The sequence below is a fragment of the Platalea leucorodia genome (genome assembly GCF_965183815.1).
Source record: "Platalea leucorodia genome assembly, chromosome: Z".
NCBI classification, from domain to species: Eukaryota; Metazoa; Chordata; class Aves; order Pelecaniformes; family Threskiornithidae; genus Platalea; species Platalea leucorodia.
Window position 1 is genome coordinate 56131649 of NC_138858.1, and position 70659 is coordinate 56202307.

A 70659-nucleotide genomic window follows, 5' to 3' on the forward strand; every position below is an offset into this window, starting at 1 on the left:
GCCAGAAACAGAGGCACTTGTGTGGATAGGAGAGGAGTAAGCGTGTCTTTCTGGGTGAGGAAGGTGGTGCTAGAAAGAGCTTATTTTTTTTCCTTGTCTCTTGGCTGACCTGACAGCAGAGGGGCAGAGCTAGCAGTGCTCGGCCGACACCGAGTGCTGAAAACAGCTAATGCGAGCGGCTTTGTGGAAGCATTGCTGCGGCTGCTTGCTGTACGGGCTTTTCCTGCCGTATTCCTGGGTGAGCAAACAGCAGCGACTGGTACCTTCTCCACAGCTGGGCAAAGAGGGCTGTCCAGGCAGAGAAGCTGCAGCCTCCAAGCTAAAGTCAGTACAGCTTCTCTTCTTTCCCTTACAAAGCAAGCGCAGAGAGGGAAGGTAGACTGAGGAGAAAATGAGGCCCTGGGTGGGCATAGAGGAAAAGCTGGGGAGGTTCACTTGGCTCTGGGGTCGTTGCCAGAGAAATTCTAGATATGATGCGATACATGGCAGAGGCGACACTAACGGTAGGTCCCTTCGTCAGTCCTCTGACAAGACCTGTCGGTCAGTTATATTGGATGGTTTTACTCACAGATCTAATGCAGAGTTGGAAGGTGAGCCTACAGAACGGAAAAACACAGAAGCTGCTTGAAATAAACTTATCCGTAATGACAGATCGATTTATTTAGATTGATGTCTAGTATTTGCCGATGTACCTGCAAGCCAAGTTTCAGTGAGTGAAATGGAGTTGTTTTACACATCCTTCATGCAACCGTGTGTTACAGCAATGTGGTATTTTTGTTGTTTTCTTTTTCTTCCCCCCCTGCCGCCCTTTTTTTGCCGAAGGGATCCTGGAAACCCTCCGGCTCTCGCAGGGCCAACTTCCTGCGCGGGTGACAACCGCCTTCCGCACGGCCGCCCGCAGCCCTGCCCTCCGGGTGGGGCCAGCATCCCGGCCCGGGCCCCGGGCCCCGCCCAGGCGGCAGAGCCCCCCGAGGGGCCTCCTTCCCAGCAGGCACGGCCGCAGCGCGGCCACAGCTGCCGCCAGCCTCGGCAGCCCGTGCGCCCGGGTGGGCCCCGGCCCCCTCCGCCGCGGCCGCCGGGTCTCCGCGGCTCAGGCCGTCCGTCCCTCGCCTCAGCCCCGCGGGGGCTCCTCGGCGGACGCGGGGGGCCGGGGCGGGGCGGGGGGAGGCGGCCGTTGGGCGCCGCAACCGCCGCTGCCCAGATGTGGCGGATGGGGGGGGCACGGCCGCGGGGAAGGGGGCGGGGCGGCGGGAACCTCGCCTCGCGCTCGCAGGCGGCGACCCGATTGGAGGGCCCACCGGGGAGGCTCCGCCCCGCTCGCAGCCCGGCCAATGGACGGGCGCGGCGCCCGCCACTACCGCGAGAGTTGCGCTGAAGCTGGCGCCGCCATCTTGGAGTTGGGAGAGGCCGCGTCCCGCTCCTGTCCCTCTCGGAGGGTCACGGGCGGGGGGGGGGAGGGGGAGGATGGGCGCCCGGCGGTGAATTAACGGCGCCCGCGAGCTCGTCTCCCCGCCGCCGGGCCGCGGCGGGCGCGGGGGAGGAAGGATGGTGCAGTCCTGTTCCGCCTACCGCTGCCGGAACCGATACGACAAAGAGAAGCCCATCTCCTTCCACAAGTGAGCGCGGGCGGCGGGGCGGGGCCGGGCGGCGGCGGGGGCGGGGCCGGGGCCGCGGTGCGCGCGCGCCCGCCCGGAGGAGAGGGGTGGCGCGGTGGCGCCGGGCGCGCGCGGGGTCCGCGGGGCGCGGGGGCGGGGCGCCGCCGTCGGCCGCGGCCGCTGCGCGGGGAGCCCCGGCGGGCCCCCAGCGCCCGGGCGGCCGGGTCTCGCCGGGCCCGCTGAGGCAGGCGCGGGGCGGCACGCCTCTTGCCGCCCTTCTCAGGGAAAAACCCGGGTTTTCGGCGTGCGGAGGCCCCCGGCCCGCTCCGTGTGTGAGGAGCGGTCGGCAGGAGGGGTTTGTCTCCGAAGACGAGGGAAGACCAAGCGATCACGCAGCCGGGCACAGCAGTGCTTGGCGGTAACCCCACTCCGTGTTAAAAAGCTTTCCAGAAAAGCTGAAAGTACTTCTTATTTACAGGTTTCCTCTCACCAGACCTGATCTTTGCAAGAAATGGGAAGCTGCTGTTAAAAGGAAAAACTTCAAGCCAACCAAGTATAGCAGCATTTGTTCAGAACACTTTACTCCCGATTGCTTTAAAAGGGAATGCAACAACAAGCTTCTGAAAGAAAATGCTGTGCCCACAATATTTTGTTATACTGAACCCAGTGAAAAGGTAAACCCAAAGCACTCGTAGTTTAAGGTACTGAAATGCGTGTGTGTTGCTCATATTAGCCTAGCAGGGCTTGATGCAGCAGAGCAGCGGGGAGAAGATGCAGATTGTGAAGGATAGCGGCTGAGCGTGTGCACCTGGAGGCACGTGGAGGCTGAAACGCGTCCAACAACTGTCCTCATGTGCTTTGACAAGAGCAGAGATGCAGGCTGTCCGAGGCTCTGGAGCACATAGAGCGCTGTACAGATGTGCAGTAGCTCTGATCTGCTCTTGTGTGCATACGCAGAAGCCTGAGCAATGTAACTTCAGTCAAAACCTTGTGCTGAATTAAATGGAACAGCAGCAAAGTAAGAAAGTATTGCCCTGTAGTTAAGCTGTTCAGCTGTATTTGTGGCATATTTGGAGTTTTAGAGAGCCTTCAATAATACTCACAAATTGCACTGTTCTCTCCCACGCTGACTGGTGGCTACTGCTAACGTTGAAGAGATGATGGACCTTAGTTCTGAAACTTAACTGTCCCCTCTGCAGGGCTCTGGCCTCTGGCTCTGCAGAGTTAAAGTGAGATGCAAACAGAGGGGCAGAACAGTAGCTGCACGTGCTATCTGTCTGTGTTGAAACCATCTCTGTCTTGCCTTAAGTGTTACCTTGTGCTCATAAGCTAGACTGGTCCCTGACTTCTGCCTCTGAACTTCTGATGGTCGTCTGCTGTGAGATGTATTGTTCCCTTCACTGTGCTGCTAAAGCAGCTTACTGTGAGATGCAAGTCAGTTATGAGTTCTTCCTTCTTCATGTAATAATGGCAAGACAAGAATGGAAAAGATTGATTGTTAACTCCTATAAAGGGTGTAAAATATTAGATCTCTTGCCACTCTGCCATAGAGGAGGTGGCAAAGGAGAGAATGGATATGATAGGTCTAGGGGGTGAAAGACTGTAATGGGATGAAGTGCACAGAGGAAAACTGGGACTTTTCCCTTATTTGATTTTTCTCGTTATATACAATATTGGATTTGATGCAGAAATCAAAAGGGAATGTATTTGAAAAATGAAAAGTGCCTAATAACAGAGCAGAGAATATAAGCAGAAAGTATGTAAGGAAAGACAGACAATGTCCAGGTAAATACAGATGCGTTAAGTTTTTTGTTTGATTACGCTTCCCTGCTACCTGTATGACACGCATTTTCTTTGTCACGTGTAAAATAGTTGCAAAATTCTTTACAGTCTGAAAGCTCGATGGGTGTATAGGGTAATCTGCAAGAGTGCGACTGGTGCAGCAGGATTAGTAGTGAGCCACATTCCCCATTTCATTATCATGCCTGGATCTACAAAAACACAAAAGAGTGCCTTTTAATTATGGAGAAGGATTTAGTGCTATTCCTGTTTGTCTCATGGCACTTTTAAATGAATTGCCACCTATCTTCAGGAAATAACGTAGTAGCAAAGAATAGTAATGATTGTTTTGGAATTGAATCCACACTGATTTTGAAATGCAGCTTTTTATCTTTTGCATTATGTAATTTGAAATACTTTCTTTTTCTTTACTTATGTCTTTGGAGAACCGTTTATTGGCTCTAAGAAGTAATTAGAATTCACTTATGATGTGTCAGTGATACCAACGATCTCTTCTCCATGATACGTTGTGACAATAGTAACATATTTATAGAGGTAGCATGTGCTGGATAAGCTGCAAATAAACGTCTCTGTGTGAATTCAGCTGTCCAGCAATGATCCGATTTTTGCTTGTGCTTCCAACAAGGGTGAATTTCTCTTTGCTGATTACATCTTTGCCTTGTAGTTTTTTTAGTAGAAGAGTTTGAAAGTGACAGCTGATGAGGTCAAACTCTTCAGAATATTCATGTGTGAATGAGAGAGGCACACTGTTAGCAGCGATTTCTTATAATTGAGAAATAAGAGTGGTAGTTGGCTGGTTTTGTATTTTAAAGTGATCAGTAATATTTGAGTGCGTATGAAACTTCCATTCAAGACCAATCACAAAAACGCATTCTCAGTTACTGTCTGCCAAGTGTAGTTTGTACAAGAGGGATATCTAAACCCCCCAATATCAAGCATTAGCTTGTTTGCATGTTAAGTCAAGGAAGTTAATGACATGACCTTCAGATCCAACGAGCTCGATGTTTAGATGATGAGGATTGTCAGCTGCTCTTAGAGTTAACATTGTCCCTGTACTTAATGCTTTTATGTGTAGCAATAATATTGGCAACAGGGGGGTAGTTAGAAAACTGATTCAGTGTGTCTTTCACTGAGAATGTCTTAGGCTTTCTTTTTGACAGGCAATATACAAGCTCTTTTGTTTAAACAGTGCTTTTTTTAATCATCATGCACACAGAAGCATTTCTGAATTATACGGCATTCCTTTGGGGCAGAAAGAATCTGATTCTCTGCTCTGACCTATACTAAAGTGGTGAGGGATCCATGTTGTCCTGAACCGTACAAGTGAACCCATCGAGAGCAGTATGATAAGGACTTCAGTTTCGTGTGGAGTTGAGCCAATCGATGTTCTGCTGCTGCCAAATGGGAGAATCGTGCTTCTCCCTTCTCCATCCCATCTGCCAGCCATGCAGTCCTGTTTCTCACTCCTTCCACACACCAGTGCAGGTGTAGGTCATACCTCATGTTGCATTGCTTTGACTTTTAATAAAGGACAGAAGATTTCTGCAGTGATGGTGGGAGAGCAAATAGCTTTCTGTCACCGTAGCAACTTACTATGTTTGAGCAAAGAGTAAATACCAGGGCTGGGAAGGCTGCTTTGCTGTTGAAGAGCTGTTGATTTTGGCTCATCATGTCTCTTGAAGCCAAACCCTTACAGTGCAGCCCAAAACCAGTGACACAGTCCCTTCCGGTTGTTGAGAGGCAGGCCTTGCTGTATCCACCTTTCTACCCTGCCAGCTTATCACCCCCCTCCGTAGGTGACCCCTATTCTACCTCAGCAGAAGATTGTCTGCTTCTGCTGTGTTTTTGATTAAGTTGGCTGGTAGGTTCAAAGTATATAATGGTAAGATGCAGCAGAAAGAAGGAAAGGCAAAGGGGAATGGGATGGCAGTGATGAGTTACTAGGTCAGCCGAACTCTGGTTTATGGAACTGCAGGCTGTATTCTTGCTTCTTAGCTAATTGTGGACATTTATTTGGCCTAAGTCTTCAAGTGAGAATAATTGCTACGTTCTTCAGTTTTTGATTTATTTGAGACATCAAGGACTTGAGTTTCAAAGAGGCCTGAAAATGAAGCTGCTTAAAAATATCTCCTGTTGAGAAGCCAAACAAAACAGACCCAGAACTGTTTGTCAATTTTGAAAATGTAGGCTTTGAAATTTATTAATTTCAGTCCTGGTTGTTTATGTTACTGTGGGGCTGCAGTAAGGGAGTTGTGTTGTAAACAGTGTTAAGCATGAAAATGTACTTTTTTTTTCCTTGCTGTTTCTAGCCTGAAGAATTTGCAGAACAGCCAGAAGATCCGCTACCGCCTCCACCACCGCCGCCACCACCACCACCGCCACCACCACCACCGCCACCAGCAGCTCCAGTACTACCGCCATCTCCATCAACTCCTTCTTTTCATTTATCTCAAATAGATGCCAGATTTGTAGATCCAAGTATTGGATTATTGATGCCTCCTCTCCAGACCCCTAGCAATCTTGCTGTTTTTTGTGATCACAACTATACCGTAGAGGATACAGTTCATCAGCGAAAAAGAATTCAGCAGCTGGAGGAACAAGTTGAAAAACTGCGGAAGAAGCTCAAGACAGCGCAACAGCGATGCCGGCGTCAGGAAAGACAAATTGAAAAACTGAGAGAAATTGTTCAGTTTCAGAAAGAAAAAGACATATTGGCAGGAAAAGGATATGTGATTCTGCCCAATGACTATTTTGAAGTTGTAGAAGTACCTGCCTAGAAGTCATGAACATCAGTTTTCACTTTGCTAGGCCAAGAAATTTAGTTTAAAAACTAAATGCTCTCTAGTTCTGTATGTAAGGCTCTCCAGAATTCTAAAACAGTAAATAAGCAGTCGTACAAATGAGATCACATTTTTTCTTCATTGTCATTTCAGTTTGATACACTTTTAATACATTGAAAATGCAAGCATCTCAGAATTAGAATATGCATTTGGTTTACAAAATCTGAATTGCTTTACAGAAGGAAAGGATGCAAGGTTGAATACATTTAAAATCTGTTTCATTTTTGGTTTTGTTTTTTTTTTTTTACAGTAGCTGTCTTATGCTTATGGGGATGGGGAACTGAATCTGGCTGAGAGTGAAGTTGAGGTTGTTGTACACTTAGTGCAAGGCTTTGTCAAGGCATTTAATGTTGACTTTGGTGATCCTTAGCAAGTAGTTTACACTGATTTCAGAAGGAACAGAATTAGGCCAGCTAAGAACACCTGCAAGTGCTGCAGAAAGATAAGATACACGTTTCAGCCTGGGAAAACTTCCAACCTCAGTTTGCTATGCCTTCGAAGCACTGCAAAAAGTCTAATTCCTGGATCCCTTTTGGTGAGGTATGTAAATGACCCTCTTCTTTTGGAGTAACCTTTCACCATGTGTGTGTTGTGAGGGAGATGAGGAGAATTCGTTAGCATAGCTGACAAGAGCTGTAGAAGAGGCTTTTGTTTTGAGGGCACTTAAAAATACTCCTGAAGTGCAGTGCTGCACTGAACATACATGTTATTGGACTGTTGGCAGGATCAAGAAGGCAGTGTACTGTTTAGGGTGACTGCTTTTCAAAAGTACCCTGGCAATATATAGTCCCCAATACGTTGGAAGTGTGATGTTCCCATGAGCACTGTAACAGGTAGAATGTTGTTCTCGTCTTTGAAATTGTTGATCTTAACCCATATCTCAACGGTGCGTAGCTTCAGGAAATGAAGAAGATTTTTTTTACATAGCCAGGGTTTCAGGCATCTGTGACTTTCATTGCACTATACTGTGATTTTCTTTCTCCCTTCCCTCCCCGCCCCGCTCCCCAAAAGGCATCCACCAAAGGGCAGTTATGGAATTAGACTTTGGGAGTTGCTTGGTGCTAGACTGGTTTTTAATATCTCAAATGCTGCTGCCTCTCCTTCAGCCTTATTAAGACTCTTTCTAAAAATGAATTTAGCATGACAAATTAGTGCAGCAGTTTGCACTTACTGTCTAATAATTTGTTTAGTCAATGAACTCATTCAAAATGAGAGAAAATGGCATCATGCTAACCCTATTGTAGCCTTCACAGCTGAAATTCCTGGATGTATTAGACATGAGGAAAATTGCTTTTCTCAGTCCATGTCAAACTTGTGTGTAGTGTGGATTCTAGCTCTGACATTAATCAAGCCCTGTTCATGATGGCTGTAAAAGCTTCCCTCAATATCCTGTTAGCATGACATTTTGAAATGTTTCGAACCAGTCTTGATACTTCTGACCTCACTCATGCCATGTATCTACTTTCCCTACCATTTCACATACTTAAGATGAACAAAAATCCTGATGCATCCTTTTGTGTACATTTATTATACCTGATTAAAAATAAAAAGCAAATGGTGTGTTAGATTTTTAACTGCTCTCTCTTCTCTTTTCCCAGGACTTTGCCAAAGCTAGCTTGACATTTTTTATCTTTTTTCTAAAGTAGTTCCCTGGTGTAGATGCTGGGTTTTTCTCACAGTGTTCCCAACTCTTGTTGCTGTTACGCTTTATACTTAAAATAAACTTGAAAATGCTAAAATTCAAAAAGCGACAAGGAAAAGACGTTTAAACAACTGTTGCTATGCTGTTGGCATGTGTGGCCAGATAGCAGATTGTTTCTGTTTTCTCTGCAAAATGCCCTCTCTTCTTACTCTCCGGGAATTTTAAGCGTGACTTCCTGAAGCAGGGTGGGTTGCTGCAATACCACAGGTGCTCCTGCCATCCCCTCCTCCCCCCGCCCTTTGGCTATGTACTCCCAATACCACCCTTCTTATTTGCACCGCTTCTGGTGCTGGTTGCACCCTTCTGTGGGGCAATTTGGCTCACTAAAGCAGCAGGTTTGGCTTGTTGTGGAGAGGCAGATGAAGTCTGATTTCCTCTTTTTTTTAAAGTGGGATCTGTTACATTCACACAATCAGCTGTAGAAAAGGGCTGCATCACTTCCTCTTTGTATTGGCCACAACTGGTACGTGCACATAGCAGCAATTTTGTAAACATCTCTGAAAAAAATTATTGGGATTTAAAAAGCAGAAGTGGGAATGCAGAATGGCATGTGGTTGTCCAATTGCCCATGAAGCAGCTGACATTTCTTTAAATGCACATAACTGCACTTCACTGAAGCCTATTTTATAAAGCAAACAATTCAAGGAAGTTAGAACGTAGCAAAATTGGCAAAAATCCTCCGTCCTTAAAATCTGGACAGAGCTGTTTGTTTTGAAATGGGCTGATGCTTCAACAGGCAGAAATTAGAGACACTTCTAAAAAGAGAAGTGTTGGCTTACTTCCCCCTGTTGCCCCAATTTCCCTTTTGCTGTGGTAGGATATCTGGCCTGTGTTTACTTTTTTTCTCCTTACACCTCTGTGACGTATTAGATTTCCTTGTCTAACTGCCACAGTTCAAACCCAGAGGTTTTTTATGAGGAAAAAATGAATAGCTAAATACTTGGATTAGTGCTTGCCACACTAAGGGAGTCCTTCGTGACCGCCCTTTTTTCTCCTGTGCTTCCAGTTGTTGTCTTGTCTATGTTGTTACTAGCGTGGTCTTAACAACTATGGCAGCAAATTAGTGAACCTGAGATTTCCAAGAAATCTTCTGTCTTGCTGAGATTTCATTTTCCTTCAGTTCTACATAGGATTTAGGGTACAGGTGCCCTGTGTGAATTTTGAAGGAGTGCTCTTGCAGCTGAAGAAAGTGCAAAGCAAATCCCAGTTTAAATGTAGGAAGAAGGAAAGCAAAGTAGTTGCCTGGGTAAAACTAAAACCACCACAGTTTCTAAGTCCATTTCAAAAGACTTCTCCTATCACATACTTCTCTGGAACCAGGCAGTTATTCCTAGTTGCCCTTTTGCTTTGTTTCTTTCCTGAGATCTGTTTTAGGTTTTAGTCTATAGGCTTACCTGTTTCCTATCAGCTTACACCTTCATCAGGTGGCTTTGGCAGGGTGGAAAGGAGTGTTTTGAGCTATTGTCTAATTTTAACAACAAAAACACAATCTGCCAAAGCACGTTGATACTTAACAGTCTGTCATGACTGCACGTTGAGGTCTGTAACTCCTGCTGTTTTAAGCACAGCAGGTTATTTGCCATGCTTTAGCCATGATACTAATACATTAAAAAATGAGAAAGAGTTGAGCAGGATACATGATTCAAAAATATGATGATGGCAGTAATTGCTATTACAGATTTCTCTTTGTGCCTGTTCAATGCTTTCAACAGAAATTTTATCTTCTTATAGAGCTCTTTTGATGGCACTGCAGCATTTTATTGCGCAAATTGGGCAGAAGGCCTTACAGTGAAGGAGTTTAAAAGTGTGCAGAAAAAATGTGTTGCAAAGTTGTTGTTTAATCCACTATGTTTAACTTGAAGCAGTTCCCAAAGGGAAGTAATCTTAAATATTCTTAAGTCAAAGAAAACATTTAAATCAGTTACTCAAAAGGACATTTTCAAGAACCTCTCTTGAGAACAGATACATCACATTGTCATAATTAAAGCATTGCAATAATTAAATCTCTCCACAGTCCTGCCACTATTACTTCATTTAGCATTGAGTATCAAGCCTTGTATTGCCTGTCATGCAAAATGATCTAGTGATCCTCTTGTAGCTACTGCCTCCCATTGTATAGGGAAAATGGATTGTAAGGCCTGGCCTCACACATTCCCGGAACCGCTGAAAAAGTGATTGTCCTCTGCATCCTAATTCATTCTAGTGGTCTATTAGAAGGTCTTTTGATTAGGGAGGAGTATGGAGAATACCAGGAGGCTAGTAATTTATTTATGTTTTTTAATAAACTCAGGAAGAACTTGAGCAAATTAGGCAGGCTTCTCATTTCCTTTCAGGTTTCACTGGATGTGACTATTAAAGGTCCAGGGTCCGTGGCTATACTAGTCATCTATAGATGAACCAGCTCTTCAGTATTTGAGTCTGTGAAAGACGTGATTTCCTGTTGGGAGATCTTGAGTTCTGTGACCTGGGACAGGTAATCCAGAAAAAGGAGGAGGTCTTGCCTTCAGTCATGGTTTCTTCTTTTGTCTTGGGCTCGTTTACCAGCCCCCCCAGCCAGAGTCCAATACTCTCCAACCAGGTTCTCATAGATGTAAGCCAGGACTTTGATTAGCAGAGTGATACAGCAATCTACTGAAATCGTAGCACAAGCACAGTATAGCAATTGCAATATACAGTGGGATTACAATACAAACGTACTGTATAAATTCCCATTACTGGTCTCTAAATGCTCGCCATCATGACACTGTGTACGCAGTTGCCGGGAAGGAATATGTGGGTTAAACTCAGGTCAAACCAGTTGCTTTCTTCCAAGCTAATTTTGTGAGTTGTTCAGTTTTTATACTTTATATTCGGCTGAGTCACATACAGGTTCCCTTCCCACGCTGGTCTGGCTAGCTCAGGAAAACATTACTCTCAACTAATTATTTCAGGGAAGGCTGTTTATGCAGTCTGATAACTGAATGATACAGCTGTATACCTAAAACAATGGTTACCATCCAGTCCCCCTTGTGTTGAGGTAATTTCAGCTTTCTTTATGACAATTTGTCATTATTCCTTACATTCTTCCCTGACCTCATCATTCTTGCCCATCTTCTCTGGGCCTTCTCCTATTGCAGGGGTCAGTCACACATCCCCACACCATCTCTTTGCAGGCGTGTCCTCACGCATGTCTTTTCCAGGATGTCCTGGTTTCAGCTGGGATAGAGTTAATTTTCTTCTTAGTAGCTGGTAGAGCGCTGTGTTTTGGATTTAAGATGAGAATAATGTTGATAACGCACTGATGTTTTGGTTCTTGCTGAGCAGAGTTTACATTAGCCAAGGACTTTTCAGCTTCTTGTGCTCTGCCAGGTGCATAAGAAGCTGGGAGGGAGCGTAGCCGGGACAGCTGACCCAGACTGGCCCAAGGGCTATTCCATACCATAGGAGCTCATGCTCAGGATATAAGCTGGGGGAAGAAGAAGGAAGGGGGGGGATGTTCGGAGTGATGGCGTTTGTCTTCCCAAGTAACTGTTACGCGTGATGGAGCCCTGCTTTCCTGAGGATGGCTGAACACCTGCCTGCCGATGGGAAGCAGTGAATGAATTCCTTGCTTTGCTTTGCTTGTGCGTGCGGCTTTTGCTTTACCCATTAAACCGTCTTTATCTCAACCCATGAGTTTTCTCACTTTTACTCTTCCGATTCTCTCCCCCATCCCACCGGGGGGGAGTGAGCGAGCGGCTGTGTGGTGCTTAGTTGCTGGCTGGGGTTAAACCACGACACAGGAAGAAGTGAACTTTTTGGCTTCAGGTGCTTTACAGTCCGGACCTGTGGCTCAGAAAGGACGGAGTTTTCAGGGGTGGTACTTTTATTATGTTAAGAGGAAGGGATCTTGTTCTGGGCTTAAGAAATCCCAAGACTTCCACCTGCACTTTCAGCTTTAGGGTAATAACCACTGCAGTTGGCTCTGCAGAGAAGTAAACTTCAGGATACCCACTTTCACAGCTCAGTCCAAAGTTCTTGGTCTTTTTTGGTGGTTTTGGTTTTTATTTTCTTTTCTTCTTCTTTTCTTGTATTGATAGAATTGGACTGTTCATTCATGAATTCACTGATGTTGATGCTGGTTGGGTCCAGAGGAATGGTACCTGCAAGCAAAGACGCAAAGACATCTAAACGGAGAGAGAGTTGTTCCCAAGATGGCTGTGAGGTACCAAGGTGGAGTCTTCTGCTCTTGCTAGAGCACATGTCATGTGAGCTCAGGCCACAGAGGCTGGCCTTACTGACAAATGTTTCCATTTCTAATGTTTTAAGCTTGGTCTACACTTGCAGGCTTGTCTCATAGGTGTCCTGAGCTGATGATACAGCATTTTATCAAGTGATTTTGTGGTGGCGGTTTATCTGAGGGACTCCAGGAGTCACTGCCAGATGAATGAATATTTGTGGTGTTATGTCCAAGGACCGAAAAAGAATTTATTTATCAATAACCTCAAATTCTGTAGTCTGTATGCACATTCAGTTCTTATCTTCATTTCTCTCTTTCTGAGTCCAGACAGGAAAATCTTTTTATTAGTTTTCTTTTCTTTGACTGACAAAGGACTGAAATTGCTCAGAGGTGGGTTTTTTTTTGTGTCCAGCACGGCAGGGAACTGGGCATGTTCTGCACTACAGGTACTACAGCATGCAAATCTCCTGGTCATGGATAATAGGAAACATGTCTGTCCCCCCAAGTGAAAGTGCATGTGGCTATTTCAGCTTGAGGAATTCTAGTTATTTGGAGGTAATCTATTTAAAACACACACACACAAACCACAGTTACGGTATCAGCGGAGTTATCTTTCTCTGATACTGCCATCAGCTGACGAAGTCAGATTTCCTGGTGGTAACTTTTCATATAACTAAAAACCAATATATATATATATATATATATGTGTGTAATATTTTTCACACTCAAATGTTCAAGCAAGCTTATGATGACATCATAATTAATCTAACGGTATCACTCTGTTGATAACCATTGTACCATCAATATTGACATTCACCTCTTGGCCTGTCTGTTAAGATTGTTATGACTTATATTTTTTGCTTCATGATATGCCAGCTTAACAGCTGTCAGGTCATTGACATGTATATAACTTCAGTGACCAGATGTAATTAAATGAAACTAATATCTGTAAATGATGCTTTCTTGTGTTGTTCCCAATGCTGCCTGACAGACTGGATTCCTACACCAAATCAAAACCCAGCCTCCTTCAACACCTTTTACGCCTTCAGTCACAAAACAAATCATAAGCTTATACATGAAGTAGATGACATTGGCCTTGCTTGTTTTTCACGGTACAATCACCACAGTCTTGCGAGCATCTGTCTACTGAACCCATCATCTCTGTGATGAGATATGACTGTAGAAGTAAGACTTTTCTCCCCACCAGAAATATTTTCTAATCTTGAACATTATCTCATTTTCTCTGACTTTTTCTTGTGCGCCTTGCCTTGCTCCTCTACAGCATCGCTCTTCTGTCTTACCAAACATTCATTTGATCTTTTCTATTAATACTTTCAGAATTTAAACATCTGTGTTTCTTACCACATTTGCCTTTTCTGATCTTTTATACATGGTAATGAGACACTGACCTGCTCAGTTACAGAGGTTGTGTTTGGAACGTGGAGCAGTAACCTTTTATTATGGACTGGTAACTTTTTACTCTTTCATACTATAAAATATGTGCCACAGAGATGAAAATGCAAAATACTGTTGGAAACAGCAGTGGAATGAAAAGCATGTCTCAGCTGAAGACTGCTTCAGGTTAATGGATGAGTTTGGCCTGAGGAAAGAGGAGGCTTGCTTATTATTTCAATGGGATTTCCTCTCTGTGCTTTCAAGCTGTGTTTTTACTTTTATTCTACTTGTCTCTTGATTCCTATATGTAAGACAATATATATAAGAGGTATAAAAGTGAGCTCAGTGATTCTCAGGGGAGCTGAGAGCTTTCTGAGCAATGTCTTCACCACCGGCGTAACTTTCCTTCCACAGAAATCAACCATAAAGTTCCTGCCTGTGCTGAAATGCTGAAAACCTAACTCTGAACATTTTGGGCAAAGCCTTGCTGAATCCCATGGAGCTGGGACTTCTTCTTTATATGGCTGAAAATGGTATTATTGTATCATTGGAAAGTCCACCATGGGTTTTTGTCACCAGCCTTGTGCAGAAGAGGGGACACTGGGGCAGTGTCATTGCCTCAGACAAGACGAAGCAGCATCGTTCTTTGGCAACAAAGTCATGAAACAGTATATGGCTTCAGCTGCTCAGTGTTTGATCATGATGTCACAATGGGAGATGGGCTGAACAGCAGTGTGGCAGTCTGCTGCGCTGCTGTGAGATCATGGTAAGGTAAAATCCAGCTGCAATGATAAATGGTTATTTACCTGAGTGAATAAGATGTCTGATAGCATTCCTAGCCAAACAGTTATCCCCATTACCAGTAGAGGAATTAAACTCTGAAGCGTTTCTGCAGTCTTTTTTTTTTAGCTCCTCTCGATTTTGCTGATCATCTGGTGCATCTGGAGTTAACGCATCATGCTCTGCAGGCTTGCTGAGAGCCTCAAAACATCGCAAACCTTATGAAACCAGTCTGTTGGCTGACTGAAACGTTGGTTGAGGCAGGCACATTGCATTGGAAGTGAATGTGAGGAGTTGCCCCAGTGAGGACAAATACGGGTGATAACCTGGAAAAGGGTGACAGCAGTCCAGTTTGTTTCATTAGGGTCTAAGGCAGTTAAAAGGCCTTTTGGGGCCTTTGTGGAGTTTAGTGGGGGTGGCATTTGTTCTGCAGGCTCTACAAGAGCCACGGCAAGTTGTCTCCTGGCACTCTTCCCTGTCATCTGTTGACCTGCCAGGGTCTGGCCATGCACTTATCAGCCTTCCTTCAGAGAGCTGGACCTCTTCCCAGTCCCAGTCCCCCTGCGCCGCAGGGGTAGTCTGCAGAGCATTTTGGCTGTGGTCCCATACGCGCCTCCTCCTACTAATACACAGAAACTCTTGGACTGTGCTCCCAGTCCAGGGAGTTATTCCAACCCGACCTTTGTTTGCTATTAGATGAAGTTACCTGAAGACAGGCCATTAAAACAGTTACAGGAAATAGGATATTCTAGCATGGTAGAAAAGGAAAATCTAATTTTTGCATATTTTTATAAGTAACATCAATTATGCTTTCTAGCGAGGTGAAGCTGTAAACATTTGGGTTTTGTATTCAGCTTCTCTGGCTTGTCAGAAGCAACATAAATGACAGATATCAAAGATGTCATGTAGTAGAGATAGCTTTTTGGGTCTCAAAACCTCTCAGTTTGCTGTTTTAAAACTTTAAACTATTTGATGAACTTACACAGTTTTAAGATATATCCATTGGTTGCATATGCCACCAAATAATTACCGGACATTCTACTAGCTAGCATTACCTTCACATCCCTTCTGTTATGATTATATGTTGCCTAAAAGTTAATTTTTGTAAATCACATAAAAAAACCATACTCTGATTTCACCTGGAAACTGTGAAGGTATCTATCTGATACGCTGTGCTTTGTTTACACTCATGTTCAGTATCAAGTGTTTCCATAGTTCCAGGCTAATTGGTGTTACTCAGAACTGTTCTGTTGTAGATATAGGCTATTATGCATGCATGTCCAAGGCCTTTATTTCTTCTATACTCAATACTCTTAGACATCTGGTATGAAAACTGAAAAACCACTGAAAAATCACCTAATATTCACTGTTTCATTTGTGCCACTCAGAATTCTAACTGGGTTTTGTTTGTCCATATTCATGAACACAGCTGTGAAAAACTTCAGTGTAACAAGCAAATACCTGGAGGTAGACAACACTGAATTTTAAGCACATAGGTAGACATTCAAAGGGACTATATCTCCTTTTGAACCAGAAGAAATGGCTTCATAGAATAAGTTATTATGGACAGGAAATTCCAGAAGTTATGGTATGTGAAAGCTGGTTTCTGGGTCTATATTTAAGTATACTATCTGTTCATGAGCCAGTGAAAATGGAAGCCCAAAATATGCTGCAGAAGTTCAAAATGATGGTCCTACATATTCTATCTCTTTGTTTCCTACCTGTAAACATTTCTATCTAATCTTCAGAAACCTCAAGACAGAATTTATAAATTATTTGACATTAACCTAAACAATGCAGACTCAGCATGGCAAGCAGGCACCTCTGGCTAGAAAGCTCACATCCCAGCGCAAACCATCAGGAGGTGGTCTTCAGAACAGCAATGGGCTGGCCTGAGCCCTGCTGTGACTTGACTAGAGAAGGACAGAAGCGAGTTAGCGGGAGATATTAAATGAAGAATCTCTTGCAAACTCCCTGACCACTGTTTTCCCATGGAGAAGTTGGCTTTATGCTGCTGGTTAGGGTGAGCACTGTGACAGAGGTGTGGTCTGGTCTGCTGACTGGCTGCTGCCAGAGCAGTTTCTGCTTTTTAACCTGGGATAATCCAAAGTAAAATGCATGCACTTCATAGGAGCTGCCCCATTCAGCTGGGTGTCCTGACTGCTATGTTAAAATTTCCACTTCATAAAGTTCTTGGCTGTAATGTAGCTAAGTGGGGGGACTTTGCTCTCAGCATGCCACAGCCTCCAAAATATGAGTCCAGGCTGGGTGCAGACCTCCTTCTTCCTGGGCAAGAGTTGCAACCATTTGATATCATGCAAAAGATGGGTGCATCTCAAACATCAGGGGTCTTACTCCCAGAAGGACTAAACAGCCAGGATCCTGGGTGGCTGAAGATGCTTGGCATTGCCAATGGCTCCTGACTTAAGCAAACCTAGCCATCATTTGGAGATGGAGCATTTCTAAGCAGAGCAGGCTCTGTTTCCCTTTGCAGGACTTCAGCATGTCCTTACTTGGTAGGCACCTGGAAAGTCAGGCATGTAAAATCTTGGCAAAGCAGTGCCTGAGTGAGGTGGCCATACTGCACTCACATCATCTGTCAGCCAAACAGGGAGCCTTTTAACATTTCTGGCTCCTGTTTTGAGAGGGATGGCATGTAAGGGGTGGCGAGGCATGGTGGTGATGAATGGTTGGCAGGGGAAAGTTTCTGAAGAGCCCTCAAGGTGAAAGGAAATGGTCAGAACAAGTCTGAATCAACCAAAGAGTGGGCACCTTGGCACCCAAGCAAGGATTTAACACTTGTTTGGTTTTGTTTTTTTTTTTTTTTCTCCCATCCTCTTCCAATTTATTTCTGAAAGCTAAAGATGAAGGCACAGGCATCTGTCCTGTAGCTCTGTAGCCTATGTTGAGGAGCTGTTTCTCAGCTCCTGAGTTTTGTGAGGCTGAATGTGGCTGAAACAACCAGTGCTGCTGCTGCATTTTCTGTAAAAATAGTAGCTTTCAAAAAAAAAAACGTAGAACAACTCACAATGTACAAAAATTCGAGTATGAGGGTTGTGTTCATGAAGCACAATCTGATAAGGCTATTGTGTACTTGCAGATTTGAGTATGTAATATATAACATTTTCCCACAGAAATGTAACTCCTAAGACACGTGCTGAAAATGCACATGATGGAGAACTTATTAACTGTGGAAGTAACTGTCTTTCTGTAATCCAAGCAGGCAGCAAGAGGCATAGAGCAGCAGAGGAAAATGCACAACAGCAATTACATTTCTTTTTATTGAAACATCATGAAAAAAGCCACAAGCACCAAAACAACATCCAGTAACATAATGATGAAAGAGACAAAAGAATATGGGCCTTGAGGCGTACCTAGCAAATAATGCTACATTTTCATCTTTTGGACAATAGAGAATTATGTGTGTCAAGATATATTTCTAAAGCTAAAAAGAAATCTCTTTGTGAATAGTGTTTGGACGATGGGGACCAACAAAGCAACCCTCTCTGCTAACTCAGGAAAACATTATAAAGAGCAAATGCCCTCAAACACAGGCAGGAACAGCGATTGCGGGCCTCATCCAATTTCTGACAAAGCATTTGATTTTGCTATGGTATCTCCAAGGGAGTCCCCCAACCTCCCATGCCAGATACAGCGGCTCCAAAAAGAAAGTCTGTCAGCTACCATGATTCAGGCTGTGTGGCGGGGCTATCGTGTCCGAAGAGATGTGGACGAAATGAACAAAGCTGCTGCCAGGATTCAGGCAGCTTACCGAGGCCATAGGACACGGCAGGAATTGCCCTTTGGGTTTTACGATTGCCTCCGGGATAAAAAGCCTGCATTAAATCGGAAGGAGAAAGCAGAAAAGAGGACAATAGCGCTCCCTCTTGTCATGGAGCAGTGCGTGCGTTTCAATAAGGGCTCCCAGGCATCAGGTGTTAGCACTGAAAATGAGAGGCCGAGAGCTCAACGTAGAGATAGACATGAACGAGGCGCTTCTGTCGTTCCTGGAGCAGTTGTCTTCAAAACAGGCTTTTCCCTCACACCCTGCAAAGTCTTGACCCTTGCTAACAGTTTGCTTATCCCTGAAGTCTTCCAAGCCTTGCAATCTGGACAGCAAGCCCATGATGCTGCAGATAAAATTTGGGCTGCGAGGAGCGTTTACCAAAGCAGAGGTGAGCTTGATAAAATGGAAAGACAAGCTGATATAATAGCAGAGCCAGGCCCAATCTTCATGTACAGTTATCAACTCAGACCAAACAGTGGTGAATATTATCATATTTCAGAGCTAGCTAGTGTCACCAAAATTCAGGAATTGACCATAGAGCCCCAAGACAAGGTGCCACATCCTGAACGAGACCTCACGGTAAAGTTAGAACTGAAAAAGGAAAACAAAGAGTCTAATGCAGAGGGCAATGCACCCTCTATTAGAAATATTGATGTGCATACAGTGGTGAAGAGCCTGTGCCCCTCCAAAAGGTCCATCTCCCTACATGTCTCCAGTCCCAATGGAGCAGTGGAAGGTTTTTACAGGGAAACAGGCAGTGGGCAGTTGCATGGACTGTACACTGTTAGGAGGCATGGGGACTCAAAGCTGTCTCAAGTCTGCATTCACATAAATGTGGTGGAAATGGGAAGAGGGCAGGCAGAAGTTCGTCATGGTACGAAGGCGCCAAGGAAACCCAGGACTGGAACGGCTCTTGTTCTGCAAAACCTTGTCCCCATACTTGCAGAGCCTGGTCACCGCTGAAACAACTGTCTGAGACCAGCATGAAAGTGAGTTCAGTTCTGGCAACCTCCATCAGCCCTTTCCCAGCTTGCTGTGCTAAGTGGCTGCTTGTTCCCTAGCTGACATAAAGACCTTTATTCCCTTACCGACTATGTGAAAGAGGTTAAATCTCTTGAGGAAAGCCGTATGTGCTGCCACAAACAGGTCCATGCCCAAGTGCAAAATTCTTACATATTTTTAGAGCTCGTTATCTAGCCCCAATTAACATTATGCAGAGTTCCAGCTACAAATGCATCTTTGAAAGCATGAGTTTTCGAAACTCCACACGTCACACTGCGCTCCCAAATAAAGCTCACGTAGCATGTAATCTGCATTGTAGCCCGAACAAGTCCGACGGACCAATTATATCCACAGATCTTATCCCAACACACAGCACGGCCCTGGGCCCGGCAGCGAAAGTGCTGCCTGCGGCGCGCCCCGCCGCTGCCTGCACTGCCCGGGTGCTGCCAGGCAGGGGTGCTGAAACAGCACGGGAGAGGAGGGACGGAGGCCTCCACAACGGAGACTGGAGAGGAAAAAGGCAAGGAGAAGGTGAAAGGACCTTCTCTCGGCATGAGAAAGGGAAAAAAAGGAGGAGGAGGAAAGTGGCGGCTGTGCTGGGGCACCGCGGGAGGGATGAAGGACGGTGGGATGCAGTGCAGCTCCCCGTGGGAAAAGGGTGGATGGAGGAGGAGGAAGGGATGGAGGGCAAACAGGTGGGAGGAAGAGACTGAATGGGGTTGAGCTCGGTGGGGCCTGTAAGCAACCTAAGAGGAATGACGGCAGGAAGGTGCCTGGCGGGGGGGGGGGACACACGACACACGACAGGGAGCTGGAGGAGAGCCGACAGGCTTCAGGGTGTATGGGCAGGCGGATGGCTGGCTGCAAACTCTGTGCCCTCTGGCACGTGGAAGTGCCTGCTGCTGTAAAAGTTGCTGGCGAGCTGGACTAAAAACATCCCTTGCCCAGAGAAGATGCATGTTTTAGGAAGCTGCTGGTGGGGAGAGGTGTCTGCTGACAGTGAGGACCGAGAACAGAGAAGATCAGAGGAAAGTGCCAGGGCAAAGATAAAGCTCCAGGAGTGCCACCCTTTCCCACTCCACTTTTGCTCCAGAAACTGTCCCTCACCCTTCGGGGCTGATATTCGCCTGCTAGCTCCCTGTGTGGTGTGAGATGGCGTGAAGGTGACTCAGTCCTCCCTTGGGAGCTCTGGGGAGCCTGGCTCTATCCCAAATACTGACATCCCAGGTGTGCCTCCCTTGGCTCCTGCCATACCAGCCCCAGCGACCAGGGAGGCTGAGGCAGGTCGGGGAAGGAGAAGGTATATCCATCTGGAAGGAGCCTCCTGTCCCATAGCTGCTGCAACAGCCTCACCTCTGCAGCCTCTCTTTTCTCACCCCTGCAGCTAACAACCCTGGCAGTGCTGCAAACCCCTCTCCAACTCTTGGTTCTGGAAACAGGGCCTCTCAGTTCTGGTTTGCAGCATCTCCCATCCATGTCCTTCCTCCCTATCATCCCTCTCCCCTCAGTCCAGGTTCCCAACCTTCTGGTCACCAGCCAGCACAGCCACCTCTCCCTGGAAAATGTATTTTCCACGCTCAGCTGCATGATGCCTTTGGATAATGTGTCTTGGCACTCTCCATCACAATTTCAAGTCTTCAGTTCCTCCTAATATTAACCACATGGGCTCAAACTGATGGATCTTTGCTTCTAGGTGGATTTCTCTTTTTTTCCCAAAGCATTTGAGCTTCCCAGAGAGTGAGGCCCAGTTCCAGCCTTGCTTGTGCCCAGGCAGCTCTTGGCTCTTTGCAGCCTGGATTTGCAGCCTCATGTCAGTTACAAATTCCACGAAACCTATGGAAAAGCAAAGGCAGGTTGTCAACAGAGAAGATTCAAGTTTTACCCAGAAATTTATTTGCTGTCTCAGGGTGAATGCTCCCCATGCTTCATGGCCCGGCTGGTAAAATGGATTATTCATGCATACCTCCCTTCCCAAAATGTTGGACAGCATGGTTGAATAAAGACTTGTAAACGGAAAGCATCATCAGCAAGCAAAGAGAATTTATTTCTCCAATACCCTTCTCTGGTTGCCAGATAACTCTGGAAGCCAAAGACCAGGCAAGCTAGGTCCTTACTTCTTGTCACAATCTAGGCAGTGGGTGGAGGCAATGGTAAAGCAAGCATATATCACATTTCCCTCCAAGCAACTACCATGTAGTAGCAAAAAGCTGACTCCTATAACCAGCTAATAGATTAACTTCATTACTTCAAGGCAGTAGACTAAAGCCTTATGAAAACAAGTTTCTTTCCAGTCTGGGATACAGCATTGTCTACCACAGCAGTGCCTGGATGTGATCTCAGGCAGTAATTACAAACAAACAGAGGTGTCAGTGGACAAAGGCTGGGGCTTGCAGTCATGAAGCTGTGGTTTAGCAAAGATGATGGATGATGCCTGAGGGTGCTGAGCCCCATACAGGACCAGAAACATGCTGGAAAGCATGGGGTAGTCTGCACAGAACATTTTTAAGAGGTAGCTTTGTTGCACAAAAATTTGGATTAGGGAGGATAATTGTGTTTAGTCCATGCTCAATTTTAGGCAGGTTGTGGCACTGTCTGTCCACACTACTCCAGCCAAATGTTTGCTGTTCTCTTGATGCCAGCATGAAAAAAAGACCCTTACTGTGCACCTCAATGAGTCGTGTGCTTATGCCTGATCTGGATCTAATGGGTAAACTGAGTAGTCTGGTAGTGACAGCAGCTGGTGATAACAAGACACTTCATTCAAGACTGTCTCTTGATAGCATTGTTGTTTTTGAGTTGCTTTCTGCAGCTGGGATGAGGAAAGGTGCAGAGGAAACCAGCTGCTCCTCCAGCCCTGCCAGGTGGATGCTGGCAGAGCGGAGGAGCTAACAAGGGCCATTGCAGTTTTCCCATGTGCAGTGCAGTAGCAGAAAAGGCAAACCCACTGAGCTGCTGCTGGTGGCCTGCCCGAGAGTTACAGATGAGGCAGGCTGGAAGTCCACAGCAGCACGAATGAGGTGGTAGGACACTATAAGAAGGTTACTTGTACAGCAACGTGACTTTGAAACACACTGAAATGACATCTTTTTCATTTCAGGAAGCTGAATAATCTGATAAGGTTACAGCTGCCAGTTATCAATTCTCTGTGACGAACTTAGATAAGGCAAATCTGAATCACATAGCTTATGACTATACCAAAATCTGGGCCACTGCAAGAAATGGGCCCAGCTGTTCCTGAAGAAAAACCAGGCTTCCCATTTTAAAGTCAGCAAGCAATTAAATTCCAGTAGGTTATGAATGTGTATCAGTGGATGAATCATAGAATCACAGAATCATAGAATTATTTAGGTTGGAAAAGACCTTTAAGATCATCAAGTCCAACCGTTAACTTAGCACTGCCAAGTCCATCACTATACCATGTCCCCAAGCACCACGTCTACACATCTTTTAAATACCTCCAGGTATGGGGACTCAACCACTTCCCTGGGCAGCCTGTTCCAATGCCTGACAACTCTTTCAGTGAAGAAACTTTTCCTAATATCCAGGCTAAACCTCCCCTGGTGCAACTTGAGGCCGTTTCCTCTAGTCCTCTTGCTTGTTACTAGGGTGAAGAGACCAACACCCACCTCGCTACAACCTCCTTTCAGGTAGTTGTAGAGAGTGATAAGGTCTCCCCTCAGCTTCCTTTTCTCCAGACTCAACAACCCCAGCTCCTTCAGCTGCTCCTCATAAGACTTGTTCTCTAGACCCTTCACCAGCTTCATTGCCCTTCTTTGGACACGCTCCAGCACCTCAATGTCCTTCTTGTAGTGTGGGGCTCAAAACTGAACACAGTACTCGAGGTGCAGCCTCACTGGTGCCGAGTACAGGGGGACAATCACTTCCCTAGGCCCACTGGCCACAGTTTCTGATACAAGCCAAGATGCTATTAGTCTTCTTGGCCACCTGGGCACATTGCTGGCTCATCTTCAGCCAGCTGTTGATCAGCACCCCCAGGTCCTTTTCTGCCAGGCAGCTCTCCAGCCACTCTTCCCCCAGCCTGTAGGTCATGGGGTTGTTCTGACCCAAGTGCAGGATCCAGCACGTAGCCTTGTTGAACCTCATACAGTTGGCCTTGGCCCATCGATCTAGCCTGTCCCAGGTCCCTCTGTAGGGACAACCTTCGTGTCAGCTGCAAACTTACTGAGGGTGCACTTGATCCCCTCGTCCAGGTCCCCTTGTCCAGAAGACAAACTCTGAGGATATCCATGCGTGGTTTTGTTTGCAGCAAATGTGTGGGATTACTGTGCCAGCACAGAGACAGAAATAATAGCCAGAAAGAACAAATCAAAGCAGGAAGAGTTTCAGGTCTGGATGCAAACTAAAAGAATTTTGCACCACTCTTCCTGGAACTTGAAAAGTTCAGGGAAAAAGTTCCTCTTTGGAGAGAGATGGCAAAGTGACTTTCATTTGGGAAGAAAACCAAGACGACCCTGAGATCCCTTGGCAGAGGAGCAGCAGGGGGACAGGAAAAGAGGAACTTGTGTCCCTTTTGATATGGCAGGACAGATTCTGGTGTCTTCTGAAAGGAGTCCTGTGACACCTACAGAGGAACTGGCTAAATAATCAAAGGCCCCATTACTCTCATTGCTAGACTTAAGGCCCTGGGGCAACAGACTCTGTTAAGCTGTGCTAATAGATAGTACTGTGTAAGCATTTCTCTTCTGTTGTCTGTGATGTTTTGTGTATGAGTGATGAAATATAAATTTAGAAATCAGCCCTGTTTTCCCACCAATATCTTACTGCTTTTTTCCTCCCAAATTCCATTTTACAGCTGTAAAACAGCAAGTGTAGTATGAAAAATGAATAAGCTAAGCTAGGTCTGTTGGGAGGCTGCCTCTTTTATTAGACCAACCAATACAGCTGGAGCAAACAATCTTTCAGGCATGTGATCTATCTTTGGGTCTGATCTGCAGCCTGTTTTTTTCCCCAGCTGTAGCTGGCAGCATAATAAAAGACATTTGTCCTCCTTAAAAACCTTACCTCACTTCTACTCCTAGACCGCAGTGTCTATAGCCACCCAAATACCACCACAAACAAATCAGTCAGAGTTTAGGACCCAGAGCCCTGTTTTAGGCTTACAGGATGTGACAGCTGACTGAAAATCAATGAAGTGTGATTTACGGAGCATTGTAATGAGGCAAGATAAGGCTCAAAAGGTGCTGTTTTGCCTTGCAGACTCAATTGTCTGCCTTGATTTTTAACTAGATTGTTTTAGTCCCCTACTAGGGGACTATGAAAACAAAAGATCAGAATTAAAGGAAAAGCCACGGTGGTGCCCATGCTTTGCCTAGTGCTCTTTGCGCTGTATCTGAGCCGCTCAGGTAAGTGCGATTTCTTCTTCTTCCAAGCCAAGCTGCAGATGTTCAAGATTTTTTTTCTGCTGGCCAGTTAGCTGCTGCTTACCGGGACAAGGTAGATGCTGGCTTCACTTGGTCCTCTTCTTAATACTGTCTGACTAGCAAAAGAGGGTTGTATCTGCTGCTGCCTTTGTATTGCAACCACAGCCAGTTTGGCAACAAGGTTTTAATAACTGGGGGGGGGGGGGTGGTGGTGGTGGTGGTCACTGGGTAGAAGTTAACATTCCTAAGCCAGACGCTCACTGCTAAAGGGAGTTACGGGACAAGCTCCATCACCAGGAGGAAAACTGAAATGCCTCAGGCGAGCTGATGAAAGGCTAAGTGTCTGGTCTGTATTTCTCCAGGTGTTTTGCACGTTTGTTTAGCACACTCCCTGCCCCAGCACTCCTGCTCCCGCGCCTGTGGGAAACTGCTCCTGGCACGGACTGCAGAGAGGAACAGGAACCTGGGGGAGAGGGGAGATGGCAAACAGTGCTCAGTTACTTGTACGCGCAGTAACCTGCCAGGGAGCTCCCCAACTTTTGCATTCTCTGTGCATCGTATGATAAATTCAGGGATGCACCTGTCCTATGGCCACTTCCCTGTTTTTTCAAAGGCAGTGCTAGTGTATTCAGTGTTTTCTCCATGGCTTTATCTAACTTAATCATCAGATGGGGCTTGATCAAAGGAGCTGTTAGGCTATTTTTTCCGCTTGATATATCTTCCTTCTCATTAAAAACTCCTGCTTTTAAACTGTCCTTTTGCAAGTACTGAGGCTGCCTTATAAGGGCACCAATCTTGTTCGTTCTGGCTTTCTTCTTTGGGAGACTTTTCAAGTCTTTTGCACTCTTTTCTGTGGCTTCCTCAGCAGCAGAGGATCAACACATCCAGCCCCCCAACCAGCTTTACCACCTCTCTGCTATACCCTCTTAGAGCATTAGGGCCTTTGGACTTCATGTGAGGTACGGGCTGTGAAATGGCACTGGTTTCCTATGAGGGAGTTCATACACAGTCACGGACACCGTGCCTGTGGGGTGTGTGGTTGCGTATATGTGTGCAGGGAATTATACTCAAATAAACCCAGAGCAATGCATTCCAGCATTAAGACAAAGCCGGTTTTGATCCTGCATGTTTTGGGGTTGTGGATTTTTTATGTTCAATGGCTTTCCCATTAAATTTCCCGTGAACCTCCTAAAGGGAAAGCACAAGGGGTGGGAGCTGGGGTCTCTGCAGAGACTCTTATGTGTCAGAGGACTGGACCACTGAGATTGTGGGTAGTGAGGGGGGAGAAATATGTTCTTTTTCCTCCTTTGGTTGTGGATGCAATGCCTGTTTGGCATGTTCGGGCAGGAAATCCAGTTTCCTAGGACAGACCCTAGACTCTGTCCCCTATTTGCTGTCATGGAGCTAGGTTAGCCCTGGCATGAGAATAAACCCTGGAGCAAGCAGAAGAGGCATTTGTGGTTTCCCAGTTGGTAACAGCAGACCTCAAAGGCTTGTGACAAAGCGGCAAGACACAGGGTGGCTGCAGAGGCTGCTATAAACTGTACTGAGACCTGCATGAGCCCATCCCTGGCTGTGGTACAGAGCAGGTGGAAAGGAGTGTGAAAGCTCCCTCTGACCAGCTGGCCTCCACCTTGCCATGGTTTGGAAACCCCAGCACAACTGCATGTCCAACAACAGAGGACAAGCACAGCCTGTGCTAGAACATCTGACAGTAAAGTAATTGTTAGCCTGTGAGTGGTAATCATTAGGCTTCAGAGTTTACAGCGTCTCAAAGAGGAATGGGCATTTTCTGTGGCTGGAAGTAGGGTATGACAGTGCTGCTTGCACCTTGTGCTATCCTAAGAGAATCCAGACTGGGATTCTGGGGAATGATTTTGTCCAACGGGGAAGCTCTAGTCTGGGAGCAGTATTTTGCTTCAGGCAGTCCTTCAGCTGTGCCGCTTCCGCCAGGTCTCCTCCTGCCCACAGCCTCACACAGACCCGGCTGAGGGAAAGGAGGCTGCATAGCCTGTCTCGCCCAGGAGGTGGGCAGCAGCTGCTGGGGGAAGAGGACACAGACAAGGATAGTGGTCTGTGGTCACACCCTTTCCACCGTGCATGTGGCACAGCATTACCCTCTGCCTCTGGTTTTCTCTCTGAAGAGGCTGCTGGGCTTGAATGCCTGTTCCTCTCTCCCCGTGGCACAGGGACCCTGCTGGGGGCTGCCTTACCTCTGATGTTTGCTGCACAGCATGTGTGAGCCCCTCAGCTCTGCCCCCCTGCCAGGACTTTCCCATCGCCCGGTCCTCATGCCATCCCTCAGCTGCGACCCTCTGCCTCCAGACACCTCCTGCACCTAAGGGCTGGCAATCCAGGCACAGATGTCCTGCTCACAACTGTGGCTGGCAGGGCGTAGGTGGTGAGGGGACAATGTGGGCCCCAGGCAGCACCCTGTGAAGTCCCCTTTGACTGCTGGCACAGCAATATTGGCTGTGACCCCCGCAGCACAGGGTCAATCAGCATGAATTCCTTTTTCCTCCATGGTGCCTTTGAAGAGAGGTGAAATCCTTCTCATCCTTGGGTGCTATGTGTGTGCACAGGGGAAGAGGTGGAGGTCATGTTAGGACCTCAGCATCACGGAGAGTTGGGCTGGCATTTGGGAAAGGATGGAGGGTCTGAACTGCCCTTCCCCTTTCATGGTAGCAAGGGGAAGGGGGAGTGTGGTGGTAGGGACTGGGAGAGTCCCAAGTCTTACAGGTACAGACCATGATGGCTCCATGCTTGGCTGCAGGCAGACCTGGCCCTGGCTGCATTATGCAGCTCCTCCTTCTGCCAGATGAGCTCCTTTTGATTTTTACTCCACTGATGCTGTTGCCCACCCAACCCACTCTCCAGCTGGGAGAATTCAGCTTTGTCAGCAATTTGCTGCTATCCCCCGGTTAACTCCAGATTGGATTCATTTCCAAGTGCTGCATGAGGCTCCCTCAGATCTGGCTTACAGGCCCTGTAGCTTCCAGCAAGGAAATCCCACCACCCCAGTCCTTGTGCAGGGCAGCCTCTGTCTCAGAGAGGCCATAGAAACTGACCAAGTGCAAGTGAAATCCCTGGACCCTGAAATGCCCACAGTGTATTGCTGCTGTTTCTAGCTGCAAGCCAGCCAGCCAGAGATTGCCCCACAGTAACCAGGTTTCCCTTGTGGCCCCAGATCTCTGTGGTACTCCACGGGTATCTGAAAAAACAGAACTCTTTCTCAGGGTGGCATTTATGAGGCTGGATATTTATGACTCAAGAATGAAAGAGAGCACCTGATGGATCTTCTAAAGAACAATAAACAGGAAAGACTGGGCAAGTATGTTGACTTAAGACAAAAATGCCACAGAAAACAGAAACCTAGTACAAAGTCATCGCTGCTCTGGTCTGATTTTTTTTTTTTTTTTTTTTTTTTTTTTTTTTGTGAGTTTGGCTTGGGCTGTCTTGCCTTCCCCTCCCCTTGCCCTGGCTCTGCTGAGAGTCTGTGCATCTGAATTCCTACAGATTTTACTGACAAGAGCTGCCTAGAGGCGAATTTGTCTTGCATCATCTCTCTGCCTCACTTCTTCAGGTCATGCTGTTCTCCACGTCTGCTTTCCAGCACACTCCCACTCTCTGTTGCTCTCTTCCAGATGTGGCTGCCTTCAGTTCAATTGCTGAAAATGAGGACGCGCTCCTCAAGCACTTATTTCAAGGCTATCAGAAATGGGTCCGCCCCGTGGAAAATTCCAATGACACCATCAAAGTCCTTTTTGGATTAAAGATATCACAGCTTGTGGATGTGGTAAGTGTTGTGTTGAGTCTGGTAAAACATCCCTTCTTTTATAGATGGTCATGCATCCATTTGGGAGGGCTGGTGATGCTGTTGGCTCTTGCCTCCTGACACATGAAATGCAAAGTGAGCATCAGGCAACAAAACGCTGAGTGTGATGTGGTGCTTGTGATATGACCTCCTGCCCGACGCACAGCATGGGCCGTAAGAGTCGTTTGTTTTGCAGCAAACCTGAAGGTCCTTTTTTCCCTGCTGTTCTCGGGGAATAAGGTCTCATTGCATCAGGTGTTAATCAAACAATCCATGCCAGACAGTCCCTGGTGCCTACATTTGCAATTTAATGACAAGGCAGCTATAGGAGAGGGATGAGGAAGGGTAGAGCTGGTTGGACATTGTTCACTCTAAGCAAGCTTGTATCCAGGCCAAAGGCAGCTCGTATCTTGACCAAGCTGGCCCCTCAGATAAGGCACTAGAGGCAAACCAGACAATCCCATGTTTTTGCTCACATGGAAAGTCTCCCTTCCCTTTCCCCTTTATCACTGCAAAGCACAGTGAAATTTGCACAGGGCGTAGAGGTACCCACACAACAGTGTGTTCCTCGCATCCCCTGGCCCCTGACGGTGTCCCCTTATGCTGTGAAAGGCAGACTCTAATTTTGTGCTTTATTTACATATTCAGGACAATGTTTCAGCTTGTATCTTCCCAAATGCACTCCAGGCCGAGCAGTGTGGAGAGATGAGCCACCCTGTGAGCCCACAACCATGTGTGTCCTGACCCCACTTGCTGGCTGTGCCCTGCTGCTTCCCTGCTCTTTGGCATCTGATTCCTTCAGGCTGCTGTGAAATGCCAGACCTTGGTTTTCCAGCATCAGGAGCTCCCAGCAAGAGTAGGGACAACACCTAGAAAGTCAGTTCACTTCCCTCAACAGTGACTGAAGAGCCCAGGCCCATGGGGAAACAGGACCATGGGGGTCTCCCCTGCTAGGCACAGGGTTGGACTCAGCAGGCATAGGGTCTGTTTCTGCTGGCTGTTTTGGTATTGCAATCCTCTCTACCTTGTGTCACCCTAGGATGAGAAGAATCAGCTGATGACAACGAACGTGTGGCTGAAGCAGGTAAATTATATCAAATCAGACCTCCCCTTTCAGTATGGGGCTGCTAGGCTGAGCGGCCATCCCAGCCTGCTGCCCGCTGTGCCATCCATCCCCTTCCGTGACGCCGAGTGGCCAGACAAAAGCAGCACCATGTTACCTCAACTGAAGTTTTTACTTTACTCCTCACACTTCAGCAAATGCATAAAGGGGCAGAAAGGCAGGCAGGTGGGCCTTTAGGAAATAGGGTACCCTCTTGTCCTGTCCTGCATCCCAGCTGTGCAATCAAGCCAGCTGTATTTCAGGGAAGCAACATCTCCTGATACTGCAGTGGCTGTCCCTGGGATCCTGTGTGTGCCCTGAAGGACTATCGTGCCTCAGACTTAGAGGTCACACAAGTACGGTCTCTCTTACCCAAGCTAAGAGTGGTGCCTCGGCTAGATTTCTTCTTCAAAATAAGTAAAGAGAAAGAAAAGGCCAGCATGTTACACCCCCTACCCTGCCCCAATTAAAATCTGTGGCAAGTTAATCAGATCTCTCTAATGTAATTGCTTCGGGAAGCGATGATAATTTATACAAATGGGGGAAAGGTGCAAGTTGAACTGTTAGGTCTCCTTTCTTCTTCACTCCTGAAGAACACTGCATTTGGTTTAGATTACATTGCACCAGTTTATTGACCTTGTGACAATTATTTTAAGGCTCTCAGCCATGTGAGTATCTATAAACATGTCAGTTGATCCTAGGCAGAGGACATAAACCCAAGCCGTACTTGAAATGATGCCATGGGAAGTGGTTCCCAGGGGTCGCTGGGCTGGTGGAGGAAAATGTAGCTCAGTTTTTGTTCTCAGTCTGGTACCTGTAGTGCTGCAATGAATGTGAGCTTCTGGGTGGAGCAGGACCCCTAAAGGCCTTATGGACATTATATGCAAAGACGGTCTCTCCCTTTCAGAGGGAGAAGCTCAGACTTCCCCTCACTGCAGGGAGGACAGGAGTTTCCCCTTTTGCTGGGGAACTTTGCCATTGATCCGAAACAAACTGCAGAGAGCCTGCCCTGAAAGAGCTGTGGTGTTACATTTTCCCCACCTTCAGCAACAATTGTGGAGCCCTTCGTGTGCACAGGGACAGATCTTGGCTTCCTTACTCTTGTTCCTTACTCTTCCTTACTTGTTCCAGCAACCACCTGGAACAACTTGGAACAACCCCCATCTGTCCTCTCCCCATTGCCACCCTCTCTCCTTGTAGGCTGCAGCACCCACCTCCCCCTGCAGGTCCAAGCCCTGCAGTCTGCAGGTATGAAATCAGTCCACTTCGCCCTCCTCATTCCCTCTGTTCCTGCAAGGATTCCCAGAAAGGTTTTACAGCCTTTTGCAGCCTTTGACAGAATATTCCTGGGTCTGAGCGCCTCCTTCTTCTTAGGGAAGACTTGGCTGCTTGCTCCATCCAGGACAGTAAAATCTCCTGTGCCCTGGGGCAGCCTTCATCCCTCTGGCTGGGTGACATCTTCACCCGCGTTACAGTGACTGCAGAAGAAAGGGACCTGAAGTGTTGACTCACATTAGCAGGCCAAATGCAAGTCCAGGCTGCCCAAGGGCATTGGGCCTGAGATGCTAATGCAGACAGGCACCTACCAATCCTCTCTCCGTTGCTGCATGAACCTGTGTGGGGACATTTCAGGTTAGCCCATCCATGCTGAGCACCCTGTTTGTATTGTAGCATTGACCTCCCCAGAGTCACAGTCTGGAGCCTGTGTCACCACTCTTGCTGTGGGAAATCAGGTTCTGCTGCACATTACTCCAAACATGCTGCAGGAGGCAGGGACACACCACCATCCACTCATTGCCTCTGGGGTGTGTGGGACAATGAGGATGAGGGGGAAGCCACTTTATCTGATCCTTCTGCCTTATGCTGTGGCTAAAAGAAGGACCTACCCAGGAGTCTGCACTGTAGACATGGTGATTTCTCTGGAGGCCTTTGGAGACTGTACTCAGATTTTAGCCAGGGCAGCTCCCTCGGCTAGCTCAGCACTGTGATATTCAGAATTGCTGAGATGGGCTCTCACTAGTTGTTACCGTTTCTAATACACCTTCTCCATTTGAGGGGCTGAGAACACCAGGGCCCAAATGAAATGCAAAGGGAGCAGAAAATCAGTGAGACACAGGCTCTGATTTTCACACATGCAGATCCCCCCAGGAGGTCAGACTAAGCACTAAACACCTGTGGCCTGACCTAGGTGTCTTGCTTTGGGAGTCATGCATTCCCGTAGGCTTAGTGTGAACTGGTCCCACGTGCAATCCAGTGCTTGGGGAATTATTAGAGTGCCTAAGCACAACAGTTAGGAAAAGGTCCATAAAACTAAGCAGAATTAATTTTTTTTTTCTTTTGGGTAGGGAAAAGTGCAAAACACTAAAACAAACCAGAAGTCTCTAATGACACAGACCCTGTCCTTCTGCAGGAGCTGGGGAGGTCAGGGAAGTCTGGTCCTCACCCTGGGTGTGTGAGGTTGAAGGAGAATCACAATCACCATTTCTCTGCAAAAGTCTGGCTTTTCTTAGGTGAGCAAAGCTTACATCCAAGAGTTTTCTTCTTTTTTTTTACCTCAAACATCCAGATGCTCAAGGTGGTGGGACTTGATGACAGTGCATGCAGGCAGACACACAAGGTGCAAAGGAGTTTTTAGTGGTTGCTGAGAAAGTGCCTGGGTTCAGGCAAGCTATGGAGTCTACTAGCAAGGGCTGAGAATCTGGGTCCAGTGTTTTTTGGCCCACTTGCTGGGGATTAAGCACTTGAGTGACAGCCCAGAGATGGGAATTTAGCAGAACTGGAGGAAAGGGAGAGCAATGGGAGGGTCAGGAGCTGCCTGGAAGAAAGCAAGAGGAAAGGGCCCTTCTCATCTGCTGCTACAGTTTGTGTCAGCATAGCCCATAGGGAGATTCTTGTTTTAAACTGCTCATCCTCAAATTCTGCACACAATCTATTTTCTGCTCTAGTAAGAAGACACGCAACCATTTGCCTTGCAGACATGAAAGAGCACTTTAGCTGGAAGAGAAAGCAGTGCAGGGCAGGGGGGAGGGAGGAGTATTGCATATGCAGCAAATAACCCAGGCCAAGGGGCTGCTGCAAGTCAACTCCAGAGGGATGATTATATCTCCAGGTGGCTCACAGGATATTTGCTTCTGTTGTGTTAGTGCAGGCTATGAGCTCACTGTGTTGTCTGCTTCTGTCAGCCCTGGCTATCCCCTTGCATAACAGGTATGTTTCCAGCCTAAGCCCCCTTGCACCTATTACAGGAGATGTCCAGGACACACGTGAGTCTGTGCCCACCTAACAGCCTAGGCTGCTGGAAACATCAGGTAGATACCTACCCACAGAGAAAAGTTCACACTGAAAGTGGTGTGCTCTGTCCCGTCTGCTGAGGCTAAGAGCAGCAATGACCTCTCTTCTCTTTCCACACCTGAATAGCTCCCATCCCTCCTTCAGCAGCAGGAGGAGCCAGGGGCAGATGGCTGTGCCTGATAGCTGATGCCAGCCATTTGAGCAGTTCAGAGAGTGTGTCCGTATCTCTTCTGGTGCAGGTAGTGGAGCCATTAATCCTGCCATGGTACCACCCTGGGCAACTGCCTCCTTTGCTTGTGCCTTGGGCCAGATTTTAGGAGCGGTCTACAAGCCACCTGCCCATGACCTTGGGCCCCATCCCTTCCCTGCGCCTGGAGGAGGAAGACGCTTGTTCTCGCTGTTTGTGTTTAGGTCTCTACTGAGGCTCTGAGTTGCTGCTGCACTGTAAAGGACTGTAATAACAAGCGTCTGTAGGTATAGCTGTGAAAAGCATGTGGAATCAAAGAAGTAAGAGGGGAAAAATATGGTGGGAGAAGCAGAGAATATCGCTTTTGGGTTCGTCCTTAAGTCATGGAGGAAATTGCCCAGAGAAGGCTGAGGCCCCCACATCCCTGGGGAGCTGTTAGTGCTGGAGCTTAATGGAAAGTTGTTCATCTTCCGCTTCTTGGTATTGACCACAGTCTACAGCTCTTGCTTCCTCTCGCTGCTGTTCCTGTGGGCAAGTGAAAACCCCCATCAATAATGAAGAGGGATCAGAGAGCTGCTTTTTCACTGCATCTCTGTGGAAATCTCCAGGTTGCTAGAGCCACTTTGCTAGGATCTCCTGATCTGAAAAACACAAAGAGGAGAGAAAAATTATTCTGGAGGTCAGCATGATGAAAATGGACAGGACTCCCCCTGATTTTGTTTTTTTAGTGTTATCTCTTCAGGATTGTAACCAAATGCTTTACAATAGCATCATATTATTTTTCCTGCAATAGCATGCAGGTCTTTCTGATGAAAGAACAATGATTTGGTTTGCAGGGACAGTGTACATATATTAGGTGTTGTATTCTGTTCACTGAAAAAAGCCAGATCTCCACTGAAAAGTAATTAAAGGCCACCTCTCTGTCACTTGGGTAGTAGTAGCCATGCCAGCTGGCTCTTCTATGGGGTCAGTGCCAGTCAAAAACACTGCAGGCTGGTTCTCAGAGGGAAGAAGAGGTGCCTTGCCCAAGTGAAGTGGCTCCTTCCTTCTGGACTACCCTCAGGTGGGCTGGGCAGGGTGGTGAGTGAAGTGAGAGTCAAGTGCTCTCCAGGAGTCTTGAGGTGGCCAGCAAAAGGATGGGTTACTGGGGCCCACCTGTGGCTGGAGGGGTAGTGCTTGTGGAGATTAACATCTCCCAGCCATGCCTGCCCAGCATCCTCTCTGCAGCTGAGCAGTCTGACACCAAGCTCTGCCCATTGTGCTGTGCAATGCAGTCCCTCTGAGGCAGGCGGTGGGAGGAGGAATGAGGATGTTGTGTATGAGTGGGCAGAGGACTCTGCTGGCTTGTTACAGGAATGGATCGACCACAAGCTCTCCTGGAATCCAGAAGAATATGGTGGGATCACCGCCATCCGTGTTCCCTCTGAGTCCCTGTGGCTTCCCGACATTGTTTTGTTTGAAAAGTGAGTAGCATGGCTCCTTGCTCTGGGCTTAGGCCAGAGCTTGGGCAAGGCATGTCAGCCACCATGAAGCTTGTGTGTGCTGTCAGAAGGCTGCTTCTTTAGGCAGTATGAATGTTGGCTTCCCTTGTGCTCCAGGTGATGAGTAGAAAGCAGAGCTGTGAGGGGGTAGGACTGGGGCAAACGTAGTCCTGAACTTGGTACTGTTTCTTCCTGTCCAACTCCCAGTGCTGATGGGCGTTTTGAAGGATCCCTGATGACCAAAGTGATAGTGAAGTACAATGGACTGGTGACCTGGACACCACCAGCCAGTTATAAGAGCTCCTGCACAATGGACGTGACCTTCTTCCCCTTCGACAGGCAGAACTGCTCCATGAAGTTTGGGTCGTGGACATACGACGGCAGTATGGTGGATTTGATTTTAGTGGATGAAAATGTAGACAGGAAAGACTTCTTTGATAATGGGGAGTGGGAGATCTTAAATGCCAAAGGTATGAAAGGCAACAGGAAGGATGGCTTGTACTCTTACCCATTTGTCACTTACTCCTTTGTGTTGAGACGCCTTCCGCTGTTTTACACTCTTTTCTTAATAATCCCTTGCCTGGGATTGTCTTTTCTAACTGTCCTGGTGTTTTACCTGCCTTCAGATGAAGGAGAAAAGCTTTCACTGTCTACATCAGTTCTAGTCTCCCTCACTGTTTTCCTTTTGGTAATTGAGGAAATAATCCCCTCTTCTTCCAAAGTCATCCCCCTGATCGGTGAGTATCTGCTGTTCATCATGATTTTTGTGACCCTCTCTATCATTGTGACTGTGTTTGTCATCAACGTCCACCACCGCTCCTCAGCAACTTACCATCCTATGGCTCCCTGGGTTAAAAGACTCTTCCTCCAGAAGTTGCCTCGGCTGCTTTGCATGAAGGGCCATGTAGATCGTTACTCCTTCTCAGAGACTGAAGAAAAGGAAACCACTTTGAAATCAAAGCTCCCGGGGAAGCAGAAACACAAGCATGGAAAAGATGGAGAGAAAATTGTTATTGCCTTTCTGGAAAAGGCAGCCGACTCCATTCGATACATTTCCAGGCATGTTAAAAAGGAGCATTGCATCAGACAGGTAGGTGAAGGGAGGGCAAGGAGGGATCACAGTTTCCTTGACAGCAATGGTTCCAAGCTCTTACCTCTTCTGCATGCCTTTCCCCTTGCCTCTTCCTCCTGCTCTCATTTGAGACATGTCCTGAGAGCTTCTCGTGCTTGGTAAAGAATACAGTTTTTGGGAAAATGCATTGCTTCAAGGAGAACTGTATTGTGCTGTCAGAGTCCCTGCTCCTCACAGACATAAGAGGCCACAGCAGCATCTCCTGGAGGAATTCCTGTTTCGGGATTATTTGAATAACCTTGTCCTGCTTAAGTTGGGGATAGACACGAATCTGGAAAAACTCTGCACTGTCACATGCCCTGAAAGTCGTTCACAACACTTACAGGCAGGCTCTATGGCAGTTGCTAGGTCTCAGTCCTGGCCTCCCAATGACTATATACAGCGTAGCTGCCCTGTTTTGAGTGGAGGTCTTCTAGATTTTTACTAACATAAGTTCAGATTAGTCCCTAACTACTCTCTTTCTCCTCCTCCCAACAATCCACCTGGCTATTAAAATGGCAAATTACTGTGTGCATAAACAATGCATCTCTTGTGAGGGTAGGACAGCAGAGCAATACACCTAGCAGCATATGGAAAGAGAAAAACTTCTGTTAGCACCCTCCTAGCAAAAGCCAGGGCTTTGTTCAAACTGTTCTGAGAGGACTTCTGCAGAAAGATGAACACTAAATCAAACATGCAGTATATGAGCATGTAGTGTCCATGACCGAAGCCTTATGTTTGAGGCTGAAATAATTTTTAATAAAAAAATTCCCTTGAATTGCTTTTTATAAATAGCTCTTTTGTCTGTGGAGGGTTGTGCTAGTACTCACAATGCAAAATCCCCCTCCTGAATGCACACAATCTGAGCCAACAAAGCACTTAAGCAAACACAAGCCAATGAGACCACTTGTAGTGGAAGCAATGTCTGCGTCAAAGTGCTGTGCTAGAGCTGAGTCCTGGCACTTCAAGGGAAATGCAGTTCTGTGAAAAGAAACCCAGTTCATTATAAAGCCATCTTCAAGCTTGAGTCTGTAAACTTTCACATATGCACTTAGCTAAAAGCTTTAGCACTGAAAGAAGTCTGATTACCATGTGCGTAAAACTATGGAATTGTTTTGGTGTTTTGAGTGACTCACAGCTATGGGTGCTGAAAAGGTGATCCATCTCAGTTTTAGGATACATCACACTACAAACGTGGTTTTAAAAACAGATTTGTGGAGCTAAATATATGTAGCAGTATCAACAAAGTACTGGGCTTATTACTGTTTCTGTTTCTTCTCCTTCTCTCCTTCCCAGGTTGTCCAAGACTGGAAATTCATAGCTCAAGTCCTGGATCGGATCTTCCTGTGGTTATTTCTGGTGGTGTCAGTGACGGGTTCAGTTCTGATCTTTACCCCTGCGTTACAGATGTGGCTGAACAGCACTTTGTAGAAAATACTCCCACAGTAGCACACAAGTACAATGCCAAGGGATGGTGGTGCTTTTGAGCTTGGTCTCTATTGTACAGGATGGGAAGCAACAGCAAGAATGAGGGAAGGTGATGGTAACAGTGGATATTGACTGGTGCTTTTTATCTTCATACAACTCTACCAGTTACAGATTTGGCTGAGATCAAAGAAGGGCTTGGTGTGCAGCTGAGTCCTAAAGTGAATTTGGGTTGCACAATTGGGTTATAAGTATTGTACTAGTAGCTTGGCTATACTACAATAAGAGACAAGATTATTAGTTAAAATTGGAAATAGTACTTCTGGCACAATGATTATAGTTAAAAGGCAGGTCTGTCAGTTAAAATGCTAATTTATAAAAGAAGCTATAGTAGGAGCACAAGTCAGTACTCGGTTTATCTACTTTTTAAAGTAAAAAACACAGTCTGTACAGATTACTTTGTGCATGTGTCAGAACTGGCAATCGCACAGCATGTGCATCTGAAAACATACAAATACCTTTTAGATGGGATGTTCAAAAAGTTGACTCTGTGGCCTCACCTTGCTGCAGGATCAGCTCAACAGTGTCAGAACTTACCGCTCTGCCCACTTGCTACCAGCCTTTATGGCATGCACACTTCATTTCTTCTCTTGGCCATCAGGAAGCTACAAGGTATTACCCGCTTTTCAGTATTATTTGCAATTTTGCGTGCTGCTCTTTACTGTACCAAAAGGCTGAACAAGCAAGGATTTTCCCCATGCTCTGCATTTAGAAACTGTGATTCCTGCACCTGCTTCTTCACAAGACAAGTGGAAGTGGAAGATCACCTGAAGCATATCGTATGGAGAAAGAAAGCTATGCTACTCCATAAGGCAACAGTGATCTTCCTAAACAGTCCAGTTGGAGGGAAGGGGCAGACATCATTTTTGGCAACTGAAACTTGGAGTTGGTGCAGAAATGGAGTTTCTCCTGAGAGCTGTGGGGTGGGCTGGCTACAGGGAAGATACAACTTTGGGTGTTGGCTTATTCATGTTTCCCAGGCAACTCATTCAGTTTCATCCCTTTGACTCATTTAAATGGGATCCATCTGCATGATTAGAAACAGCTCTTAAAAGTGTAAATGAGAGCGGACAGAAAACACACAGGTGAAGTTCTCACCACTTTTGCTGGGGCAGTGTTTTGCAAAGATGGAGCGCTTTAGAAAATCCCATTCAGAACCTGCAGATGTTTTCAAGGCTAGCAAGGGATTTGGAGATCCCATTTTCAACAATCTAAATGTGAATCTGCTGTTAAAGCTTTAGCTAGCCTTGAAACTTTCTCCCTAGGGATGGAGGTTGGAAGGTGTTAAAAATACACGGAGGTATTCTTGTGCTTGGATTATGTGTGCACAGCAGACCTCTGTGAATTAATACCATCCTATTTTGTTGTGTCACTGCAGAAAGTTCTGTTCACTTGTGCAATCATTATTAATAAAGATGTATGTAGTAAATGGTTCCTGGGGTGAGAGTGGTCATATGCTGGACCTTGTTGTTTTGTTGTCAAAAAAGTCTAGATTGTAGCCCATTTTAAAAGCCTTCTCTCAAGTCTATTCAAACAGAGGGGTTGTCACGTTCTTGGAAAGTCCTCATAACTTTTTAGCTCTGTGTGTGAGTTTGAGGAGGGAGCATTCAGATCTGGTTATTCTGTTGCGGGACCCTAGAACTGACCCACTTAGTTTAGCATATACAGATAGATAGATGTCTTACCATAAGACACTGGTATAAAACTCTTACACATTGACCTTACTACCAGCTGCTCCTCTCTTGCATTGTTTAAGTCAGTTTGTTCCCCTGGCCAGTACTGCAAAATATCCGCAGGAAAACAGCCAGGAAGCTCTTCTTTCCAGTATTTACAGACTCTTGAAAAGAAGTAGTGATAGGTTTTCCCTCTGAGCACTGCTGCCAGGGGGCTGCCTGTTAGCCATGACAGACAACAAAATCCTCTCCTGGGCAAGTGCTTCACGTGTTCAGCTGGCAAATGGTCCTGTCCTCACCTTGTGACATTGCATTTGCCTACCCACAGGCAACACATGGCTGTGTCTCATGTGGCTGTGTCTGATGCCAAGCTGCTTTTTCTGGTTTATGCTGGTAAAGGTCAGCAAGGCTCAGGCCCTTGGAGTGGGAGATGTGTGAACATTGCACAGGTATGGCTTTTGGCCTCTGATCTTCCTAGCATTGCATCTGGGACTGCTGTGTCTGTAGTCTCGCTACTCATTTACTTGCACTGACTGCTTCTGAGCTTCCCTGAATTTCTTTGCCACTGGCCCACAAATGGATTCAGCATGTCCCGCAGCCTGGCCAGCCACTAAAAAACATAACTAGGGAGGACATTTGGGCAGACTCCTCTGATGGGCTCCTCCCCTCTGCTCTATGTGCTCTGCCTGTCGATGACAACATTGCAAATTGCAAACCTTAAAAAAAAAACAGCAATCCTTTGCCTCTATACTGCTTCAACATGTGCCGCCTTGATTTCTGGGCACTGGTTTGCCAGGGCCTTGGCACTGCTTGGCAGGACCATGTGTATCATCCATTCACCAAGAGACAAATATGACAAACTCCTCTGGGCCTTTTGGTGGGGGGAAAGTGGAAAGATGGTCTCCTTTGGGAAGGGAATGTAATGAGCTGGTCAAGCTGTCAAATTGCTTGTGTGCTTTTAAAATTAATTCATAGATGCCATCACTCTCAAGGAAAGGGATTTCTTGCTGCCAGTGCTACACTTATCACTGGGACATATAATAAGGGGTGTTGCTCATGTGGCTAATGGGGCGAGAATAGACATCTCATTCTGTGTGCCCTGCAATGACTATGGGTACTTTTCCTGAGGCTGTGCGTGGTGTGTGACCCAACTCAGCGTCTGGGATGGCACCAGCTCTGGTTGAAACTTATCTTGGTATTTCAGTTAGAAGGTCCCCCAACAAGAGTTCGGGCAAGCAAAAATGTCACGTTTGTGTGGGTTCTTCCATGTCTGCTCAGAGGTGGGCCCCTACTGCAGCTTTCTCCAAGGTGAAATGCTTATTATGTCCTCCACCCCCACTCTCTCTAATCAGCCAACTACTTTCACAGAGCTGACGGGAGTACACATGGCTCCCAGTCTTGAATGTGCCAAACATAGCTGAAAATGGCAAAAGAAGGATCCAAAAGTTACTGGGTGAGGGGAAGGAAAGGGAAATAGTACACTCAGAAAGAGACAGAACATGACTTTGTAAATCTTTTACTTTCTTAGGATACCAGGCTGATGAGCTAAACTGTCCAAACCCTGTGTTTGAGGTCCAGAGGCAAGACAGAGATATGTGTAGTACTGTAAATGACAAAGACAGGGCGCTGGTGCTGGAGTACAGAGGCCTCCTAACTGGAGATGAGGAGCTGTACAATTGTGAATACTTTGACAAAAAGACAGGGATTTTGCTAAAGGCAGCTTACTGGTTGTGGGGTAGTAGCTGTCATGCCCAAGACGCCAATGCAGTACACCTTCAGCCACAATATTTTCATTGTTTGCGTGGTCATAGACTGTGAATTCTGGCAGTCAGATGTCTCTCCTGTAGAAATGAAGCTTTTGGGCTCAGAATGCAGCTCTCCTCTTCAAATTCCCTTTCTTTCCCCTCCCCTCCTTTCTGATTAAAGAGCCAGCATAGCAAATGTCATTTAGTAGCATCTCTAAACACATTGTACAGCAGAGAGTTTTTAAAAAAATACAAATTCTTCAAGAAAGTATATCCCAGGAATGATATTTAATTGACAGGCTGTCAAAACAAACCATGCTTGTTCATAGATCTGTCTGTCAGTCGCTACACAATTATGCAGCATTCACAGGGATGGCAGAAAATACGGTTTTCTTCTAGAAAGTCATGACTTTACATATTTCAACTACTGGATTATGACCGTTATATTCTTGTCATTCCACCTTTATCTCTGACATATACATTTATTCAGTCCTATTCTCTTTATTATGGAGCATCAAAAAAGAGTAAAAGGTCAGTCGGGGACTTCAGAAACAGCGAGTCATACTTTCCAAGGATTGGTGACGTTCAAAGCAGAGACTGATACATGGCAGAGACTGAAAACACTGCACTGACACTGTACATTTAAATTTAGAGCCTCCAGTAAGAGAGAAGGCCTCTTTACTCTTGAAGCTGTTGGCTTTAATTGGAATTGTGCCTTTTAGAGAAGAATCCTTCATCACAAAACCAACAGGAATCTAAACAGACAAGGGACCTGGGGATAAACTGTCCACATAGTACAGAAACCACATCAGGTGCACATTTACAAAGTGTTTCAGGATTAAGCACATTAGGATTGGGAACCTGGTTACATCACGTCCTCAGCAACCTCAGCCCCAAAGGAAGTGTCCCTGCAGTTACAGGTTTGCACACACAGCGCTGACTCACGAGAAGCCAGCAAATGGAAAATTTCTGCAGAGCTGTTCAGACCAAGGTGCCCAGCTTTGCACAGGATTCATGACATTACACACATGATGTGTGTAATCCAAGTTGGTCTTGGGTTTTAAAAACACAAGAAAACTCAGATAAATTCAATGCTGTCAAGCCAATTCTGTCTGTGATGAGTAGCTACTCAGGGACAAACCCTTCCCTGTTGGGCTTAGGTCTGAGCCTGAGCAAGCAAGAGTTTTCAGAGCAGAACCTGTGGACTGGGAGCACTGTTAACCTGACGAGAGAAATGTGGCTTGGAAATCCTATTGGAGGTCACCAAGGTCTTGGTATTCAGTACCAGGAAGTAAACAGGACTTCGGTCACATGCAAAGTTAAGTAGCAGATGAACTAGTTTTTAAAGGTCTTAGAAGCATGTAGATTTCAAATGTGGATGCCTTACATGGTAACCACAGATAGTTCAGGTCCTTTCTGGTTTTCCATAGTGCATCCAGGTTATTCCTCTTTGGTGACTCTAGGATGCTTCAAATGTCAGCAAGGCTACATGCAGTGCAAAATATTAAGTGAGTTTGTCTTCAACTATGATTAAGTGCTTAAGACCTGTCTGACTTCAGATATAAACATAAACATGTGCTTTGTTGATCTGGGACCCTCGTTTGTGTCAATATGTTGCAGAAGATGGGGACCCCTTATTTTAGATTGTATTGAAAATGTTACAGGATCAAAGGATTGGTTTGATTGTACTTTTATTTTGATTATTGGCTGCCCTGACACAAGAACACAATAAAGAGCATTGGACCAGTCAGTAGGACTGTGGTACCTCATCTAAGTGCCATAGCAAAGACTGGCTGTTGTACAAGGATAGAAATAGACAGGAAATGTAAATTAACTCAAACCTGAGGAAGAGTTATGATCAAGAGAGAAAAATGAAGCCAGGTCCTCTTTGGGCAATGCACTCAGAAGTGCCTGAACTGTCCTATAGCCCCCTGTACTGAAACCAAGGGAAAAGCTCAATAACTTCAACCTGCTCCTGTGATCCTCAGTGCAGTTGTTATTGCTGATCTCACGGAGGGAAAGACAGGCAGGCACTCTAAAAATCTCAGGTGTTCCGCTGTAGAATGACCACATGCTCATTTCCCATTTTCAGTCCTCTTCTCATTCTGTTTTGGGTTGTTTGCTTTCCCAGAGGACCCTTCCTTCTCTTTCCCCTTTCTTCTGTGGCTGGGTGCTGAGGAGGCGATGAGCGGAGGGGTTATGTAAGAGGACAGAAATACAGGGGACAGTTCCAAACCAAAAATGAAACAAAACCAAAAGTGGGTGAAAAGCTATGTATCTGCAATTAGTGGCTGGATAAAGAGCCCTGCAGTCCCAAACACACAAAGGATTATAAACACCCAGAGAAATACTCTGTCTATCACCATAGCTACGTATTTCCAATCATCTTCCACCTGCAAGAGAAAAAAAATGAAAAGGATAAACTACATGTAACGTAACGTGCAATTGCAAGTTGACATTATGCAGTAGAAATGTCCTTTGTGCTTTTGAATGTGAGGAAGAACATACATCCAGTCAAGAATGTTTCTTGTCATGCTTATAGTTGCTGGAGTTTTCAAGCATCTTTAGATGGGGCTGATTTTCTAATAGTATTTCCCACTTTTGGCTGAGGACAGTCAACACTGTCCTAGTCTGCTGAATTTTTCTAAATGTTCAAGTCTGTTGACAAGCTATGGCTGTGACGCTGACATTAACAAATAGGACCTGATCATGTGGCAAGTGCAGAGTGGGGTGGTTTAACAGCAGGCAGAACCACCATAGCTGCACAGCACTAGACCCTGTCAAAGGATTTATCGTGACAGTTCACACAAGAGACAGTTTGCTATTCTGGCCTGATTTGCCACACTTTCACTCTGATCAAGCCCCGCTGATTTCAGGAAACGGGACAGCTGGACATGTGGACTATAGCAAAGCAAGGGCCCTGACTGCGCAAACCACAATGTCACGTGCTAAGCAGGCCAGAGTGGATTTTGTATGTCTGAGAGATATACCTTAGAACCACATTCAATGAAGGTGCTATCCTTTAAACTGTACCTACATATGAGGACCACTGCATCACAAGAACATTCACCCATATAAAATTAGTGACTGGTTAAGAGCTCTCTGCTGAAGGATCTTCCACTTGTTTTCCCAATTTCTTGATGTTTTCCTCCAAGAGGCTGCTGCTGTACTTCTTGTGCAAGAAAATGCAGCAAGAACTCCAGCTGCTGTAAATGTTGCCACAATTTTTAAAGGGCTTTTATTTATACAGGACTAGTGCATGGTATCACCCCTATGTCTTTCTACATCTGGCTGAAGCAGAAGCAGCCTGCAGAATCATTTCCTCAGTGCTTGCCTGAGAACAACCCCCTTTCTTTTTTCCCAAAGTGAGGATTTTTCTCAAATGTAGCTTCCCGTCCCTAGTATGTTTTGAAAGGTAAGATACAGAGCTGCTGACGCACACACCAGACTAAGAATAAAATTTCATGTGGCAGGAGAGATTTGCAAAATGCAGATCAGCAAAACTGGCAATGGAAGACTTATCATGAGCTGTATAATCAAGGCGGCATGTTATTTGGACTGCTTCATGCAAAGCCTCTTCTTTTTTGGAGTGCATCGGAGAAATCAGCGGAATACAGTACATGGATATATTTTATGCAGCTGGTGTGGCAGTGAGAGCAGGGCTACAGTGTTGGAGTCAAGCAAAACATTAAGGGCATAGGTACTATGCAAGGCTCATCTCAATCCCCATCCTCCTCTGTGCTGATAGATTCCTGTCTTTTGCTTTGGGCTGGCATGTATTACCCGCTTATCCTATGAATTCAGTCATCCGGCCTTAACTGTAGCCCTTTATTCAGAAAGTTATGGACTTTGTTTTCAGATGAAACCTCTTCTGCAGGACATAAAAAAGGGAAATAAAATAATTTTTGGGTTGCACAAAAATTGCATGAATTTGTGCTGATTTCAACAACATATTCTGATAGAAAGAATACCTCTCAACATTTTCCTCACAAAGTATTTATGTTTTTTGATACAAATACAGCAGTATCTAATTTTGAAATTGATTTTTCCGTCATAGAGCATCTAAAAAACTTTAAAATTAAAAGCAAACATTTAATGACAGATCAAAGATAAAAGTTTCATTAAGTTCTAAGCACTTTTTTAAAACATCTTGAAGTGTCAGAGAATTGCTATTCCTTGTGAGACCTGGGTGTGGGGGGATGTCAGATGATCTTCCTTGGACCTGCTTTTAGTTGCTTGTGTTTACAGCTGAAGATGTGGCCCCAGAATTCTTTAAATTCCAACGTGCATCACTTTCTATGACAGTAATCCCAGTTAGGATGAAAGATTTATAACCTCACACAAGCATATCCATTAGTTCAAATGCCAAGTCTCATTTTTAAACCCCTCTCTTTTTTTTACTCTGTCTTTGTTCATCTGTTGTCTGTTTTTATTCAGCTGTCTTCCCCCAAAACTCAACTTTTATTTCAACGTCTATTTGTCATGGCTGACAATACTGTGTTGCTGAAGCCACAATTAGTCAAATCACCATAAAAAATCAGAACACACTAGACTGAAAAAAAAGTACAGACAACAGCATTATGAAAGGAATATCTTTACCAGATTTATCACTGGCTGAGAATAGTTCTTCTCCAGATCAACTACTGCGCTGCTAGGCAAGCTCTGTTCTTTAAAAAGCAGTTCCCAAATTTGCTTATTCCGTTACTAACACAGAAAAGCACCCTGCTTGGCAAATACCACGCTTAGTATTGAGATATCACTGCTTGCCAGGGCTGAGCAGTTGGAAAGCAGTGGAAGAGGGTTGCTTCTGAGGATCTACAGAAGTAGGGTTGGAAGACACCTTGAAAGGTCCCGTCTAGTCTATTCCCCGCCCCATGTCAGGATCAACTGTGCCTGAACCACTGCTGATTCCTCATGAGTTCATTCCTTGTGGCGGCAACAAGCTGATGCTCCTCTTCTTTTCCTTTGAAGGGTGAGCCTCATGTCTCATCTAAAACTGTCTTGCTGCTTGAATTATCCACTGGGGATAGAGGAAGAACAGACGAGATCACTCTTCTTGTTCCATCCCCAATGGATGATTTATCTCCTCCCTTTCTGTAGGAAACTGACCCATTCACAGGTCTCAAAATTTTCTTGTCTAGACCCAACAACTCCAGTTCCTCTGGGCTGCCCTCCTAGATCATGTTTTTACTTGCTGGAAGTGTGGCCCCGTGCCCAGCTGGTGGTTACCTCTCTTACCTCTTTGGTTTCATTTTGAGACCTCATGTTCTCTGCGATGAACTGAACACTGCTAATGACATCCTTCACTTCTGGGGAGTACTCCATGTGCTCTGCCATCCATTTCAGTGACTGATGGCTCATTTGTCTTCTTTTGGTGGTAGGGAGTTCAGTTGCCTTATCACACTGACTGCATCGCTGCTCCTTGTGTAATTTGGTATCTTTGTGTTTGCTGTGCTTTGACTTGCCTGATGTATTGGCTGATCCTTTCTTGTTTTCTCTGGAGATGTTTTTTTTCTGCTGTTCTAGTGGCCTCTGCATCAACAGGACTTTGGGGAGCAGGCTAAGAAAGACAGTTCTTACCCATTTGGGCATCGTGTGTGTGGTTGGAGTCCTGTAATGTATATTCAGGACAAACACCGTGATGACAATTGACAGAGTCACAAATATCATAGTGAAGAGTAAATATTCACCTACGAGGGGAATTACTAAAGAGGTGGATGGGATTGTTTCTGTGATCACCAGTAAAAATACAGTCAAAGAAAGGAGCACAGAGATGCAAAGAGTCACTTTCTCACCACAGTCAGATGGTAGGTAAAAAACTAATACAGTCAGGAATGAGATGAAGAGACATGGAATGATCAGGTTTATGGTGTAAAACATTGGCAACCTTCGAATATAAAAGGAATATGTTATGTCTGTGTAGATCTCTTCACAGCAGTTATATTTTATGTCATGTTTGTAGCCAGAAGCATCAACTATTTCCCATTCACTATTTTCCCAAAAGTCATTCATATCTACTTTGGATCCAATGATCAGAAGATCAATTTTGGCTTTGTCATAGGTCCATGAGCCAAATTTCAGTGAACAGTTCTGATGATCAAATGGGAAAAAGGTAATATCCATAGGACAGGAGCTTTTAAAAATAGCTGGCGGAGTCCAGGTGATCATTCCATCATAGCGAAGGAGGGCTTTGGTCTTGCCTTCAACTTGAAAATCTCCCACAGCACTAGAAAGACGTATGAGGCAAAGAAAAGAAAATTACCATGAAAGTAAAATGTCTTTCATGGGCACTGCAAGAGGATACTTTTGAGAGAAAGGGTAAAATGGAAAAGTGTTCATCATACTTATTATACAAGACAATATCTGGTTTCCAAATTTTATCTGCTGGTACCCGAACAAATTCAATGCCATCGTATTCTCTGGGATCCCATCGCAATTTGTAGTCATTCCAAATCTGAAAGAAGAATGGACAAGGATTTCAAAACCTTTAAAACTGCTTTAAAAGCAAATATCTCCTTCTCAGATTTTCCTGTAAAATGACAGGCTATGATAAAGACTGAAAGTGCAGCACGTGTAGAAGGGGACAATGGTCCGAAAGACAACAAGGCCATGACCTGGAGAAACACTGGATGTATATGAATATTGATGACATCATTGATTTGCTAGTCCCTCCTCTGTGAGGGGATGGGGTGCCAATTGTTATCCATTGCTGACATGCTGAGATCTCTCCTCTGTCTTGCTACATCAGCATACACCCTTACCTGTGCAAGGACACCTCCCCACAGCAGAGAGGAAATACAGGCCTTGTTGCTGCTGTCATGAGAGTGCCCCTTGCAGGTTAAAGGAGGCCGGCATCAAAGGAGACCAGCATCCTAATGAGAAAGGAGGTACATATGAACACTAACAGGCAGTTGCTGCCAGGGTTCCACAGGGGCAGCGAATTATTGAGTCAGGGGCAGCGAGGGATGCCCAGCAGCTCTCTTGCATTGCTGTGTAGTCCCCTATCATGGGGCCATGCTCCATGCTCTTGCAGCCTGCCCTGAAGATCCTGATCATAAGTACAGTATCTTTTACAGAAAGCTTTGTGTGGATCACAATCAGTGCTTGACGGAAACTAGTTTAGGTGGAAGTTGACTTGTTTTTCTCAGCAGTTTAGGTCCTCCAAGGATCATTGTCTATGTATAAATGCTAAAACCACCAGGAAAAATGGAGGCATGTTCCTTTTGCTAATAAATGTTTTGCTTGGAATCTTCAATATGGAGATGACCTAGGACTGCAGATCTGCACATTTAATTACTCTTTCATGGGTACATCCAGCTAAATTTACCAGATAAACGAATGATCATGAAGTTGGAGGAGAATATACCACACAGGAAAGACGGGAGATGTAACTTCTTGGAAATAAGAATAAAGAAACAACTTTTTCAAATCTGGCTTTGGTTAATGAAGCTTCTCCTTATTCATACCTTTAAAATCCTTGTTACAAAACAAGCACTTATTCTATAGATGTAGCTTACACGGTAACACACATTTCGTCATACCAATGCAAAATGCATGAGAAATGAGATGAAATAACTTACGTGTCTTAGCCACAAATTTGTTTCCATAATCTGATTGACTTCATCCTGGAAAGAAACACAGGCATGCACATCTTCACTCCATAAATCAGTTACAGTATCCTGAGATGGCCACAAATTTATTCTGATAAAAATGGAAACTAGAATTCCACATTAACGGATACCAGATTTTTTCTGGCTGTTTTCAGGGGGCTTACATATTGTGCACAGTCATGTGCAGTGCTACCAAAAAATTCTTAAAGCTCTACTGAAAAATCATGCCCCACAAATAACAGACATACAAAGAGCTGTACTGTTTTGCCAGGGATCTGAGTATTTGGAGAACACAAAACTTAAATTGCTCTGACCAGTACCAGAGGAATAAGGTTCTGCTGGTGGGTATGTGTTTTGTTGGATTCAGTGTTTAAAAAGCTCTGTTTACACAGTACAGTACTGGTCAAGATTCAAGGAAAAATGTCATCTGTACCACAGTGTTCTTGCATTTCTATGCAAACCTCTAGAGCAGATTCACTCAACCATCACTAAATTAGGTCACTGTTGTACTGAGACCTTCTTTTTACAGTCAATTATTGCTATTGTCAATCAGTGATGAATCAGGAAGGTGCTGCAAGAGACACAAACATAAAAGATTGGATCCTGTTCTAATGAGCCTTCAGCCTAAAAGTATTCAGAAAGACTCATGTTACATATACTTATGAATGCAGGCTGACATTCACAATGAAAATATCTGCAAGAATATTGCTTCGGGTAGTTCTTAGTTTTTAAGCACGTGGACTCAAAAAATTTAAGATTTACAAGCCAAAGGTAGAAACTATTGCAGATTAATTTTCAACATTGCGTACTGAAGATTAAGCACAAAGATAATTTGGAAAGGCCTGTAGGGTTCCCGTCTATGGGTTAAACTATCTAAGTTCTTGTAAAAATCATGACTCTTGAGGAAATCCAACTGATTTACTTATGATGTTCCTTGTTTTCTCCAAAGACAGCATTGGGAGCCAGGGGCTGCAATGTGAGACAGAACTGCTGAAACCTGCCAAGCTACCTGCAACATGGAAGCAAAATACTTTGACAAAGGAACTACAAAAGGTGACAACCGTCTTCACCATGAGGACTTACAATGCTTTCATTTATACTCTCAGATAACTTAGCTCCCTGGCTGCTGTTGAATGTTGCTCCTCACTGTTTGCCTGTCACTTCATTATGGACTCAACTAGATACCTCAGAATCAAAACTCAGCCTCTGTTCTGTGGATAATTTGCTCCACAGAGCAGACTTCAGCAAGGGTTAAGGTCAGGTTTTGCTTCTTCCACAGTCCCTCTGCCCTGCCCAGCAGGTCTGTCACCTCAGACACACTCACCCTTGTATACAGTGCACCCCAGATCACACAACATTCATCCCCAGCTCCATGCTTTAAAACACCACTCTGCAGGCTGCACGTCTCTTAAGTTATTTTGAAACACACAGACTGAAAAAGCATGCAAAAAAAAGAATATTTTATCTCTCAGGAACACTGGGAAATGACAGTGGCCTCACAGGAGAACTAGGCCACATGCTACACAATGTGGAGACAGCCAGGTGCCTCTGAAGTGGGCTAGCCTTGTGGAGAGTGGACTTGAACATTTGGTACTGCTGCTCTGGGTGCCAGGGGCTGCTGCCTGGAGTGGAGGGATTTGATGCTACAGAGTAAGCAAATGGATCTGTGTAGTTCGAACTGCTCATTTGAGTAACTGGAGCAACTCGGCTGACAGAAAGAACAGCAAAGGTCTCAGCATGTACACGTATGCAGAATGTCAGCTATGAGAGTTGTGGGTGCAACCATCTCAATTACGACTGCTGCTTTAGCAATTTGCATGTGTTTGCAACCATCCCCAAATCTCAGCAGTATTCTGTAATGAGTCTTACCACATTTGTAAGCTGGGTAATGGCCACTTCAAAATACACTGTGACAGGATCAGACACATTTTCCACTGGCCTGATGAACTGGTTGTACTGGGAAAAGAGTTTGTGAAATAACCGTTCCTCTGATTCGCAGGCTGTGGTATCTGTATTGGTAAAGATAAAGAACAGCTATGTCAGAGGTAAGGAAGAGGGAAAGAAGGTGCTGTATAACATACTAGTCCATGCCATATTTCTGCATCCTGTGCTTGCGACCATGTATTAAGACACAGGAGCACAGAGAGAAGAGGGCTACCAATACGCTGTCAGTTGAAAGCATTCTCCTGCACGGCACGGCCCACTGATCCCTGTCTTCTCAAAGTGTAAGGTAATGGCCTGAATGGAAATGTCTCCTAAGCTGGATCTAGCCTATGGGCCTCCATTTGGCCCACCCTGATATCAGACCAAAGTAGAACATGTGGTGGATTTCATCTTTGGGAGTTTTTAATGGTAAAACTGTGAGTTTATGAAAAGCGTAGCTACTTACTCGGAAATTAAAAGCTAGAGGCTGCAACTACTGGATCAAAATCTATGTCAGGGATTCTGATTAGGTGATTAAATGATGCCTCCTAGTCTTAAAAACTATGACTACATTGTATCCTCATGTTTGCTATTTCAGCTCTTTAGACAGCACAATTTTTGCTCTGAAGGAAGTTAATTTATTAAGTTCTATGAGAAAAAAAGTGGAAATAATGTTAAAATTTCTTATAGAATAGCATGCATCTTTGTAATACAGAGCCATTCTTTGGGAACAAGCAGATTATAGCTGTAGACCTCAGTCAATGCAGGACAGACCGGATGGCTTAGTGGGAATAAGGTATATGATAGGCACTGAGCTGCCTCACTGCACAGTCAAGAAGAATGCTCTTAATTTGTTACATACAGCCCAAACCTGAAACTTATGTTCACAGTGCTAACGGCTACAGACTTTGATTTCAAAGGAAAGATTAAATCACGTGGACTCTGGTGCCATCAGCACAGCAAAATACTTTTCTTGAATAATTTTGCTATTTCAATGCACTACTGTAATTCAGCACTTAAATTAAAAATACTTTATAAGGCAAAGATTTAGAACTTGATCCTTATACTGAGCACAGCTGTGTTATGAAAGCTATATGATGATGCCAAAGATATTACTGATACAACTGAAGAAAAATTAGCTTTTCAGATACATGGTCATAACTTTTTGCATTAGTCCCGGACTCCACTAGAACATGTCAGGAAAGCAATCATGATACACCTTTCTGACTGCAAATATTAAACATAGAAGGGGTTTGTATAAGGCAGCGTGGTCTCTGGAACAGCATAGGACATAAATTTGCAATTTACATTTCCTTCAGTGAACACAAGGGCCTGTGGTTGCACAGATGTCCTACAGGGAGATGCTTAGTCTCAGCATACTGTGCTGTTTTCATGCTTAGGCCATCCTTCCTATTTTTGAAAAAAATGACATTTCTGTCTCTAAGGTCATACAAAGCATGCTCAAATTCAGGGATTTACCACAATTAAAAGCTGAAATATTGGTTACTGGTGACTTACATAAATGGAAAGAAAATTCTAGTAAAACTCCATGACTTAATCTTTTGTTTCATCCTTCTGGCATCTTCCAGAGAAGATACAGCAATGTCTGTAAAGTCTGGATGTTTGTATATCATGTATTGTGCCATTAAAAAAGGAAATTGCAATTTCCTTTTCAGATTTCATCATCATCATCCATCACACTGTGACTAGAAGCACTCTATTGTGGGAACATGAGTTTCTTACCAAAGTCTCATGACTAAAGCCGGTAAGTGTAAAATTATGTTTCATTTGAAATTTTCCTACTGGCTTCTTAACAGACACATGTTTTAACATAAAGTAACGGAAACAGACAAGTATTTAGGCCTTTCATTTTCATACTTCAGTTAGTTACCGATTCTTATCCCATTGGTGCTGCTCTAAGACAATGCCTTATGCCTTGCTAAGACAAGCACTATAATTCATACATGTCTTGGTCATCAGCAGAAGTGAGACTTTCAAAAAAGATGCAGTGTCTTAAACGCAGCAATCCTGCTGAACCTCAGTGAGACTTGTGCATGAAAATCACTCCAGCATATTTAATCATAGATCACAAACAATTGTGAAAAAAAATATATGAAGGTCTCACTTTCGTTGATGTAAATACCAAATGTGCACATCTTTAGCCTGCGTTATTTAAGCAACTGCAAAATTCAAGCACCAAATGAAATTACTAGAACTCCTATTTAATTTTCATTCTTTTCTAGTAACAGTTCCTGAATTAGTTATCAAACCAAAATTAAGAGTTTTATGGGTGAAAACTAGTATTGCTTTAGCTCTCTTAAAGTACTGTTGAAATGTTACAGATTTCAGGTTAGAAATAGCTGGTAGAAGCTTTACATTGAATTCATTCCAGGAAAACAGAAGCAGAGACAGTGACTAGAAAATATTTTAGAGACTAGTATCAAAGAGAGCCTACCTTTAATCAAGGGTGTGAACATGAATGCCCACACACAGAAAGCAGGGTAACACCAACATAGCCACCTCTCAGGATGCATTGCTAGCAGCAGAACACAGCTTCCTTTTGAGAAGAGAGGTTTGGGGAAAGAAACAGAAGGCAAGAAGACATACAAACCCCCTGGACGGTAAGTAGGCGGTACAAAGATGGATTTCAGTTTTGCATTTGCAGCAAACTCTGCAGTCTGCTGAGCAGAGCAAAGCCTTGCAGAGTTGCTTCCACTATCACCAGGCGAGGAGAGCTTACGCTGTGCAGGGAGAAGGGAGTCGGGCAGCATCCTATCAGGTGACTTTTCACATTTCCAGTCACCGGCACCCTTGCCTCTGGGGGAATGTATAAAAGCGCAGGAGAGAGAGGGAAGGCAAGACACAGGGCGGCCAGTGTGGAGCGGGGGGAGGAATTCACTCAGCCTTCCACCCTCTGGTTAAAGAACAGTCATCCAAAAGCAGCCGCTTTAGCTATTGCGTGGTGCTCACCTGAGTGACTCCATCAGAATATGCAGAGATGAAACAACTTCAGTTTCTTGGCTGAGGTCTAATTATGGAACTGGAGAAATGGATGCTATATGGTTTTAACACCTCTACCAGCAACCATCTGAACCTTGAAATAAGCACAGCATCATGTGATAGCGTTGCTTGACAGTATTCTGAGTGAATAAATCTAAGGCAAGTAGATTTATTATCGCCACCTGACAGGAACAACTAAGCATGCTGAGTTCTTTCCTGACAAACAAGTCAGCTCACAACATCAATTTTTCTATCTTTTTTTTTGTGTGTGCAGTGATTCCTGTGCCAGTATCCTGCTAGTGTGGAAACGGAGCAGTAGAACAAAGGAAAAACATCAGGCACTGTTACAGAAGTACCTAACAGGCCAAGTTCAGGGGGCAGTGTTACAGAAGTTAAAAAGCTGGAGATCGTGATCCTGTAGAGATTAATGTGTGTTCACTCCTCAAGCGTTCAGTATGCACGTCCTTGCAACAGGAATGCCTGAGAAGAATCTGTAGGCAAGGGGTCTGAGAAACTGAGGGCCCTGTTTAACTGCAGAGGGGTGGAAGGCACCACAGGTTACTCGGTGCTGGCCAGCCTCCCAGAAAGCAGCTCGGACAGGGAATCTCCTTTATGTGTGCTCAATCCAGCATGAACAAGTTTTAGTGACTGGATGAATGATTTGATCAAAACAGAAATGCTGCTGATTTCCAGGCAGTTACATTGTTGTGTAAGTAAGTGTGGAGAGAAGAGAAAAGCCATAAACAGAAAAAGGATGCCCTTCATACTGTCGAACACAGAGTCAATGCTGCAGCGCAGGATGAGAAAGCAATTTATCTTCTACACAAGTTGTTAAAATATGGGTAGAAGTGAAGAGGTCTGTCTGGAAGAAAGAGACTTAGGAATGAGTTGCCTGCATAGAGAAGATACCTGAAGTGGACAAAGTTGCCCATGGCAAGTTTGGAGGGATGAAAAGGATTACTAACAGAAGCCCTACTCCAGAGCTCACTGGAGTCAGGGAGCCTTGAGCAGAGAAATGAGAAAGCAAAAAAGTCAAACCACAAGAGTGTTTGAGGGGCTGGGAGTCATCTAGCATTCTCAAAAGCAGCAGTAAACTAAAAATGGCTGTAAGTGGAGACCACAAGGCATGGCTATGAGGCATCTCCAAGCTGAAGTTAGATATAAATTCTCTTTACAAATGATTTTAAGATGAAAATGTGCGTTTCAGCATAGTGATTTTTCTTGTAAATTTCCATTTTGACAATATTTTCCAAGGGAAAAAAGTAAAAAACACAAAACCATTTTGCTTTGTGACTGTTTTTCCCAAGTTGCAATGTTTGTTAGAATGATGTTAACAGTCCAGGTCCATAACCTTGCAGTTCCCTCACCTTATCCAATGAAGCTCATACTTGCTTCTTGAATATATGCTGCCCATGGTGCACTCTGGCTAATAGAATTATGCAGCCATGCAGCACCACAGGACGCCTGTGGCTGGCTGTGGTCACGGCATATGCACTCCTGTTAAAGTCCAGTCCTTGTAGAAAGATGACATATGGTAATGTAGTCAGATGCAATCTGAAAACAAACTGACCCCAAATTAAAATGTTTTGACATTTCCAAAATTTTTGTTCTTCCAAAATCCTGACAGGCCGGGGAATCAGGCGTGAGAAGTTAACATACCTGCAAATGCATATCTGGGTTAAACTGAAAGGTCTTCAGAGGTGAGGGTAATGAGTGCATTCCCCCTCCAGAGAGAAGGAGAGCAATGGCAGGCCAGCTGGCAAGGTGATCCTTACTGTCACATTTGAGGTAAAGAGCTGCTTTGTTATGGGGAGGAAAGGACTGGGGAAGCAGGCTGAGTCAGGAGGCAACACCAATCATTCAGCGAGCAGATGGCAGGAAGAATTGTGCCACACCTGCCCTGCCGGCAGGACCTTGCTGGAGTGGGTGCTGCCTTTGGGAGAGGCTGAAGAGGAAGGCAGAGATCAAACTGGGCCATGACAAGTGGCTGATGAGGCATCCAGATGGAGAGTCCAGAGATATCAGCTGAGGTACTGCTACGGCAACAAGGAAGCCAGCTGGAAGCAGAGCAAAAAGTTTGTGAATCATTGCCGCTAGGGAAGGTACCTAATTGAATGTAACATAAACTGGCCAAGGAAGGCGTCAACATGCCAGCCTCAAACACACTGACAAGCTTTCACTCTTCCCTTGCCCTCCGTGTGTGGAAGAAAAGGCTGATTTAGTTCCTTCACATGCGCTTTTACTCTCCAAGAACATATTGACTCAGAGCAAAATCTCTGGCCTCCTTTCTTCAGGTGAGGTGGCTCTGGCAAAAGAGGACAAGCAGCTTGCAGGGATGCACAAAATCTGCCCACTATAACGGTTTCTAACACATGGATGCACTTCACCACTGGAGCTTGACATTGTAAAAGTTGCATGGTGTTGACTGAAAAAAAAATCAGGACCCATTTGGAGGGTTGCCTGTGTGCCTTGTAACTCTGGCTGACGGCACATGCCCCAGTGCTATTGGCAATCCTAATGACAGATCCTGACTTTTGGAGTCAGGCCTAGATTTGATTGGCTGATTTTTCCCTCTAAAGTCAAGTAGTTCACTGCTGGAGAGCCATATCTGAATTGTTTGTAGGCTTTGGCAATGCAACGGGTTCATCTGCAGTGGGGCTGTAACAAACACTTTTTCCATGGTGAGCCACTCATGCCCTGACCACCTGCTGAAAAGCCACTGAACCCAGTGTGGGAGTTCACTTCCCAGCCCTGTCAACTGTTTGCTAACTATTGCTAGGTAAGTGAATTTGCACCTATGGGGACCTGTTCCTCTTTCCATTGCTGGTCTAGAAGCACTGTGGAGGGATGAGTCGCTTCTCACTGTTTTTTTGCTCAGGGTTACCTGTACATTTCCTTCGGCTGGGGCTGCACGGCTAGAAGGCGCGTCCCCTGGGTGGTGGATAGGGGATCCCTCTCTGGAGGGTGCACCGGATAAAATTGAAGAAGGTGCCGCGAACCAACGCAGCCTAAGGGAAGGCCACCCTGACAGAAAAAACACTGGCCCTCCAAGTCATGGGGGTTGGGCAGGAGGCCAACTACCTCCTCCTGGAAAAAAAAAAAAAAAAAAAAAAAAAAAAAGTTGCAGAAACGACGAGCATCAACTCGGAGATGGAGAAAATCAGTAATGAAGTGAGGAGGAGGAGATGGAACTGGATCGGTCATGTCTTGAGGAAAAAACCAACAGAAGACTGCGCTGTGGCTCTTGGGACTCCAGAGCACGCAGCCGCAGACCGATCGAAATGGAAGAACGATGTTCGCGCCTTGTGTGCCTCCTGGCACTGAGAGAATTCAGATTCAGATCACACCTGTGCATTTGCTTGTTATGGCTGCACTGAAATAGCTGTGAAGATGGCTGGGATCTCAAGCAGCATTGCATGTTATATCTATTCTGCTACTTACCACTTTTGCAAGCAGACAGCTGTTAAGGAAGCAATCAATTCAGCTACAGCTCACTCCTATCTGGGTATTCACATACAGTGCTTCCCTGGGCATGGGACACCTACTGCTAATAAAAATGATGACACAGGGAGGAAATTGTAATGGGATAGTGAAAGTATCAGTCAAATCCCACCAACTTACTGACAGTTCTGTAGTCAACCTTGGACAGCTTGTGCACTAGTTAAGGTAAAGAGGGAACTTGGAAAAGCTCACAGACACGGGAGATTTCTGAGAGTGGAGGATGCTTTAATTGAGCAGGCAAATGAAGGAGAAGCTCTAAAGTCTGGAACGTGAAGCTGCATTGCAGGCTCTGAGTGATGAAGGAATAGTTTAGCTTGCAGAGGTTGTTGAGACTAGTGCTTTTTCTGTGCCTGTGCTGCATGGACAACTCAGCTGTTTGTAAACACTGACATTTTACCTTAAAATGCTCTGTTCTGATTCATGGCAGTTGGACACCGTCACCTTCCAGGTCTTTCAAGCTAAGCTGCCATCCCTTGTCAGGCATAACTCCAGTTAACAGTAGAAATAAAGAAGGCTTTTTAACCAACCAAGGCATTGCAGACCTTAGGCAGGGAGGCAGAGGCCATCTCTGGGACAACCCTCTGAGAGAAGTGCTCTATCTCAGCAAGCACTGAGCTCAAAGTGGAAATCACCAAGAGACATTTTTCACACAAGTGGTTGAGCGAAATGGTCACAGAGATTTATACCTTCTGGAGGCAAAACTTCAGAATTTATTAATTGTGTTGTTGAGTTATCCTTCACTAACAAGTGTTCATCTATTACTAACGCAGAGCAAATCATTGCTCCTTAACGTTCTTCCTTCTGACATCATCCAGGAGGTGTTTTGTCTCAGCTGTTTTTCTCAGTTACTCCAGCTCTTTGTTTCTGAACTGCATTCCCCCAGCCCTAACCCATCTCCCCCAATTCAGTAGGCAAATGCTTGTCTGATGGGCTTTAGGTCTCTGTTCCACCTCCCACCTTCCCCACCTTTAAGTCCCATTAGTGTTCTCCTTCCCATGCTATCCTTCTGTCACTGCATCATGGCACTGTCCTAATCTCCTGTGCCATCCCTCAGTGATCTGGGGTCTGCCTGCCCCCTTGCACTCACTTTCTTTTCCTCCCTCTCCCCTTCACCTTGCATCTGCCCATGTTGACAATACTCCAATTACCACAAAGCCTCCACTCCGAACCTGCTGCTCTCCTCCAAACCTGTTTCCTTCTGTCTTTTTTTCTCCCCTCTTATTTTTTTTCTCCTCGCTTCTCTATCTACCCATCTTCCTGCCTCTTCTCCTCATGTGGACAAAACATCAAGAGGTGATGAGAAAGACAGGGGAGGGAGAGAAGGGTAGTCAATTTTCTCCCCCTTCTCTTATGCTGTTTGTTCCTGTTACTTGTTCTCATTTTTTTCCTCCCTTTATGCCTCCTACAACCTATGTCTTTCTAGTCCTCCCTCCTTTTCCTCTTTGCCCCAATATCTGCGATTGCTTTTTCTCTCTTTGTCTGTGCTCCCCCTTCTCTTCCTCCTTCAACGTTTTGTCCTTTGAAGCCTGCTCCTCTTGCCGTAGATTAGTGTTCCAACACTTAAATGCACAGCAGAAAGCACAAAAATCTATCGGGTTCCACAGGTGCCGAAGCAGCACCTCCCACATTCACACTGAGGCACATGCACAAACACCCTCACTCTCAGACAACTCTGAGTACATTATGTTGTCTTCTCTCCTGTATGTGTGTGTCTGTGCAGAGCCATGCATATCCACCTGTGTGAAAACTGGCATATCTTCTCCATAAATACTTGACATAGAAATCCTACTGGCGACACCAGCCTGCCAAACCCTGATTAGAGACCGAGTATAATTTCCTACAGTTGCATAGAAGCAATACTAACAGCAGCACTTCTCCATTCCTTGTTTTATTCTTCTTCTTCTGCAGACAGAGAGCCACAGGGAAGTGGAGAAACACAGCTCTTCCCAGTGCACTGAAGAACAAAGCATTATGTTGCTGTTCAGCCTGACCTTTCACATGCTGTACCTGCCTTGTCTGTGCCGATTACAGTCTCATTAGGGCAGAAGGTTTCTATTAACCTGAGTTAGCACTGAGTGCAGTTGAGATTCCCTGTTTTGTTTGACTCCTGGATATCACTACAATAAACCAGGCTAATAAAGAATTTATCAGAAGAATATTAGGAATCCAGTTTTCACTGCCTTGTTGGCAGACATTCAACTATCACAGAAGCACTTCCCTTTGCTTAAGTGTTAGTACAGTCCAGCTTGTCACGTCTCACACTCTGGGCAGTACATTCACACAGCTGCACTCCCTGCAGCAAAGCCTGGATCTCACCCATGTGTAAGTCCTGGTCTTTGGCTTCTTTCCTGCTCTGGGACCTCATATGCCAGCAGCGTTTGCTCTGTGATCCACTAGGCACTGAGCAGTGGCTGCTAGTGTGCAAGAGATACGAAGCGTGAGTGAGGATGGAACTCCAACAGCCACTGCGTGCAAATGTTGTCTGAAAAGCAGATTCTTTGCCGGGTGAGCAATAGGCCAATATTCACACACTCAGGAGAGACACTGGTTATTTTCTTCAGGTTTGTGCAAGTCTGGGTGCTCAGTGGTTTCCCGTAAATCAAGCACACCTGCATACAAAATGACAGCATACTTATCCTGTTACATAATTAGTATAAACCCGCCCAAATTTACACTTATTGGTTAGTGATTAACATTTCATACACTATTGATTTACGATATTTAAATTAGCCTCACTTGCTACGTAAATTAGCATGCATGCTCCTTTTGGGGGGGCGGGGGGAGCAAGTCTTTTTGGTCCTGAATTGAGTCGGTGGTCACCATCTCCTCTCGCCACATTTACCTTTCACCCAGTTTCTGCAGTTTTACCAGATTTCATGCTTCTCTGGCCACCATCCAGTCTTTGGGGCCAAGATGTTCCCTTTTATCAGTTTGTTAGCTCTTCTTCAAGGTTATAGCCATTATTTTTCCATGGTTCGTTACTTAAACAAATACTTTTATATCTTTCAGCTACCTCCCAAATTTCTTTCCCAAGGCACAGGTGATTCGTAGTTTTGCTAACTGGAAAATTCCACTTTCTGCAGGACATCACAAATGTGCACAGTGATGTGCTCATGCTTCAGGATCATTTATAGTAAAGCACTTTTTTGTTAGTCAGATTTTAAATGATGGGTGGGAAGAGGCCTTGTAGCTTGCGTTGATTAGGGCATTTCCACATATTGAGCACAGAATTCCTTCAGTTCAATAGCTTCCTCTGTGATACAGTCCTTTCTTCCTTTTTCTTTTTTTTTTTTAAAGAGATTGAACCACAATACCTCTGTCAGACTCCCCCTGCTTACCCCAGTCTGGTAAGTCAGGCAGTCATTACACACTGAGTAGCCAAGTACATTAATGGGGATGCCATGGGGATGCCAACCAGTCATTTCTGTTTGGCTTTTCTAGCATTTTTACTAAAGGAACAAGTCCTGGGAGTATGTTTTCAACATGTAAAATACAGGTTTCCACACTTCACTAATGTAAATACCTTTCTTTGGTACAAACACACTTTTACATTCTAGGTAGGGGTGGATTGGATGTTTCTGTACTTTCTTTTGACCTCTTTGCCATAGATGCCATTTCTCTTTAAACCAAAAATGAAAGTGGAAATCTCATTTGAATTCTTCCCTTTGTGCAGTTTTTGATTCACACCAAATTTACAGAAATTAATTATCTTTAAAATTCATCATAAATTGGCCTTTGGAGGGGTCAGTCAGTAGATAGAAAAAAATATGTAATGACATAAATATTGTTTCAACAGGAAGCTGGGCTGAAATAAAGAACAGTTTTTCTAATCCTGCTTTAACCATTAGCAACATACATAGAAAATAAAACCCTCGGACAGTAAATAAGTAAAATACAGTACCTCTCTCAATTTTTATCTCAAAATCTGGAGTAGGAAGAACACCAAGCAGAAGAGAGAGATGCAGGATAAATCTTCTCAACATAGGTGTGTCTCCTGGAAGCTTCCTGCCCACCCCATCTCCAACTGCAGCAGAAATAACAACCGCTTAACTACATGGTGATAAACACTGTATCCATTCATGTCTCATTAAATGTCAGATTCCACCTGGGATAGAAAATTCAGAAATGCACGACATCTAGACCAGGCAGCTTGATGTTCTTCTGTCACTAATTTTCTGTCAGAGGACAGAAACTGAAGAGAAGCTAAAAGTGAGGGAAAAGCTTTTGGCAGGTTGGACACCTAAGTAAATCCTTGTACCTTGCTGATGTTGGAGGGAAGCCTTAACAACGCACTGGGTACTCTGAAAGTTTAGCTCCCAGCTGACACCCCAGCCAATACCAAAAAGCACCATTTGAGAGAACAGGTAAATGCATGAGATGGAAACTCCATGTCAGCAGGAATTCTGACATTCACTTCTCAGCTTTCCCTTTTATAAAACTAAACCAGTGCCCCTTTGAAAATACCTATGGTACCTCTGCCTGAAATCTGAAACACTTTTGCAGGTGATGAAAATGTTGAAGGACACAGCTTCTCCACGGATCATGAAGAGGCCATAAACTTTATTTGAAAAATTGTCAAGACTTCAGTCCTTACTCCTTATTCTGGAACACTGGAATGATTTATAAATGTTTCTCTTAAAAATTCTTCATGTGTAGCCCCCCAACATCTCCCAGGGCATTACAACATTTTTATGAACATTGCAAGGGTGTTTGCACATGGTAAAGGGGACTGTTGAAGCCAGGGAAGGATACCCTTCTGGAAGCAAGATAGGTGCTGCAGTATTTTGTAAGGGCTCAATATATTTGAGACATGCCTCTAAAAGGTTGTGTGGGAATTTGCCATATTCAGTGCAAATGAATGGAAAATAGCTGAGCAAAAATATAAAAAAATTATGAACTCCACTCTCCCATCTTTGTTAAAATGAGCTAGGGAGCTGGGAAGGCTAAGTAATTCTGTTCATTTCAGACTCTGTGAGATGCTCTCATCCTTAGTGTCCTGAGTCTTTTGAAGAAACTATCTTGTTTGGGATTATCTGTGCTTGGTTTTGTGAGTAGTTTTGATCCCTCTGATTATTAAGTATTAATGTTATTTTTTTAACCTGGCTTATTCCCTTTCTGCTGCTAAAGACCATATCCTCACTCTGAAATAACAAAAGTAGGAATAAAAATGTTTGGGTCTGAGAGAACCCAATATTTCTCTCTCCACCGACCTTCCCAACCTGTCACTAAAGGTTTCTGGAGTTTCTCAAAGCCAGTGGGCAGTGAAGATGCAGTCCTGTAATGCAGGGGCAGCCAAATATTCCAGCGTCAAAAAGATCAATTTTGCATGAGCTCTGCACAAATACACTGAGAGACAGCCCATCTTCAAAGGAAACAATATCTAAGCCGGCATAAGAGACAAGGCATGGAGGAAAAAAAATCTCAATGGTCACATGAACACCTGGAACAGCCAAAGCACTGAGCAGTCACAGGAGTCAACAAAAAGTGAACAGGAAAATGTGGACTTCAGGGCACTAACCACAAAGGGATACTTCCTCGACAATCAGGCATATTCACAACCATAATTTCACCTGAAACTAAGCCCCTACTTCTGTTTTTCATCAGATTTCACTGGAAACTGGTCAGCAGGAGTCCTTCTGGCAAAAACTAAAGACACAAGATCTTGAGAAATTTTGGAGCAAAATGAATGATGGAAACAGGCAGGAATTTGGTCAGTCAGACCTCAATAGTCCTGTTAAAATTCGATGTGGAACTGAGAAATTGTGTAAATGTTTTTCTTTTGACTCCGTGAAAACCTATCAAAGTATGCAGTTTTAGGGCAGCACTGATGTCAGATACTTGACATGCAATAAAGCACATTAAGTGTGCTTGGATTTCCCATCAGCTGAGAACTTTGGTCAGAATTCTTCTCAGGGGACATTTTTCTTCTCCAGAAGGAACTGGTGTAAGTCTCTGGTGAATTTTGTTCTCTTTGAAAGAGAAAATTGTTATCTCAGTGCTAAAACTGAGTCTGCACTGTGCCACAGAACTTGTACTCGGATTGCGCCAACATGTCTTAGCAGTGCTGTTTTAAATAGCCCAGAGCTGTTTTTCTGAGCCATTTCTACAGTTTGTCAGAAAATCATGCACATTTTCAAAAGAAATTTTAATTTCCTTTTAGGTAAAAAATGAAAAATGAGGAAAAGAAGTACTTGGCCAAACCTAAACTCCCTGACAGAGCTCCGGGCAAGGAGAAGAGGGGCATGCTATGACTGTAGTGACATACAGCAGCCTCAGAGGAGGAAGCAGCCAAGTGACATCTCCCATGAAATCTCATCATGACATGCCTCCTATGTGAAATATTTCGATTTTCAGTTGATTTATATGAAGGGCAGGGAGAGGACTCTTTTACCCTTAGAAAATAGTGCCATCCTGGAAACAGAACCACTTAGCCAAAAATCCAGACTTCAGCTGAAAATATTTTTAATCCACTGTATTCATTACTTAATTGCTGGCTCGCAAACAAAGTGTACTGAGAAAGACAGCTGTGGGACTGACAGAATTTAAATCAATCACCATCTGTAGTGTAAGTGACTAAAGCTCCAGTGGTTCTGACACATGTTACTTTGAGATGCCTGAGCTATGATTTTTTAAGGTTTTGGAGCTGGCCTAAGTTTGCATCTGGAAGGAGAGCACTTCAAGGCTGCCAAAGGAGACTAGATGCCCATTCCTATTTAAATGGATGATAAATTAAGATCCAAATCTTCTGGTAATTCAGAAAGAAAGAAAAAAATCTATCCTCTGCTATGTGAGGAGCAATCCCACTAAGAAAACGGTAAGTCTGTAACTGAAAGCACAAATGGGTGCATTCAGGCTAACAAGAGCCAAGTGGCAGGATCTTCCTTTTGGTAGGTTGGTGGACTTGTCCATGTCTCCTATGGACACCTTCGTACTAGTGAGGGAGGCATGGAGGCCATCAGCAAAGTTGACTGACTTTCTTCTTTATGTAGCAATGCTTTATTTTTGTTAAATGACTGTCTGTCAGCTACAGAGATCTGTACACTTCATTAAATGCATGGTTTTGTGAACCTTATGAGTTGAGACGTTTCTAGGACAGGCTGAGCCATCAAGACCTCTTGTGCCTCTGGCCAAAAAGTGTAAGGAGAAAGCTTGATGTCATTATGGTCAGAAACAGTCTTTTCTGTTGTGCTCTGACAGAGTGTTTGGAAGGAAGAAAGGAGAATAACAGCAACCTCATAATGAGCATTGTGACTGAGAAAGGGAGGAAGTGGAAAATTAATTTAAAACATCATCTGCTTTAGTTACACAAGTATTGCTGCTGACTATTAACTATGAGCAAGGCAATGTCTGAAGGGGACAGGCTTCAAGTTTTGTGCATAGGCTTGGTATTAGCCAGGAACATTTGGTGATCAGTTGCTGTGCCACAGTCTTTGTGATGCGTTCTTAGGTTTAGGCAGAGCTGAGATACTCCTATCTTTGCTTCAGGAAGAAGTAGATAACCTGCTTAGTGGAGGATTAATTCCATCTAACTCTAGCAATCCAGAAATGAGCTGTCCATTTCAAGGCTTCTCTGTTATCACTGGAAGAAGATTTGCTGCTGCAGAGCTTGACTCAGAACAGGGACATCTCAGAGCCTGTTCTGCAGGGACTAGCTAACTCTGCCTTCTGGGTAGCTTAGGTTAGGCCAGACAGATCCCACCCTTTTTCCTCCCCTTGTTTCACCTGGCAAAACAGATAACAATGCTTTGCCTCTTAGATCTTCTCTAGACTCTGAGACTGGCACAGACTCTCCATTTGCTGTATGCTTGTACCACACAACACCCCCTAAAATTTGCAAAGTAGGCAGTAACAAGGAAGATGCTCAGATGGATAATAATAATTAGGGCAGACTTACATGAACCATGAGAAGAACTATTCTCTTCAAGGAGAAAACTGGGTGACAGAAATGAAGAAAAACATGACAATTCCTTTGCAGGCCTCCAGAGGCTGTGCAGCAGGTCCTATGCTAGCTTTCTGTGCTATGTGCCTTAAGGCATTGTAACTACTATATTGTACATGTATTTGAGCTCATGACTGATCTATATGAATATCTAATGAAGCAAAAACTGGTGCAAAATATATGACAGTAATTAGCAATACAGTGGGGTAGCAGAGTGCTGTAACTAACTATTGTGATTTGCTTTTTGGCAGAGCATCCAGTAGCACATTATTAAGAGCATCTTAAATCAGCCTGCATTACCTGCATAAGGAGGAATGTAAACATGCAGTCACAACTGAAGCTGAAGCATGTGTTGAACTGGAATGTGCAGAGCAGGCCAGGCAGATTTCAACTGTCATTCATACATACTACAAAAGATGCAGCAGTTCTGGATCAAAAGTGGTGAAGAAGGTAAATATAAATTGGCAGGACACTGATTGGCTTCAGGGGTGCAAATTCAGCTGTAAAGTTCCAGGGCCACGAACGCAAACATTAAGGCAAAACATGATGAAGAGCAAGAAGTGACACAAAGTGGCAACTGTGATCCACTGGGCATCACAGCAAGTTGGTACCATGTCAAACATCAGCACCAAGACAGGCAGGAAAGTGTCAGTCAAGCATATTTACATTGTCAATGAGCTGCAGCTTGACAAAGAAGAACAAAATTTCTTGAGTAGACCCATGAGGAGTAAGCGGCAATGACAGCTAACATCTGCTGGAACTAAAATGTTGCTGGCTCAGCCAACAAGACCCTCCAGTTTAGAGATGGCTAGAAGCCTTGCAATTCAGACAAGGTCAAAGTTTGAAAGAAGACAAAAATGGAAAGAAGAGACAAATTTTTTGCAAAGACACTTCATTTTCCTTGGCCACATCTATGGCCAGTAGAAATTTTTCAAGTATCCTAATTCGTGTTTTTCGAAGCAATTTCTCTTGAAAAGAAAATGGTTAATTTTGGGAGAGGAAAAGAATTAAAATTTAAAGCCAGTCTGATAAACATCTCTAGATTATACTGCCTTAGTAGCCTGTACCCAGAGAATACTTTGTTACTTGTCACATAAAAAGCTATCAAAGAGATTACCGAGTTCTGTTTTGTTTCTATCATTTCTATAGTTTGTTTCATACTTCCACATTTAACCCCAAAATTCCAATGATTCTGAAGAAATTCTTATCAGTATGGCTGAAGTTTACAAAATGCAAGCCAAAGAAGAAGATAGGGTTTGGAAAGTAGAGATTCCACTGTGGCTCCTTTGCATCCCTTTTTCCCCCAAAAAATCATCCTTTCTCACCCACTTGGTCAGATAGAAACTGTGAGGAGCAATCCAGAAATCTGGGAGCAGCAAGATATGCCCCATGAAGAAAAATGAAGCCACCATGTAGAAAAATTATAATACAGGATGTCATCACTCCAAGGAGACCTGTTTGCAGACAGCAACCTCTGATTGACAAGAAATTGACAGTTGACTGCCCTGATAAGGGGAATATGTATCTATGGGTTTGTGTGTGCGCATGCATATACATTTTTACTAATCATATTGATAGGTTGGGAAGACCCTAAGAGGGCAAGGCGTACTTGAAACTGATGCACTGTGCTAATCTAAACCCTCTGATGATCCTGTTCTGTCCAGATTAGGCTGATCACAGCATGTAATGGCCCAGAAGCATATGTCCATAAAATCCCAAATGAGTGCAACACTCATGTCTGTTGAGCTGCTAAAGCTGCTTTGGTCTTTGGAGAAAAGCAGTTGCGCTCCAGTTCAAGGAGTTTACCAGTTCATTTTCAGAAAGTGGTAAAACTGAGAAGTCTAACTGTGCAAAAGAATTCACAAGGTCTATTTAGGAAGCATCTGCAAACCCCTGAAGCTCGATGACCTTGTGTTCTGTTTTAATATATCATTTGAACTTCAAAAATTGCCAGTTTTAACATGTATTATTTTAAGAGTTCTGTTCCTTGAAAATGAGTACTCAGTTAACTGGAGCACATCCACTCCACCATTGTGCAAATGGGAAAACCTTGCCTGAAAAGTTTTCCCATGAATTATCTACCCACAAGTATAACCTACACCTTTTCCTTGGACTGAAACCTGTGGGTAAGCATAGCAACAATCTCTCGAGCAACCCAACAAGTCCATCTTGCGTTAGCCTGGGTACCACCATGCACACATACCTTTCAGGACTTATTTCTCTCATTCTGTATGAGGCTAAGCAAGAATACAAGTCTGAAGTGCAAATCCCAAGCTCTTCTTTTCACATGAGTGCACTCTGTGTTTTAGCAGGCTCGTCCTGCCATTACAAAAAGCCTCTAGAGAGATGTATAAAATGGTGGAGCGGCTAGCAAAGAGGCTGTTGCCCTGGGACTGGTCATTGCTCTTTTAGAAGAAGGATGGGCTTTCAGGGGAAGCTGTATGAAATTCTGGCATGAATATCACACACTATCATTTGGAATGGCAATGAAATGCGAAGGTTATACAAACTGTCACCATTTATTTATGGCTTGTGTACAACTGTGACCACAGGTAAACCTGTCAAGATACAACGTCTGTTGTGAGTCTAAGCCAGGTAGTGCAGGGGAGGGGATACGCCTGAGAGTTGTATGCAAATACCTAAAGAGACCTTTGGGGAGTATCGAGGAGAGAGGCACAGCCATTTCACAGACAGCTAGAGATTGTCCAGCCCTGGAGGGGCAAGGGCACAGACTTGTTCCTGTTTTGCAATGCAATGTGCCTGCAGACCTGCCCAACAGCTGAAGTTGTTGACAACTCTTTCTTCTCTCCTACTGTTGCCCTACCCATCATCATCATGATCATGCCCAAACACTCGGAGAGTACAAAAAGGCTTTTACCAGCCTTCCACAGTGCACTGTCAAGCCCACACTAAGATAGCACAGGTGTTTGTCATCCCCTGCCCAGCTTCAGAGAAGTGACAGCTAGTGCTGCTACTTGATGGGGAGAACTGTGTAAACCCATGACACAAAAATACTGCAAGTCCTGCACTGCTGAGGATATGTCTCTGAAGCACAGCTCCTATTCTAATGCACTAGCGTTAAGCCTTTGCAAAACAAAGTAACACAAATTAATAAATCATTAGGCAAAGTATTTCCAGTGGCTTTTCTGAACTTTATTCCTTCAGTTTCTACGTATCACTTAGTGGCCTGTTACTCTGCTCTGTTCTGCAGTTCATGGCTAAAATAGAAATACTGCAAAGCTGCGGGGAAGATACTGATGGACAGCTCTGCAAATTGTTCCAACTGAACCATAAAACTGTCAAACAAATGATACATGTTAGTTGTGATGGCCCTATGCCTTCCAGAAATAAAGTGAATCCCTAATGTAAGACTTTGGTATGGAATTAAACATTAACTAGGGCTTATACAAGATGGATATAAAAGGGCTTAGAGACAAACCATTGCTGTAGCGATGGTAGAATGAAAGGCAGAGCATTTATTTCCAAACTTTGGTTTCTTGACTGATTATGAGCAATGCAGACCTACAGCTGAGAGGATCATATGGCAGAAGAAAACATCTTTATTTCTTGTTTTGAAACGGTAGTGGCCCAATGCCCTTAGTTTTCTTTACCTGCTTCACAAGCACAGTGCTGGGAGAGTACTTATGTTGTCAATTACTGACATAGTTCCTAACTGGAAGAGCTTTTAATGGATTGCCTCATGAGCTCATGTAATGGCCACAGGAGGTCTAATATGGAAATTAAGGCTATACTTGGTGTCAAAGAGACAAATAGCTTTGTAATGGAGATATAGTTTTAATTGAGTACACCTGGGTTGACTTGTTTAGACAAAATGAGCCAATGAAAGGTTTTCAAAGGACTCAAAGAGCAGCCATTCTGATTCTTCTACAGGATTTTGTGATTTGTTATTATTTTTGCCTCTGCCTCTCCACAGCCCATGCAAAACATCAGTTACGATCCATGTCCTATGGAAGAAACAAGTGAGAATGTGTAAATCCTGTGCCTTCCCATTTTTGGGGCAGGCTTCCAAACCTGTATTAATTAATATGTTGACTGGCATCGAACTTGAACTTAAAGTTCAAACCATGAACCATTGTTGACATTAACGCAACCAGCATCACAGATTTCCAAAACTTGCTGTCAGACTGAATACAGATAATTTTAATTATAACACACAAAAAAAAATTTGTCTGTTGGATTCTGATTAGCAAGCATTATGACAAATGATAAGTTAACTGACCCATTAAGAACAGATACATAAATAATAAATATTCCCTCCTGGATCAGCTGCAAAACAGAAGATGACACTCATTTTGTAGCAACTGGGAGCACCTGGGAACTGTAACCGTTGCTCAAGAATTTCCTCTTGCCCAGCTACAAGTGCCTGGACTCAACCTCCACTTGTTTAATACCATGAAGTGCCATTCAGTGCTGTGAAAGGTCCACTGGTTAATGTTCTCTGAATGGTAACACACAGTACTACCACTGTTGGACCATAGAATTTGAAAGTTTCCTTTCTGGTCTTTAGCTATTCCCACTCATGCAGAAGAAAGGTGCTGACAGAGGATGAAACAGATTCACCACCCCTTCCTGTTCAGTCCCAGTGCACATAAGGAATCAGAGAGTTGCAGACAGCGTGTTTTCCTCCTACAACTAGACCCAAAACTTCTGATGAGCACTTCTGCATGGCATTTCTGAGGCCATGCAGCTTTTTCTTCTCCTGCATTGCTACCAAAATTACTCTGTTCCCTAGCTCAAGGTCTCCAATGAAAGCTAACTCAACAGGGTTCTGCCTGGTCCTTACACAGGCATGAATCCTTTCTCTTCCATCTGGTAGCCACATTTGTCTCCCCATATTCAGAACCAAGCTCCTGACAGTTGTGCTCTTCTGAAGCCACATGGCCCTCTATCTGCTTTTGGACACTCACATTTTTGCCCATGCAACGGCATGGGTCATGGCGAGAAAGAGTTGTGTTTTTCCCCTTCTAACTTCAAGGTTACTTTGCGTGAACATTACAAAGGCTTTGTGCATAAATACAGAGTAAGCTTTGCTGAGCAGAGCAGAAAAGTGAATAGGCCAGAGCCCTGCTTTCAGCTGCATCTTTGTGACATCCAGCAGAGACAGTTTCAAAAAAGACCATGTTGCCCAGAAGGCTTAGAGACAAACCATTGCTGTAGCAATGGTAGAATAAAAGGCAGAGCATTTATTTCCAAACTTTGGTTTCATGTCATGTCATGTCTAACATGGGAGGGAACCATCTATACATGTTCACAAGCTGTGTGAGGTGTGCTAGACCATCACAAATTTGAGGAAAAGCCTTGTAGCTGCTCTCAGTCAAGGAGAACATGAGTAAGAAACAGGAGCTGCCATGGAATGTGCTCTTCTAAGGAAGTACTGTAAATAGAGATTGCAACAAAAGGTAAATCTTTTCCCTCTGCACGAGACTTGGAGAAGTTCACTGAACACTTCTCCAGTGTTTCAGCTCTTTTTGTATGCTCTTGGCAGAGCGAGCTGTGGAAATCAACTACCCATGCCCTGTCCACCCTGTGTGCTGATGTCAGTTCTAGCAGCAATTATAGTACCAAAGACTGTCTGAGATTTGAGGGATAAACCTGTTCTTTCCTCCACACTCAGCCTCTCTTCCTCGAAGCAAGAGGCTGAACATGCTCTGACCATAGGTAAATACATGCAAACCCTCATTCCACCAGAGGACCTAAAGGAGTTGAAAGAGAACTGACTATGTGGGGTGCCACACAAATAAATGGTAATTTTTGCACTGAGGAGCTGATGCAGCCAAAGATGAAACTGAGGAGATAAGGTAGCTTGTGAGGAGGATCCAAGGCAGTATATCATCCTCAGCTAGCCAACATAGTGCTGCCTCTCCTATACATGACCACAGTTGTAATAGATGTTTAGAAGATGACTGCTATGTAACATCAATGGCATTCTTTCTGGTACGTTTGCAACACTCCCCCTACATTATAAATCAAATTTTGCTATGGGCAAAAGGCAACACAGATTATCTGTAGAGTTCAGAATTTATCGTTAGTTTAATTAAGGTCTTCATAGTCTAACAAAAATACAGGAGATCACTATTGTTAGTTCAGCTACAGTAATATCAACATCCTGAAAATAAGATTAAGACTGAGACACATTAGATTCCTAGAATCTATCCCTTTTCTCTGCCCTTATGTTTAGCTTGCCATTGTCCTTCTGAGTCCTAAGACTCAGGGAGGACATAGGCTCTCCCTAAGCAGAAAGTAGATATCACACTGAGTCCTTGGCATGCCAATTTCTTCACCAAAGGTAGGCTAGC

The 70659-nt window shown here is 44.7% G+C and overlaps 3 protein-coding genes across 5 annotated transcripts; 2 read left to right on the plus strand and 1 right to left on the minus strand.

Moving 5' to 3' along the window:
* Positions 1–1396: 1396 nt before the first annotated feature.
* Positions 1397–12480, plus strand: THAP1 (THAP domain containing 1). Of its 3 annotated transcripts, none has more exons than XR_014230727.1 (4): positions 1397–1616; positions 2074–2269; positions 5705–6775; positions 11996–12480. XR_014230727.1 is itself a non-coding variant. In XM_082336849.1 (3 exons), the coding sequence occupies exons 1-3, from the start codon at positions 1546–1548 to the stop codon at positions 6170–6172; spliced, it is 735 nt and encodes a 244-aa protein (XP_082192975.1). In that variant the 5' UTR covers positions 1397–1545; the 3' UTR covers positions 6173–7793. The 3 variants fall into 3 exon arrangements, 1 of the variants encoding a protein (XP_082192975.1); XR_014230728.1 differs by lacking the exon at positions 11996–12480 and adding an exon at positions 10271–10328; XM_082336849.1 differs by lacking the exon at positions 11996–12480 and having other exon boundaries at positions 5705–7793.
* A 15657-nt stretch (positions 12481–28137) lies between these two features.
* Positions 28138–36940, plus strand: CHRNB3 (cholinergic receptor nicotinic beta 3 subunit). The gene is made up of 5 exons (XM_082335593.1): positions 28138–28276; positions 29334–29378; positions 34228–34337; positions 34563–35445; positions 36763–36940. Exons 2-5 carry the CDS (start codon positions 29352–29354, stop codon positions 36895–36897), a joined length of 1155 nt encoding a protein of 384 aa, XP_082191719.1. The 5' UTR covers positions 28138–28276; positions 29334–29351; the 3' UTR covers positions 36898–36940.
* A 5699-nt stretch (positions 36941–42639) lies between these two features.
* Positions 42640–52436, minus strand: CHRNA6 (cholinergic receptor nicotinic alpha 6 subunit; the record flags this gene model as incomplete). Its single annotated transcript, XM_082335997.1, has 6 exons — positions 42640–42762; positions 45608–46595; positions 46714–46823; positions 47950–47994; positions 49849–49988; positions 52358–52436. The coding sequence occupies 6 exons, from the start codon at positions 52434–52436 to the stop codon at positions 42640–42642; spliced, it is 1485 nt and encodes a 494-aa protein (XP_082192123.1).
* Positions 52437–70659: the final 18223 nt, after the last annotated feature.

What these genes read in the sequence shown, in the direction of transcription:
- THAP1 (XM_082336849.1), top strand. Translation starts at nt 1,546, where the DNA reads ATGGTGCAGTCCTGTTCCGCCTACCGCTGCCGGAACCGATACGACAAA. An exon ending in AAGCCCATCTCCTTCCACAA is followed by an intron (nt 1,617 to 2,073) that starts GTGAGCGCGGGC and finishes TCTTATTTACAG; the next exon opens with GTTTCCTCTCACCAGACCTG. An exon ending in ATACTGAACCCAGTGAAAAG is followed by an intron (nt 2,270 to 5,704) that starts GTAAACCCAAAG and finishes TGCTGTTTCTAG; the next exon opens with CCTGAAGAATTTGCAGAACA.
- CHRNB3 (XM_082335593.1), top strand. Translation starts at nt 29,352, where the DNA reads ATGACAACGAACGTGTGGCTGAAGCAG. An exon ending in CGAACGTGTGGCTGAAGCAG is followed by an intron (nt 29,379 to 34,227) that starts GTAAATTATATC and finishes GGCTTGTTACAG; the next exon opens with GAATGGATCGACCACAAGCT. An exon ending in GACATTGTTTTGTTTGAAAA is followed by an intron (nt 34,338 to 34,562) that starts GTGAGTAGCATG and finishes TCCAACTCCCAG; the next exon opens with TGCTGATGGGCGTTTTGAAG.